At 42.8% G+C, this 72,089-nt stretch overlaps 1 long non-coding RNA gene across 1 annotated transcript; it reads left to right on the top strand.

Moving 5' to 3' along the window:
- Positions 1-12,468: 12,468 nt before the first annotated feature.
- Positions 12,469-62,723, top strand: LOC118597702. The gene is made up of 3 exons (XR_004946887.1): positions 12,469-12,519; positions 49,448-49,590; positions 62,694-62,723. It is a non-coding gene; the product is annotated as an uncharacterized LOC118597702 (long non-coding RNA).
- Positions 62,724-72,089: the final 9,366 nt, after the last annotated feature.

Below are 72,089 nucleotides of genomic sequence, written 5' to 3'. Positions count from 1 at the left end.
ACGGCACATCTCCTTCTCCCACTTAGCATCTTTTGCATTTCTGGGAAGAAAGATCATAAACACTGCCTTGAGAGCAATTTCCCCCAGTGTGCCTGTTAGAATTATTAACCAATCTAATAAATTTGGAAACATTTCAAAACTTATTAGATGTTTTTCCTCATCTTCAAATATTAGAGCACTAACCAGAACTCTCACATACTATGGTAGATTATCTATTTTCAATAGGAAGGATGTCGCATATAGTATTCCCTAAGCTTATTTTAATTCAAAATTGTAGTCTAGAAGGAAGAACGTTGGTTCTTAGAATGTATTTTCAGAATCACTAGCCTGGAGTACAGGACAAGAATGAGTTATGTTTGAAGAGGTCCTTAAATTTCACGTTCGAGATGCTTGGTTCTCAGGAGAGGCCATTATGGAATGATCAAATGCAGAATCCATTCAACAAAGGCTATAAAACTGAAATAAAGACATTCACCAAAGGACTATTGTTCTCCTCTTCCATTTTGCCCAAGATAAATTTTAGCAGAATATAATAGTTTTTGATCAATGCAGATAGCATTTTATGTTGCCCGTCAAAAATTTTTTAAATCATATCACACACCTCAATACTCATATAATATAAAGATAGATATGAATTCAAGTCTTCCTTTAAAAAAGTGGCAAAGTCTATAAAAGGAAGAGCAGGGAAGCCAGACAGTGTATGATCCTGTGTCTGCTACTTCAGAGCTATGTGACCTGTCAAGGGCTCAATTAATTGTTCATTGTGGTGTCTTTGAAGAACAATCAAAGAGCCTTCTTGGTGCCATTCACATGGTGTGTGCTTGCCTATGTGTGCATGTTCAGAGGCCTATGGTTGACTCAGAGTGTCTTCCTCTATCATACTCACATAATTTTTTTTTTTCTGAGGCAAGATCTGCCACTGAACCAGGAGCTGTTCTGAATGGGCCAGCCAGCCAGCCAGCCAGGGAGCCTTGGGTTGTCGCATAACTTGAAGTAGTCATTCTGTGTTTCTGCCTTTGGCAGTGCAGTCACAAACACACTCTGGGACACTCATCTTTCATGTGGGTGCTGTGGATCGAAACCCAACTCCTCATGCTTGTGAACCAAAGACACTGCTCTCAGCTCCACTTTTGAGTTATTTTCCTTTGCAAATCAGTAACAGCAATGACAACACACACCCAAAAATGTTATTTTGAATGTTTGCAATGAAATTGTGATCTAGAGAGTCTGGATTGTTCTTTTCTGGAATAGGATGTGCTCATCTCTTATTGATGAAAACATTTTGCATAGGCAATTTTCTTTGCTGGGGTGCTGAGTCACACATAGTGATAGCAATTGAAATTCAGAATGTTGCCTCTGATTATTTCCCCTAATACGCTCATGCTGAGATTTTATTCTTCCAAGATGACTCATCCACCACGAACAGAGAATGTGGTTTTGTTCTCTTGCTTAGAAAACCACTGGAGTGAATACAGGCGTTTAACGTTAATTTCCCAAGTAAAGAGAGGTCCCATTGTTCCACATGCTTTGATTCTGGTAACTCTTTTTTTTAAAAAAGGTATCATCGCCCTGTGGCTTGATATAACCCTAAGCAGCATCTCCCTACACTTGGCATAAAACAGAAGTGGAGGTCACTTGGTGTTCCTTAGTTTTGACTCTAGTCAAGGTAAGTTTTCAATGATTAAACCTGTGAGGAGGAGCATGTTCTAGTAGAGGGGGCAAAACAGATGGGTATATGAAAGTAAATCAGCTAAGGGCTTCTCCTCTGGGCTTACTGAACTTTATAAAGCCACATGTGAAAGGGGCTGCTAAACCTGGGGCTTCCTGGAAGTGCTCAACCATAGCTCCGTGCTGTTTCCCTCAGCCCATTCTGTGCCTACCCTTTCTCGTTTTTCTTAGTTCCAACCATAGTTTTGTCACTCTACATGCTCTGCTTCTGTAACCTTCAGCTACAGACATCCTCTAGCATCTAGCATCTGCTGGCTCAGCATTGTTGAGGCTGCTGTCATGTGACTATACTTCCCAACATCCTGCAGTGGTTCTGCAAACAAGTGCTGGGTCCCCACTGTCTGCCATTTGTTTCTTTCCACTCCAATGAATCAAACAGTCAAAGATCCCTGGAAGAGGCTTTCTACAGGGAAGATAGATAATAAACAATGGGCATGGTCCAAAGTGAATTGCATAGAATGACCCAGGGAGAGTAAGTAGCCAAGCAGGGGTTTTAGGTAAGCTTGGGGAACAGTTGGTAAGGGCAGAAGGGTGTGGGTAAAGCTTAGAGTACAGAGTAGAAGGGTAGAGATAGTACTAGGGTGGCCAGGATCCAATTAAAGATTTGGAGGTAAAGAGTCTTTTTCAGGCTCATCTAAAAGACCACTCCAGACCTTGGTGATGTCTACCATGAGCAGAAGAACCTTGATGAGATGAGTTTACATGGTGACAGAGCTGAGAACAGAGAGTCATGTTCTGAAATGAGGGGGTAAGGGCAGTAATCTAGGCAGGAGATGATGGTGAGTGGACCAGGACAGCAAGGGTGAAAGGAGATTCTGCATGTTTATAAAGAGCCAGTAAGCCTTGCTGCTAGAATGGATGGAATAGTTGGGGAGATTGATGCCTCGGGGTTACTCCAAGAACTCAATCTGCAGCTTTCATGTTGAGGGTGACTAGAATATCAATGGAAGAGTTTTTGAGATGAGGTCTCTAGTAGACAACTAGAAATCTCCAGGAAGCAGCTGGGTTCAGGAATCTGCAGCCTGAGGGAGGATTCTATGTTAAGATGCAAATTTGGATATAGTACATGGATGGATGACTTTTTTGGTTTTTTTTTTTTGTTGTTGTTGTTTGTTTTTTTGGTTTTTTGAGACAGGGTTTCTCTGTGTAGCTTTGCGCCTTTCCTGGAACTGTCTTTGGAGCCCAGGCTGGCCTCGAACTCATAGAGATCCACCTGCCTCTGCCTCCCGAGTGCTGGGATTAAAGGCGTACACCACCACTGCCCAGCCAAATGGATGACTCTTAAAGTCATGGGAGTGGATGATTGCATTGATAGGTAATGCAGACAGAAAAACATCCAAGTAAAAAAATTTTAAAAAAAATTTAAGAAAAAAATGCATGAAACTGGAAAAATGAAGCTTAGAGGAAAGTTGTAGAGTGAGGACTTGAGAGTCTCACATAGAGAGAATGTTTGATGGGGCATGTACGTGTTGTGTGGGTGAGCTCTACATGATACTTAGACAAATTTAATTGGTCTGATCTTTTCCTTTTTAGTGTGAATTCAATTAGACCATGCCTTGTGATGTGTGTGATAAATGAGGATAATAGACTAGGTTTTTCATTTGCAATGCATGGCAATTTTATAGCACAAGGAGTCCCCACATCATCATCCGTACACAGAATCATACTCAGTTGAATTTGCAAATTTGTTTACCTGGTGGTACCCAACAACTTAAATTCTCTAATGAGAGTCATTACCCAAGTAATGTTATTGAAGACTAGCTGATTTACCTGGGAGATTCACAAAAAAATTATATGTGTAAATTATTCAACTTATTGAATCAGTAATTTATTCTAAACAAATTGGCTCCACAGCCATCTGTTTTAGCTGTTGGTATAGAGAAACCTGTTTGGTCCTATCCCCACAAACTTATGTTCACATCCCAAATGGAGAGCTCTGCAAATTAGACATGTGCTTCCTAGAGTTGTGTCATCTTGCCGCAGATACACTTCAGTTTCTCCTGCTTCTTGCCCCATAGGTAGAGACAGATTTTAACCCAAAGCCAAATCCTCAATGCTCATCTTGGTTCAGTATTGCAGAGCAGACGAGGATGAGCCTGGGAGATGATGGCTCGGTGGGTAATGCATTTGCTGTGCATGTAAAACTGGAGGTGGTAGTGTACCCGTTTTGGCTCAGTATTCTTACAGTGAGGTGAGAGGCAGAGAGAAGAAAATTGAAGATGGCATGCTAGTTTGCTTGGTATTTGTAGCAGCAGACAAGAGATCCATTCTTAAACAAGATGGAAAGTGTAGAGTGATGTAGAGTGTAGAATGCTTAACATTGTCCACATGGGCAGTGTACTCACACATATAAAAATGCTCAAGTTCTCTCTCTCTCTCTCTCTCTCTCTCTCTCTTTCTCTCTCTCTCCCTCCCTCATACACACACACACACACACACACACACACACACACACACCCCAACTTCTTCAGAAGCTCTTAGCTACCAATGGCTGCTCAGCTAAGAGCTTCTGAAGAAGTTGGTGTCACCCTCAGTGGTGTAGTCACTGTTAAGTTACCCATGCTTCAGTAAATAACTCCACACTCATGATCATGCAAGCAATCCTAATGAAACCCAGTGGGTCACCAAAAAAAGATACAAAAATAGGAGAGGGCAGAGGGAGTAGAATTGGGTATGAGAGAGTAATGACAGTGAATATTATTATCAAAATGTACTATGTACATGCAAGGAATTTCAAGAAATAAACACAAATATTATAGAATGATATAGAAATATCCAGAATAACATTTGAATAGAATCAAGGTACTGTGACCAAATTCACAGAAAATAGTAATTATATCACACTTCACCAAGAGCTAGGAGTGAAGGAGAACTGGGTGACATGTGACACTACAATTTTAAACAGAAGAGATAAATATAAAAAAATAACACACACACACACACACACACACACACACACACACACACACCTCATTAAGTACAAAACCTTAGGAGCGCTCAAGATAATGCAGGTGTGCTGTCTATGCAGTTACAATGCCAGGAGTAGCTGGGGCTACAGAATTGACAGCTTAATTCACCTGGTAATAACCCTCTGTAATTCCTCAGTCCTTGTCAGTTTTTAAAGCTGCATAGGGCCATTGTTCTGAGAGTGTCAGCCAAGATTTCTGCCACCTGCAAAGCATAAATGAGGCTGTGATCCCCTGCTCTGAAAATCTGGGTTGCCTTTGTTATAGAGTGAGGGAGGAAACAGGAACCTGATTTGGTGATCCAGTGTGCATTTACTGTCCAGGGAACCAACCACTAGCATACTGACTATCATAGTGAAAGTACAGGGAACTCCCATACCCACTTTAAGTCCAGATGGGTGAGAAGAGGGGAGTGTAACAGGGATTCCCAGTTAGTCACAGTTCTATTCTTCCTCATCTTAGACTGTATCTAGATCCAGTCCATTGAGTACACAGGACTTGTCCACCAGGAGAGCCTGGTTAGACAGTGGTTTAGAGGTTCAGAAGGAACGTTTGGCCACAGGGCTGTGTCTCACTGCCTGGGGAGGGCATTCCAATTTGCTTGATAGATGGGCTGAATTTCTGCAGCTCAGTGGTCTCTTGAGACCATCCCATGGTAATAGACATATTATAGTGGCTAGATTTCCTTGGGAGAGGATGGCTTGTATTCTGACCTGGATTTTTTCCTTACTTTAGAGAGACACCTTGAGTTTTTTTGTGTTTTGTGTCCCCATATTTTAGGCATTTTTTTGTAGCACAAATTCTAATTGGTCTTAACAATAAAAACCCAGAAACAGATATTGGGGTAAATGCTAAAAGATCAGAGAAGAAAAGGAGGAGCCAAAGTCACCTCTTACTGCCAGGACTTCTCAGACTGAAAATGGCCAAGCTCTTGTCTCCACTCACGTTCTATTCCTCTTTCTGCCCAGCTATATCACTTCCTGTCTTTTGTCGATACAGACCTCCAGACCTCTATGGTTAACTAATGACTAGCTCTACCCTCTGATCTTCCAGTAAGCTTTATTTGTTAAAGCACAAACAAAATATCACCACATCTTTTGGCCTTGTGTCTAAAATAAAAAAAAAGAAAGTTATAACTAATACAAGAGAAGCTAGGGGATTGGGGATTTAGCTCAGTGGTAGAGCACTTGCCTAGCAAGCATAAGGCCCTGGGTTTGGTCCTCAGCTTTGGCAAAGAGAGAGAGAGAGAGAGAGAGAGAGAGAGAGAGAGAGACTACATACAATAACTATATATAATATATAGGCAATATATACATCAACAATGTCTAGTCCATAAACATTTGAAAAACTCAGAGAAAATACTTCACTACCTAATTTACTTTCTGTTCTAACTTGCATTCCCAAAACTATCTTTTAATGTCTCTCAACCTTATACACTTTACACTTCTTTAGTGAATTTATTTTCTGAATCTGGTAACAAGGAAAACTATAACTATAAAGTCTTCTACTCCATCAGAGACCTGAGAAGGAAATAATATTACATTAGTAAGCAGGAAGTGCAAGCAAGCGACTTCCAATGAATGTAAGAAATGACAAAAATAGCTGGCAGCCTGCACAGTCACCCAGTGTTCCTTTGTAGTGTTGGGGCATCCATCTTTGGCCTACAGGCCTAGAATACCTGACAGACTTTTCTGTGAAGCAGGATATTCTAAAGGGCTATCCTATCTTGTCTTGGTAAAGTTCAGCAGTCACTTTCTTTTGTGTCCTGCTTGTCCAATTTGGACATCATTCTGTTAGCAGTTGAGGTAAGGGTGCTTTCTTGCCCAGTGACTAACTTTTGCCATACAGAAAGTAAACTCCATATGGTGTATCTTCAATGCCCATCATCTTCTCTGAAGTAGATTGGTGCTGTCAGGAGTAGATATGTCTCATTGTCATACAAAAAAGAAAAGAACTTATGTTATTAAAACATCTTAAATGCCATAGTCTATAGATTTCTGAAGTGTTGAAAACTACTTGTTTATCTAAAATATATCTGTTTGACCTAGAAAACATACCTAATATGACTATAAGTTTGATTGTAATAGTTGACTAACTACTAACCTACATTTCTTTATTATCCTAAATACCTTTATTACCCTAATTAGTTTGTAATAATAACTTTCAAGGGCTAGAAATTTGCTTTACATTGTTAAATAAGCTGTATTGGTACAATACCTTGAACAAGACTAGAAATGTATGTACAATATGTTCTAACAAAAATAACCTCAAATTTGTATCAATATACAAAGATTCATGCTAATGTAAAATATTTAAAACAAGTAGTTGCTTTTTAAATGTAGATTCAACAACCTACCATTTTATCCTACCATTTCTATATCCCCTTTTTATATTTCTTTTTTCTCCAAAGTAAGAGCCCTGAATCTAATCTCCTTTGTTCAGCTTTTTTTAAAAACCATTACCAATAACAACTTATAACCAATTATCCTAAACAATGACAAATATCTATTATCCATTGAAAGAGAGAAAACTACCCAACCCACCTCTTAGGAATGTGGGTGTCACATTCTTAAAATTACTTCCTTCTGTCTGGGGGTGATGGCATCTTTAGGTGACCCTGAAAAAATTGGGTTAATTGTCAAGTCCTGGGAAAGCTAACTGAATCATTTGTTGTCCAGTCTCTTTGTAATGGGAAAATGCAAGACATATCTCAAGTCCTGACTAGAGTAGTCTATGAGGCTGGATCATTTCAGCTAGCCACCTTGAAATTGTCCTAAGCAGGGTAGAGTCCAAAGCCAAACTTTGGGGTGGTATTTGTCAGCTTAGTGGCATCATCATAGTCCTGGTGGAGTCATTATTGTGGGGCCCATCATATTTTTGGAGATTTTAAAGGTTGCTGTTAGGTTTAGTCATGGTTCACTGCAGAAAACTTATCATCTTAGGCTCATCTTTCTACCAGGTCCTCCACTGTAATTGAGGACCAGGCTCCAAGACTACTGTAACCAAGTCTCTCCAGTTTTGAGGGATAATTCTATTACAAGTTGATCACGAGTTTAACATCTGCTTCACAAAAGGTGAATGCATGCCATATAAGACTATCAATTCCTTGAATCTCCTTAAATCTAACATTTCCACAGGAGTCCATTCAGCTCTTATACAGCCTTGGTGATATCTATCATTTGGCAGTTCCTGACTGTTTGAAAACCTTAGGCTGTTCCTCTCTAACCTTATAATGCAATGCTGAGATTGATTCTCCTTTAAATTCCTCTGTCTGGATCTGACTCTGACTATCACTATGATATGTTTTAATAAGTTTTTCTAAAGCTTATATCTTAACACTCATATACCAACTTTTTTAGTGATAAGACTGATCGTGTTTATAATTGACACTACATAAATCGATCTAAATTAATTATCCTCTCATTTAATTGTTCCATGTTTATACCATCCAGCATATTATTTCACAGAGACCTAACTCCTCCTATTGTAATAGTGGCTCCCATTTTTTAATGAGGAAAAAAATTCTCTCTTTGAACTAATTCCCCGCTTTAAGAATTCCCAATTGTCTCACCAAATCTGCTGACAATAACGGTTCAGATGATGGTGAAGTGTGAGGCTGAGTAGGACAGTAGAAGCTCAAGTGGGTGTCAAGGCAGCTACCTAGTGTGGCAGAAGCTCGAGGAGGGGGTCCAGGGGGAGCCCACAGTCCATTGGGAGTGAAGAAGCCAAGGAGCTAACCATCTGCACAGGGAACCATGCAAAAGCAGCTAACTCTGGCAGCATTTGGACGCCTATTCAGTTTGCTGCAAAGAGGCTGGAATAGAAAAATCCAAAATTTGCTCAGAGGCTTGGGGGGAAAAAGGAAGGAGAACCTAGCCGATGAGGCAGGAACTCTGATGGGAGCCGCCATGTGCAGCTCCAACCTGTGCCAGTGGCTGCAAGGCCACAGACAAGTGGCTTTTTGTGTGAATTTGTGCCCCAAAAGTTGGACGCCAGATGTAGTGTTATCCTAATTGGTCTTAATGATGAAAACCCATAGTCAGATATTGGGGTAAATGCTTAAAGATCAGAGAAGAAAAGGAGCAGCCAAAGTCACCTCTTACCTCGATGACTCCTCAGACTGAAAAAGGCTGAGCTCCCATCTCTGCCCATCTTATATTCCTCTCTCTACCCAGTCATATCACTTCGTGTCTCCTATCTATACAGACCTCCAGACCTCTATGGTTAACCTCTAATGACTAGCTCTACCCTCTGATCTTCAGGCAAGCTTTTTGCTAGAGCACAAACAAAATACCACCACATCTTTTGGCCTTGTGTTGTAATAGTCTTAAACTTGGGGCCCCTTAGTATGAGTAGTGGAGTGGGTGGTGTTTGTGGGGATCAAGGTGAGGTGAGGTGACAAGACTATTCTAACCTCTGGTTTCAGAGCGATTCATGTTTCCATTGCACTCCATGAGATTTTATTTGCCAAGGGTAAGTCTTCTATATAAGCTCTCATGTTGTTACTGAAACAATATGTTTTTGAAATCTAAAGTGGGAGAATTATTTCAGGGCACCATTCTGTCCTTACTTAATAATCTATGTGATATCTTGGAACATGGGGCCAGAAGAGAAACCAGCTGCTGACTTTGTCTTTTAAGAGTGTGGCTTTTTGGTTGGGGATTTAGCTCAGTGGTAGAGCGCTTGCCTAGCAAGCGCAAGGCCCTGGGTTTGATCCTCAGTTCCAAAAAAAAAAAAAAAAAAAAAAGAGTGTGGCTTTTGGCCTGGAGAGATGTCAGCTATTTATTAGGACTGTGTTCTGCTCTTGAAGAGGATGGAAGTTGAATTCCCAGCACACATGTCACGAGACTCACAACTTCCTGTAGCTCCAGTCCCAGGGGATCTAAAGCCTCTGGCTTCTATGGGCAACTGCACTCCTACACACACACACACACACACACACACACACACACACACACACACACACACACACACGCATTCAGGATATGCCCCTTCAAACAGACACAGAGACCCAAGCCAAACACTAGGCTGAGCTCAGGGACTCCTGCTGAAGAGAGGGAGGAAGGACGATAGAAGACAGAACATCCCAAAAAAACCCAGAGTCAACTAACCTGGGCTCATAGGAGCTCACAGAGACTGAACCCTCAAACAGGGAGTGTGCATGTGACTGACATAATGCCTCTGTATATGAGTGACAGTTGTACAGCTTGGTCTTCTTGTGGGACTCCTAACAGTGAGAGCAGACTGTCTCTGACTCTTTGGCCAGATTTTGGGACCCTATTCCTCATGTTGGGTTGGTGCTTAGTCTTACTGCAACTTGCTATACCATATTTTGTTGATATCCATGGGAGGCCTGCCTCTTTCTCAATAGAGACGGAGGAGGAGAGGATGGAGGAGAGGGCAGAGGGGAGGCGAAATTGTAGTCAGGATGTGAAGTGAATAAATCAAAAAAGAATACACCCTTTCTTGACTGTCTTGCACCAATCAAGTTATCAGCTGGTTGGTTCAGTAGCCTTGGATGTTTCCATATGGTTCATTGCATGCCTGCCTCCTAGTACGCTGTCTGGGTGAGCACTACTCTTCTAGGTTGGTTCTAACTGTGAAGGTATGCTTCCTTCCTTCCTAGGGTTGGGGCGCCTTTATGACCTCCATACTGTAAGGACACCTAGCATCAATTATAGATCATCTGTGTTTCATTCCCCTGTCCATTGTCTCAACTCATGGGATTAATGAGCAGGGCTATTTTCCTCTTGTTTCTCTCTTTACCTGTCATTCTGGCAAGAGAATTTGTCACAATGCCCAGGGAGCTTCCTTAAACTGCTGACCTGACCTGACCTGTAGACTTCTTATCTCTTCTATTATAAAAAACCGTTGTCCTTCACAGCACCTCACCTAGTATCCAAGTTTTCTAGGTGATAACCTTAAATGCACAGAGTAAGGGCTGGCAAGCATCCCACTAATGAAATCTTGCCTATAGCTGTTTTCATACAGACCTCAAGCTAAGAACGGTGCTTGCATTTTTAAATGATTGAAAAGAATAATTTCTGACACATTACCATTATGCGAAACTCAAACATCAGGGTCTGTAAGTACAGTTTCACTGGAACCCAGTCAAGCTCAAGCTCATTCATATGCATACTTCCAATGGAGACTTTAATCATAAATGGCTGAGTGGAAAAGTTGGAACTAGATTCTTGGGCTGGTAAAATATGGTATTTACTATAGAATTGCCCTTGGTAGAAGAACTTTGTCACTCTCTAGCCCAGAAGATGATGATGAGTAACCAAAGCACAAAAGCAACATCTGAATGAACAAGCTACCATCTTGCTTGGCTTCCTTGGCATCAAAAGTAGACAGTGGGCTCAGTAGTCAGAGTTGCGGGGAGCTGCTTGGCACAGTGGACAGTAGATGTGTCAGCACTGGTGTTCAGGAGCTCTAGTGATAGGCTAGGCCCAAATGGCATATCTGTGGGTTGTACTATGGTGTAGGAGCCCTGGGCCAATGCCACAACACCTTTTATAGAAGCAGCAAGCCATCCATTCAGTTGCCCTGGTGATGCCTAGTTATGGATGCTAACCCAGTGGTTGCCTACTTGTCTACAGGAACAGCTAAGGGGGAGACTCTCAAGGTCAGAGCTGCCTCAGCATACTCTGAAGCCTGTGCAGGGGACTGAGGCCCAGAGTGACTACTGTTTTAAACACCTATCCCAAACAAGACATAGATCTGTTTGAATCAAGAGAGCTCTACTAGGCATGAACAAGTCAGGTGAACTCATTAGAGGTGGGATGGAAAATAGGGAAAGAGGGTAATGTTAGACACTTAAAAATTCCTGACAGACCTTTCCTGTCTCTGCCACTACTTGTCTTCCATTTAAACCTTCCATCATCTCTCTTGCATCCTCAGGGACTTCCTGTCCCACTCTCTGGCTCCCACTGCATGCCTCTATTACAATCTCCTCTTCTAGGAAGAACAGTTGATGTCTCTCACACAGTCTTAGCCCCATCTCCATGAATCAGCATGAGCATCAATCCCCATGAAAACAGAAAGGATGGGGCTGGAGAGATGGCTCAGTGATTAAGAGCACTACTACTTTTCCAGAGGACCACGGTTCAGTCCCCAGAACTTACATGGTGGCTCACAACTATCTGTAACTCCAGTCCCAGGAGATCTGGTGCCCTTTTCTGGCTGCTCCAAAGCCTGAACGCTAAACCAGCAAAATGCTTGCCCAACTTAGTTCCTGGTCCTCAGGCCTTATATACCTTTCTGCTTTTTGCTGTCACTCCCTGGGATTAACGGCTGGATTTCTGGGATTAAAGGCTATGTCACCATGCTTAGCTGTTTCTAAAGTGGCCTTGAACACACAGAGATCCGCCTAGCTCTGCCTCCCAAGTGCTGGGATTAAAGGTGTGTACCACCACCACCCAACTTCTGCTATGGATTACTCTTCCCATTTTCTAGCCACCATTTTTGGTTTTGTTCTAGTGGCTGTCTGTTCTCTGACCCCAGATAAATTTATTAGGGTGCACAATATTGTGGGGAACACAACACCACACAGTCTGTTCTTCCTCTCAGAATTGGCTCTTTACTTGGAGAAGTCACTCCACACTTCCCCTTTTCTCCCAAGGAAGACCAAGAAACTCAGACTTGCCTTGACTTTCTAGAGTTAGAGTTAGAGGAGGGCGGAGCTGAGCTCCTCTGTCATCCATTCTTACTCAATGACACACCAAATGCTCTGTCCTCACTGACCAGTTTTCTGTTCTTTCCCTCAGCTCTGAGAAAAGCCTAGCATGCCAATGTTGAGCTGCTGGAGGACCAAACACCTTTGGTGAGTGACAGCATTGCTGTTTGTTATTTGTGGTTATGTGTGGTATGTGACAGGAAGAAAAGCACAGTGCATATGTCTTATACATGGCAACTTCCTGTTCTGTTGTATACACTCCTGGCATTACACCATTCCTCATATCCTCCAGCAATTCCTCTGAGATCTGATTATCAGAAGCAGGGCTGTTCATGCATGTCTTAAAGAAGATGGGTTAGGTTAGATGTTAGCAGCATGCCAGCAGGGACTCTTCTTGCTTGTATCTCCTCTGTTTAAATCTCTTTTACCCATTCTGAACATTTATTTGAGAATTTTAAATATAAGTACAATGTATTTGAATGCTCTCTACCCCTCCCTCTCCCTGCTCCAAATTTTCCCATGTGCTCTTGTACCCTTTCTCAAAATCATGACCTCTTTTTCCATAAATATTATTGCACGCATGTGTGCGCACACACATACATTCAGTTGTATAAAAATTAGAACATATAAAGATACAGTTTCAATGTGTAAATATAGCTCTTGATAGGTAGATGAGGTATGAGTACTGGGAACATGACAGTTGTTAGATGAAGAAACCATTCTTTGCCAACATGAGTATATTTTTTATTCATTGACAGTTTCATACATGTATATGGTGGATTTGTCACTTTCCCCCATGTGCATGTAGGATTAAAGAAAAATTAAAATTAGAAAGTAAACTTGAACAGTGGCTGTAGGGAATGGATGGGGGAGGAGGTGTGGAGGAATTAGAGAAACCCTACAAGCCTGTTGATGAATAATAGCACAAAGTTCCTAGAATACCCTGGGCTTAGTTAGTTCACCTCAGAAGTAGAGCAGAGGCTGAAATGATGGTGCCCTTTTAATAGGTTCCATGTATACATAATGCCAGTTAAATGCCGGTGGTATGAGTTTTTATAAATCATAGTTTTTTAAATATAATCTGTGTTGGTTCACTTTCACTTTCCCACAACCTGGAATTATCTTGGAACAGAATCCCAGTTGAGGGATGGCCCAGATCAGATTGTCCCATGGGCATCTCTATGGATCGTTGTCTTGATGGGTAATTCTTGCAGAAGGGCACAGCTCACAGTGGATGGTACCATTCCTGAGGCAGGTCATCTTGGACTGTGTAAGAAAGCTAAGTGAGCATAAGCCTGCAAGCCAGCCAGGAGGCAGCTTCCACCATGGTTCCTGGCAGAATTCTTTGGTGTGAAGTGAGTTCCTTGGTCAGAGGTAATGCTGTGTGGAGTAGCAAGTGATCCTGCCCTTCAGGTTTCTTCTTTGACTTCTTACCTTGATGTCCGTCAATGATGGACTCTGATCTGAAATTTTAAGCCAAACAAATCCTTTCTACCCCAAAGTTGTTCTTGGTCAGGGTATTTTTATTGCAGTGAAAGAAATGAAGCTGGAACACTGCCAATTCTGTTATAAAATGCCAATGAAACCTAATACAGTTGGTGCAGTAGAAAGCTCAGCGTGAATTTTGAATTGGCTTATGAATGGTTTTACTCATGGGAAATCCCACGTGAATGCCAACTGCAGCACCAGCAAATCACTTTATAGGAATTCACAGTCACAGAGAGTTCCACACACGGACTGGAGACCTCAGCTTAGTACATGTATCCTGAGCCCACATTGGCATAACTCACATAACTTTTGATAGCCTCTTCTTCCAATCATTTCTATTTACTAGTGGCAATGTTTGCTCTCTTACCTGATTGTTTTGTTATGTTCATCCTGTTATAGTAAATATATTAATATAATTAAAAATTTTATTTAATGTTTATGAGTGTTTTGTCTGCATGTATGTCTGTATATCATGTGTGTACCCAGTGCCCATGGAGGCCAAAGAGAGTGTCATATCCCCTGGGACTGGAGTTACACATGATTTGTGAGCTGCCCTGTGGGTGCTGGGAGTAGAACCGGGGTACTCTTGAAGATCAAATGGTCAGTGCTCCTAGCTGCTGAGCAATATCTCCAGCCTATATTTTTAAGTAAAGTATTTGCCAATTTTCACCAATATAGAAGATTATGCTTTAATTTTATTTTATCTGCTCCCTCTTAATAAATACATTCTACACACCTCATCCACATGTTTTTCCTGCTGTCCAGCCTTCCCAAGAGTACATTATACTTTCAGTTATATCCTTATTCTGTGTCTAGATTACTGGAACCACATTCTATGTTTTGGTTACTTTTCCTTTTGATTTTTCTAGGGTGAATTATATTTTTATATTGCTTATGTGGTTGGTTTTCTGTATGCTTTTTATTGACTCAACTCCAAACACTTTTAATTTTCTCCGTGTGTGCATGTTTGCATGTATATGTGTGTGTCTGTGTCTGTGTGTGTTGTACACATGTGTACAAATGTATTTGAAGGCAAGAGATTAATGTTGGTTGTAATTCCTCAGAACCTGTCCTCCGTGTGTGTCATTTTAATTGAAAATTTGTGATATTTGTGCATGTTTATGTATGTAGTTGCATGTGTGTTTATTCCACTTTTAAAATGTTCTAACTGATCAAAATTTCTTTGCGTCCAAATCCACTGTGTGCCACTGGGTGTTTTCAGCCTTCTTCACAGCACACCTGAAATATACTGGCTGTACTGACTAAGCCTCTTCACTGGCTCCACTTGTCAGCTCCACATAGCAAATTTGAGCACAGATGGTGGAAACAGTGCAGGCAGGTGCTGGGTCTTCTAGAACCCCCACGGCCTCACCAATTCTTGCTCTCGCTCTTGGCTCTCAGTTCACTGTGTCTGCATTCGGAGGATCAAATCCTGTCATGGTACCAGCTCTTGCTATTATAATAAATAGGAAAATCTCATGAAAACTGTCTCTCCCAGGATCCTAGATTACTAAATTGGATGAGACATGGCAATTTCGTGCATGTTAGATTTTCATTTACCTCTGTTGACTCTTTTTTTGCCTCATATTTCCCAATTGTCAGAGGATTCTTGGAGGCTGTGTAAGTCAGCCACAATTGGAGCTACTGATCTTGGCTTGGCCCTTTCATCATGTGATGCAAATACGTTACAGTTTTAGAGCTATCAGTGATTAAACTTGTGAGTAGGATTGAGGGGGGGGAGCTTGACCAGTTGGCCTTGACACATGAGACTTCACTTTACAGTCCCACTCCATTTTGGGGACAGTTTCTGTGGTATGAGTTTGGAATGCTCTCACTGCCTGACTGACTGTTAATCTACTTATACAATGTGATGCCCTGTGAAACTTGTCCACACACTTTGCTGAAACTCACGGAATTCTGTTGATTTCTTTCTCTCTTCTTTCTTTCTTTCTTTCTCTCTCTCTCTCTCTCTCTCTCTCTCTCTCTCTCTCTCTCTCTCCCTATCCCTCTCCCTCTCCCTCCCTCCCTCCCTTCTTTTCTTTCTTTTTAACACAAGAAAGACAAATGTAGTTCTGGTTTTGTTTGGAAACTGTTGGTTCCTAGTGCTCACATCCTAAGCATCTTGGGTTATAACATGCATTCAGAGAATAATCAATCATCCATTTGATAATTGTCCACTAAATATAATTTTGTCAAGATTGAGTCTATCTTATTGATACAGCTGCTGGAATTCTCTCTCACTTTAGACAATACAGATTTTATTAGTGTCCAATCTTATTGCATCTTTCCATTTTATTTAATTAAGAAAACTGAATTTAAATGATTTTTGGATTAAAAAAACCTCAAACTAATTATTATATTTCAGAACTCCTGTAGTCTTAAGAAATCATTGTACATCTTACAAAACAGTAAAGGTATGGTGGATTCTGTCTCCCAAAATAGTGTGCACCCTAATAAACTTATCTGGGGTCAGAGAACAGAACTGCCACGAGATAGACATAGAGGCCAGAAAATGGTGGCACACACACCTTTAATCTTAGCATTCCAGAGGCAGAAATCCATTTGGATCTCTGTGAGTTCAAAGCCACACTGGAAACAGCCAAGGCATGGTGACACATGCCTTTAATCCCAGGAAGTGATGGCAGGAAGCAGAAAGGTATATAAGGCATGAGGACCGGGAACAGGTCTTGTTAAGCTTTTAGGTTTTTAGCAGCAGTTCAGCTGAGATTCTTTTAGATGAGGACTTCCAGTTTGAGGAAACAGGATCAGCTGAGGAATTGGCGAGGTGAAGTTAGCTGTGGCTTGTTTTGTTTCTCTGATCTTTCAGCATTCACCCCAATATCTGGCTCCCGTGTTTTTTATTAATAAGACCCTTTAAGATTTGTGCTACATAAAGGGGGAGGACATTGTGACAGAGCCCTGTTCATCACCACCCTGCCTTGGACAGTGTCACCTCACATGTTCTTTGTCTCATTCATTGATGTTTTCTTGGCATCTCTGCCTTCAGTACTGAGGGCCTATTTCACTCATGGTGAGCCCTTGCACATATGCCTTTAAGTTCCCAGTTCAGGGTTGCTATAAGATGTCCTAAATTCCTCGCCTTATACTTTCTACAGCCTGTGGAAACCTCACATTTAGGTTCCACCACGGGAAGCACCCTCTTTAGCAACCCAGCCTACTAGGGTTGTAATCTTACACAAGTGCAGGTGAGAACATTTAACCCCAAATTAAGGAATGCATATAGAAGAATAGGGAAGTAAATCTTGTGGTAATCAGAATTCAAATCTTGCAATTGAAGGAAAATATTGTTTTTTCAGCATAACAATTAAATGAGTGAAAAATAAAATTTTAGCCAACTGAAGTAAACCTGTCTTTGCTAGTTAATAGCTATGTTGCCTGAGTGCTCTGAGCTTCTAGTAATAATATGAGCCACTTTATTCATACATGTAAGCTGAGTTACTGAATGAGCAAATAATCTAGGTTCCATTTATTTGATGCATGAACATCAGGTGTTTGTGTGCATGCCTGAAAACACACAGATTCCACACATTCCTTCTAGGAACATGTATAAAAGAATTCTCTTCCTCCCTCCCAAGTTCAGTAGAATGTTAAATCACAGAAGAGGGATTTCTCTTACGAGAATATGGCATTTAAGCAAAACTGGGTAAGCAGGATCACCGTACACCCAGCTGTTCAACTGATTTCATGTTCACCTTGAAATGTCATTGAATGTGAAGCTATAGACAGGAAATTCAAGCTGACAGTAACTGAGATCACTGTTCTGTTCCCACTACCACGATGGGAATGAGCTTTGTATCAAGGCAGGAGCATGATTGTGCTATTACTTCCATGGAACCTTACTCTAAGTTCTAAAGACCTCAGTCCACTTTACTCTCAGGGTGCTGGGTGTTGAAACTCAGTGAATGGAACCTGCTTTCTTGCAGCAGGTGTCTTGTCTGGTATGACATCCTCTGCTAGTGAAGGGGCACCATGGTGAGTTTATATAACAATTTAATGTTATATAAAAATATGTGTTAGTTTGTATAGCACCATACATTTTATATACAATAATATTGTGCACAGTAGTATTGTGTCTATTATGTGATTCTAATCTGTATTATCTTCAGTCTTTAAGTCAAATCAGTGTGTGAATAGTTAGGGAGATGTTAGGTAAACCCCACACTCTGATGTTAATATAGTTTGTCTCAGTAGATGCTTCCAGGCACCTGGTGTGCTCAGGACCTGGTTCACCTGTCTGGACTGCTCAAATGCATGATACTCTTGCCCCCATGAAACTCTCAGGATCATGTGATAGAGACTTGGTAGGCAATGCTTTTAGAGACCCCACCCACTATTTAGTTAAAATAGAAAAATTCTGGTCAGAAGTGGATCACATGGTTTCTTCCTCCATGAATTCAATCAACAGATGTGATGCCCATGGTTTCTATGCTACATCTCTGTGCTGGGAGGCCAGGCTGTGCATCTGTGCTGAAGAGTCTCCATCATGGAGTTCCCAGGAAAGACTGCCACATTGCTGGTCAGCCCCATGATCATCTTGTGACTTTGATCTGTGGACATTTGGTGCAGCTATTTGGGACAACAGCTGGATGTTAGGCCCTCTATAATGCAAGAAATCTATGGGAGTCTGCTTGATGGGTAAAAGGAATTTATGAGAAAAGAAAGCGCACTAAAACAGAATGGGGGAATTGTCGCAGGATCCTGGAAGGCTGAGGTACTGTCCCACGCTGTTCTGCCATCTGACTTGGCCCCCACCATCCAAGCCCACGTGGAAGAAAAAAGAGTGGCATACATGCCTCTCAGGTCTTAAGGGTAGCCCCAAGGCCATGCCCCAGGGGCAGGTACTTCAAGGTTATAGGTAGAACAGATATCTACTACATTTCTCCACTGGTTATTTATCCTCCATCTTCCCTGAGGACCAGCATGGTTGCCTTGGCCACACTGACAGTCAGACTGAGGTCAGTCTTAGAACCTGCTCTTTCCAGTAGAAGGTACAATTACTCCAGCAGGCTATTCTGGATCCACAACCTCTAGCACAGGGCCTGAGCAAATTCTTGTACTCACAAGACATATTTTGGCTTAGCACACACGGTCCTTCTTAAAAAAAAAATTTCTTTTACTCTGTTATTAGATTTATTACCAGCATATCTTCTTGTACATGCCCTTGTCCTTTGCAAGAGGGAGATTGTTTACTTCTGGGATTGATGGTGCCTTAGCCACAGCTGTTCCCAAATAGGATGCCTCCTGATTGCACATGAGCAAGGAGGGTCATATCGGAAAGCCTTTCTCCACTCATGCAGAAAGGAAAGCCCTGGAAGCTCTAAAGCTGGCTTTTTTCTTCCTCAGCTGCTTGCCCTCCATCTCCAGCCTTGATGCTGGGGCACCTGGAGGCCAGAGAGAAGAAGTGGTTCCAAGCATATAAGAGTGTGTGGGAGGAGCACAGCATGCATTTGTTCAACTGAAGAGCTATTTGAGCTGGGTCTTCCAGCTACATAACAGGACACATTTCAAGTGAATACAAACAAATGAGTCTTCACCTCTAGGTCAGGGTGACCTCAGAATTAGCCATCTCCTAGGTTGTCATCTCCCGTTTTAGAGATCAAGAGAGTAATTGGCTTGCGCATTTTGTATGACTCTGAGGCTATAGGGCTGAGTCTTGCCTTTGAGCTCTGGGAAGCCACTGGGTTTTTAGACTTTGCTAGACTGAAACGTCAGTCCTGATAAGTGCTTTGAGACTTGGCAGCAGAGAGCAGAGTATGAATTCTTGATGTTCGCTGGTTCATTGTTTGGATGGAACATGAAGGGCTGAAGTGAGGTGAGTGTCACTGCTGGCTGTTCTCTGCTTAAGGAATGCGGACATCCTCTGCTGCTCAGAATAAGTGCTAGCTGTTGAAAAGTCCACCTTCCCTCAGCTTGGTGGGGATAGTATTTGAAATTCAAGAGTTCTGGTCTTATGAGTTAGGAGTCAGGCATCCTGTGTGATGCTGTAGAGAGGTTGGGGTTACATGTCCATGACTGGAAGTAAATGGAGAACTGCTTCCTCCTATGGGTGTCATATCTTCCTTCCATGTTATACATGCTAGGTGCAGCACCTCTTGCTTCTTGCCCTCTGTTGCCAAATCCGGGCTAATTACCATTTAATATTTCACCCCCAGCTCCTACTCTTAATTACTCCCATCTTCACCCCAACTCCTAACCCCCCAAATTTGTGTCCTTTTTCTTAAACTAACCCATGGATTCTCATTTGTATTGTCCATACACTCCTGGGTGTAATGCTATCCACTAGAGCATGGTCGGCCTACCTTTAAAGCTGGCTCGCCTTCCCCCAGAGGCTGTCAGTGGTCCATAGCTCCTCAGTTAGTTTGAGAATTCATGAGCCCCTTCCTACTCCATGCTAGAACATTGACTTCCATGATCTCATGCAGGTCTCGTGAAGGCAACCATGGTTGTTGTGAGTATCGTGGTCTGGACACATCCTGAAGACATTGTTTCACAGCAGTCCTCCCACACAGCTGTCTCTTAAAGTCTTCCTGTCCACTCTTCTGTGACGGTTCCTGAGCTTTGGGGTTGGTGTGTGTGATACATATGTTCTATTTGCTGATGAGTACTTCACTGACACTTAATAATTACACTCTTTTTTTTTTTTTTTTTTGGTAAGAATGATATGTGTCCTAAGACACTAGGAACAGAATAAAGGTCACCATTCACAGGAAGTCTCCTTCCGTATATCCTTTAAAAGCTAATGTGACTCTAGTGGGTACCTCAGATGGGCCACAGTAACTACAGTGATTATTATGGAGGGCATTGACTGTGGGTTTTTGGAGACTCCATGATGTAAGTTATAGTTGCTGGGGTTTCTATTCTCAGACTAAAGAATCTAGTTCCCAGGGTTAACTATGTTAACAACTCTCCTCTGCTCTGCCACTCAAAACCTCTCTCTGTGGTCCTTCTGCTCCTTTCCTTAAGATAATACCAACAGAGTACATTCTGGGGAAGTGTAGGAGCCAGTTTTCTATGTTCAAACTGCTGAAGGAGTTAATCCATAGGAGGAAAAGAAAGAGGAGGGGGAAGTGGTGAGAGAGAGAGGGAGGGAAGGAGGGAGGGAGAGACAGAGACAGAGACAGAGAGAGACAGAAAGGGACAGAGAAGAAAGGGAAGGAGATATCCTGAGTTAGTGAGTAAACATAAGGACAGACAAGGCATAGATTTTTAGTATTTTTCTCAGGCTTTTTGAAATGGCCCAAACACAAGGGAAGTAATAGAGAAGGGTGATGCAATCCTTGTTTGATCAGGAGGTGTCCTGAATGTGAAATGGCTACATGACTATGAGATGCCTGGTGTCTTCTGTGTCGATGTCCTGCATAGGCGATAGGCAAGATCTCATGGTTAGCGGTGGGGCACAGAACGTAGCGACACAGTGGGGTGTGTTGTGGGGTCTAATTAAGTGACTGTCTGTCAGAAGGAGTGTTTGTGGTTTGTTGTTGTTGTTGAGAATTTCATTCAGTGCCCTTAGATGGGGCAAGAAGGCTTCAGGAAATGGGTTCTTGATAGAGGACCAGAGGCTGATCAGACAGGTGGGGTGAGAAGTGGAGACAGCATTCCAGACAGTAAAAAGAAGACATTCATAAAGATCCACTTGGAGATGTCTAGACTCAATGGACTGATGCTTAGGATTACCTTCAGGTTGAGAATTTATGGGCTAGTTATAAAGGGTAATGGAGGGTTGCTGCAGTTCCCAAGCAAGACTATTTGTCAGTATTCTGTGTATGAAGGGACAGGTCTATAGTTAATGCCAAATAGATGAGTGTAGTTGGATATATGGATGGATGGAAGGATAGAAAGAAGGAGAGATGGGTAGGTGGATTGATAGATTGGTGGATGCATGGACAGATGTAAAAGTTGAGTCTGGTAAAGGCTGTTTGAATCTGGCCTTTTTTGAGTTTTTGGAAGTTCTGCAGGCAAAGGCCAGTTCCATCTTGTGGATGAAGATTAACAGTTTATCCTGTGAGTCTAAACCCTTTTTTTCTACCAAGCAAGACTGTTAATTCTTCACAACCTAAACCAGTTGGAGCTATAGCTGGAGACAGGCTTTCACACTCTTGTTATTAATTTCTTCAGGCACCCAGTTGTTAGCCTTGCTGAATATTTCAGCAGATTGGGAGCTATGGATGATGAGGCCTTTCAGAAAGCCACTGTGTCATTATAATGAGGCTCAGGGACTTTCTGTCTACTGAAGGTAGATTGCTTCTTTGGATATCTGCCCTCACTGTGCCCAGAGAGGATGTGTGATAGCACCCTCTGGGGCAGTGCCCATGGTTCTCATGTTCTCCCTCTTAGCTCAGTTTGTCAACATTGCAGGATAATGTCCCATTGGTGGCCTGATGGCACTCAGCTTGGATGCCCCAGCCCCTGGAATAGTAGCCACAGCCTGGATTTCCACTGGAATCTGACAGGTGTCCAAAGTGAGTGGATGAGCTTGGACACCATTTGCAGGGAGCCAAGAAGAGAGATGCAGATTGAATCATGTGAACACACACAGCATTCTACTCTACCATGATTAAGTTTGCACCTGATTTTCTACAGCTGATTCTGTATTTGTAGGTGCTATTTGAATGCCAGCTTTTACACCAAATGCTGCTTAATCTTCACAGATCATGAGTAATATACAAACTCACACAGCTCTTATTATTAATTTTACTGACCAGATCCTATTTCATTATTTAAAGGAAGCCAGGAGGAAGAAGAAAGTTTGTAAACTCATATGTGCCCATACATATGCAGACAGACACACATCTTGTTCTAATCACAGGTGAAAAGATGAAGAAACATGAAGTGTTCCTGTTGCTGGGCATTAAAATGACTGAAATGCTCAATGTGAAATGGCTAATTTTCTGCCTTGAGTGGCTCCCACCACTTGCTCTGTGTCTTTGGCTCTGGTTTTTCTATTGAACATCAGAACTGGTTGAAGAAACCTGAAGCCCAAGAAGCTCCAGACTTTGTGAATGAAGATGTCTGTTCCATTAGGGCCAATCAGGTTATGTTTAGGCACCAACATGCCATCTGCAAAACTCTTGTGGAAATATTTGTCATGTGCAGTTTTAAAAGCGTGGTGAGCTAACATTGGTTTATCTGAAGTTAGGAACCATCAAGACATCCAGAGTTGAATTCAAGGTTCATTTTCAAAGCAACATAGCCATTCTTTTTACCCTCAGAGGGGAGCAAGGAATATTCTCTGGAGGAAACTATGAAGTAAATAGAATAACTATAAATGATAAAAACAAACTTTTGTAGTCAGGTAACTGGTACCATCATTTGACTACAGTTTTGTTAAAAAAAAAACAACAACAGTATATTAGTTCCTTGTGGCTAGGAAAAAATACCAACAACAGCAACTTTAAAGCATCTATTTTGGCTTATAGGCCAAGGAGGCAGTTCATTCACCATAATGGGGAAATATGGCAGCAAGAGTGTGAGGCTAACTCTTCACATCGTTTCCACAGTCAAAAAGCCAAGTGAGATGAATGCTGGTGTTCAGCTCTCCTTCTGCTTTTTATTCAGGCCAGGCCCTTAGCTCTTGGGGTGGTGCCACTCATTTTCAATGGATATTCTCACTTCAGTTAGCTTAATATAGAAACTCCTCATAGACCTGCCTAGAGGTGTGTGTTTCCATGGTGATTACAGATCAAGCTGACAATGAAGATTAACCATCACAAATTGGGGCTCAGAACTGTCTTTTATCTTCATTTCAAAAGTATTTAGATCTTCAAAGAAATATCTGGGTTAAAAACCAATGTTTTCACATCACTGTTCTGATGAGTTCTGTAAATATGAACAAAAAGCCCCCATGGGGAACAAAAGCAAATCAATCTGAGTACAAACATCAACAGCATGGAGGAATTGCTTTATGTAGTTCAAGTTGGGAAGCATTGATGAGAGCCATAGATTTGGATTGCATCAGAAATTCCCAGCGATGGATGGTCACATGTTCAAAGCGTCTCTCTGATGTCCTTGAGCACTTCATTTCTCAGACGTTCCTTTGTATCACTGTCACTCTATAATGCGGTCCAACTGAAGTTTTTCAGTGTCCCTCCCCCCAAGTAATCTCACTTTGACTACCAGCTAGAACAAGGACATATATTATAATTTAACTATCTAGGCAGGGAGAGATATCACAGCAGGTGTTCGTTCTCTTCTCAAAGCTCCCAGTGTAACGGAATCTGGCAACAACAGTGAAGCATTTTAGTCCATCAGAGGAAGGAATCAGGGACAGATTTCCTCCAAGTATTTGAGGATATTAGCTCCTAATTCAACTTCAATTCACAGGCCTTAAAAATTCATGCCCAACAAACTAGTGGGCATCATGACATTAAGGGACTAAGCACTCCAACAGGAAACCTAGGAAGCACATTAGTGGGAATAAGGTAATAATGATTTATAGTTGAAGTATGAGGAATTATAACGACAACCGAAAACCATAGAAAAGCTAAAGGTTGGCGATACTGAGCCAGGAGGATAATGGAGTATTTTTCAAAACTCCACTTCTCTGTAGGTCCCTGTGCAATAGAGGCTTGCTTTGCTACCCGAGGTTGTAGGAGTAAGAAGATGTCTTCCTAGAACATCCAGTTAGGATCCTCAGTGCTCTCGTCAAGTGTCTGCCTTGGGCTTATAGCCCCCAATGTGTGAGAATGTTGAAACTGATGTAGAGCTTTGTGAAGAACTCTATCACCAAGTTATAGTATGTCATCCCAGCCCAACAGCTCTGAGAACACAGGAGGCTCTGGTAAGGGCACCAGCATGAGTGTAGCTGGATTGTTTTGGACAAGGTCCATGGGATTGTCACACCAGTACAATGTACTGAAAAATCTCCTCAGCTCTTAGGGGAGGCTGACTCAAGTTAAGTGTGCCTTCCCCAGAGCAGTGTCTACAAGAATGAAGCAGAGAACAGGAGCAAATGAGAACACTCGGGGAATTAGTGGGAGGACAGTAGAGGGTGTCGAACTGGTGCCTTTGAGTCTTTGTCCACTGGGGCTTTTGTTAAAGTCGGCATGGAAACTATATTCTGCCTAAGATGACTTGAGCCTTGGGGTGACTTCTGCCTTCCCACTCAGTCCCTTCTCTTCCTGAGAAGTCTGTCTCCCACTTTTGTATGTGTGGGTATGCAGGTGTGGGGATGTGTCCCTGTCCCAGTGAATTCAATTAAGGGTGCCTGGATGAGCATGGGTGGGGACTGTTGACTTGAGAAGGGCAACACAGCAGTGTCTGCAGCACAAAGGAAAAGAAGCTCCCTCCCTAAGCAAGCATTAGCTGCTCCTAGCTCCTCAAGAAGGGGCAGAACCCTATGAGCCCATCTTTTCTTTATATGCAGCGCTCTGCTCCAAAGCCCCTAGAAGCAGCCACAGCTTCCCAGCTCTCTGGAGAAAGGCCGATTTCTTTGAGAGCCTTCCAGAAGGTGACCAGTTCAGTGCTCCCATCAGCCACTCTGCCTACGGGCCCTCTCCCGGTGTGTCACTTCTTTGTTGCTACCAAATTCTGCATGTTTTTCAGATTCTGTCTTCTCTGGAAAAGCTGTATGATTGTCATTTGTAGTGACCAGCCTTATGTGAACCTTAAACAGCTACACTCTGTGTTTTGACAATCTCATGCCGATGGGCTTGTTTCCTCTTTTGACCGCCATCAGAAGGCTTTCCCTCTGTTCCTATCCTCAAGCCTCTTCCCCTTCCCTCCACTCTACAACATGGAGTGTTTAGGGCATGTTGCTTGAATTGGTTATTGTCAGTGTTTTAGAAAAGGTGGGTCAGATAATATGATTGCTAGTTGTTTGCTTTCTTGCATTGCTCTTCTCACCTCCTACTCTTTTCCCTTCCCAACTCTTTCTCTGTGTATGTGGGTATGGGGAAGTGTTGCAGTCTTCCTCCATTTCTCTGTTTCTTCTTCTCCTTCTCCTTTTTCTCCTTCCTTCTCCTCCTCCTCCTCTTCCTCCTTCTCCTTCTTCTCCTTGTAGATGTAAAGGTCTTATTAAATAAGAAACACAGAGCCAAATGCAGACTTAAAAGCCCAAGAGGTCAGAACAGTAGCTAAGAGCTGAGACTAAAACCCTTTCTTACCCTTTGCTGCTGCTGCCATCCTTCCCTGAGAAAGAGACCTACTTCCTGTGTGTCTGTCTTTTTATTGACTTTCTGTTTTGCCTTCTTATTGGTTGTAAACCCAACCACATGACCTCCTTGCCTGTCTATACAGACCTCCAGGTCTTCTATGGTTGGGATTGAGATTAAAGGCGTGTGTCTTCATCCTGGCTGAATCCTTGAACACACAGAGATCTGCCTGTCATGTGACCGGGATTAAAGGTGTGCACCACCACCGCCCAGCTTCTGCTATGGCTTGCTATTAGCTCTGACCCCCAGGCAACTTTATTTATTAACATACAAATAAAATCACATTGCAGCACAAATAACATATCACCATAGCTCCTTCTTTCTTCTTCTCCTTCTCCTCCTCCTCCTTCTTTTTCTTCTTTGTCATCATCATCATTATTATTTGACAATTTCTCTCATTGAACCCATAGCTTACTGTTTAGCTAGACTAGCTTGCCAATCAGTTCCAGAGATCCTGACTCTGCCTCCACTGTGTTAGAATCCCTGGCCTTTTGTGTGGGTTCTGGAGATAGAACTCAGGTCCTCATGCTTGCACAGCAAGAACTCTTACAGAGCTATCTTATAAGCTCCCAGAACCTTCAGTTTATAAATAAACAAAATTCAAAATCTCTTTTGTCTGTATGGCCTGGAAAAGACTGCCAATATTTGCCTCCACCTTTTTTTCTGTTTCTTTTCTTTGAGAAACAGGGCACAGATTTCTGTGCCCTTCCTGTGTAGTTATTATACATCGAGCAAGCTGGATTACAAGAGGCTCAAGAATGGGACTGTCTTTATTGGGGTGACAAATAAAATATCACCACACTAGATATTGGAGATGCCAGGAACACTGGATGTTTGTTGTGGAAAGGTACAGGGATAGAATAGATTTGAATAAAGAGACAGGCTACATGTACCATTGACAATAGAGCTGGAGGGGTGGGAATATCCAACCTGGCCCTAAATGTCACACATTGAGCTTCAGGATTTAGTCTTTGCCATGCTGAGTTTTGGTCTTTCCTTGTTGTGCCATGATTTATTCCTTTTGGAATAGAAGTATTCACCCTTTGTGATTGTGTATCGGCAATATAAAGAGGCTCACAGCTTAAAGACTCCCTAAAATTCAGAAGAGACTTTGGACTTTTAGATGATTTTAGAACTATTAAGACTTTGGAGACTTTTATAGATGGGATAATTGTATTTCACATTATAAGATGGCCACAAGCTTCTGAGAACCAAGTGTGGTATGTTATGATATAGAAGTGATGTGCCTAGGTGTCAGTTTTATAAAGGGTGGGATTATGATGATTAATCTTCACTATAAATTTGACTATATTTGGTATTGTCTAGAAAACACAGCTTTGGGAATGTCTCTGGGGTTTAGCTGAGGCAGGGACATTTGGCCTACATGTGTGCAGTACCAATTCATGGGCTGGGTTGCTAGATTTCATAAAAGGGGAAATCTGAGAAGGTGAGATGTCTTCTTTGTCAGTGTTCTATTGCTGAGAAGAGCCATCATGACCAAGACAACTCTTATAAAGGAAAATATTTAACTGGGGGCTTGCTTACAGTTTTAGAGGTTAGTCCATTATCATGATGGCAGGGAGCATGGCAGCAGGCAGGTAGACATGGGTCTGAGAGCTATATCCTTATTTCCAAGCAGAAAGAGAACCTGGGACTGGCATGGGCTTTTGGAACCTCAAAGCCCACCCCCAGTGACACACTTCCTCCAAGAAGGCCACACCTTCTAATTCTTCTAATCCTTTCAAATAGTACCAATTCCTGGTAATTAAACATTCAAATATATGAGTTTATTGGCACCATTCTTAGTCAGACTATGATACCAGGTGAACATGCGCATTCTTCTTTTGCTTCTTTACCCATCCACATGTGAGCAGGCAGCTATGTGTGTAGGCTTCCATACCTTCCACCACTGTGCACTGCACTGTTTCTAAGTGTGAATCAAAGCAATCCTTCCTCCCCTCAGTTGCTTTCCTGTTAGACATTTCATCACAGCTTGAGGACAACTACTACATAGATTAACTTCTAGGATCTATGTAGAATTCTAGAATATAACAGCTCCCAAATCAATCACCAATCAATAAATGGCCTGGTGAACTGAATATTTTCAGAGAACATGAACTTTCCAACTCTGGGAGATGAAAATTTACTGTTGGGCACTGCTAGGTCTGATTAGCATGTCAGAGGAATATGGGCTCTGCAGACAGGAGCCGAGGGGGTAAACTGATTAAACTCTTCCTGTGATTGGTGAGTTTTCCTGTCATTTTAAGAGATTATATATGGGGTGGGTGGCAGACATCAATAAAAACTTGTACAATTTTAAAGTATCACAGTTAAATGTGAGCCAGCTTCCTGGAGAGAAGGAAATTCTCTAAGAAAGATGAAATATAAATGGCCAATAAATATTTGAAAAAGCATGCAACATCCTTTTATAAATATGAATATAAATTATAATATAAATTAAAATTACACTAGGGGCTGGGGACATAGATCACTTGAAGTGCTGGCCGAACCTACATGAGGCCCTGAGTTATATCACCAGCACTATATAAACTGAGCGTGGTGGTGTACCCTATAATGGCAGCACTGGAGACATAGAAACAGGAGGATTGGACATTCAAGGACATCCTTAGCTGCATAGTAATTTTGAGGATAGCCTGGCCTATGTGAAACTTGGTCTTAAAATACCGAAACACTTCCAAACCACTTACACTGAAAATCTGTTTCCCCTATTTAGTCATCAAGAAGGTAAATGACAGAGCTGGAGAGATGGCTCAGCAGTTAAGAATACTTGCTGCTCTTGCAGAGGACATGGATTCAGTTCCCAGTAGCCACATAGTGGTTTACCACCATCCTGAACTCCAGTTCCATAGGATCCAGTGACATATTCTGACCCCCACAGACACCAGCACACACATGATTTACATATGTTTATGCACGCAGACAAAACACACACACAAAACAATAATCTGAAAAAAATTTTAAAAGAAGATGAATAACAACAAGTATTGGTGAGAATATGGGAAAGGGGAACTCTTAAACATTGCTGGCAGAAATATAAAGCCTAGCAGCCACTCTGGAAACCAATAGGGAGGCTTATAGATGAAAAAGAATAAGAAAAGATCATGCCTTGTACCACACCTCGGGATTTAACTGAAGTCCTGCATGACGGCAGATCACAGACATAGTTGTACCTGTTGAGCCATTATTGTGTTGTTCTTAAGCCAATGTGAGGAACCAGCCTAAGGTTCATCAACAGATGGGTGGATGTGGTACACATGGAAGATTGGATTCTATTCAGTTATAAAGATGAATGAAGTGTCATACAGAAGACAAAGGATGGTGAATTTTCAACACTCTAATATTAAGCCTCTCCACTGATGCAGCAATCCAAATCACACCAAATCAGACCAGATTAGGAAGAAGCCTAGGTTAATGGGTAAAATGCTCCCAGATGATTTTCCAGCCCCTAGAGAGGAAATGGGCAAGAGAGAATGACAAACTACATGTCTTTTTTTTTTCCAGGGAGGAGGCAGTTTAAATACCTTGTAGAAGTAGTCTTGAGCATCTCTGGGAGAGCATAGCTGTGGTGATAGTTTGTGATGTAACAAAGGTTACCTGAATTTCAGAGTGCAGAGCTAAGTCACTAGTCAGCCATAGAGGCCAGACAGTGGTGGCACACACCTATAATCTCAGCACTAGGGAGGTGGAGACAGGAAGTGAGATGGCTGGGTGGAGAGAGGAATATAAGGCAGGAGGAGACAGGAGCTCAAGCCTTTTTGGCTGAGGTGTTGGTGAGGTAAGAGCTGGCTGTGGCTTGTTCCTTTGTCTCTCTAACCTTCCAGCATTTACCCATGGGTTTTTATTAAGATCAGTTAAGATTCATGCTTCACATAGCTGAGCCTTAGATGGGGAAACACAATGTCCCAGGGAGCTAAGTTCAGGAGTGAAGAGGTGGTCTGTTGGGACAGAAGCAGAGTGGGGTTGTAGAGAAGCAGATTGACTATGTACTGGAGGAGTGTGCTAGCACCAGTGTCAAAGGTGGAGGGATTCCCAGCCAATGCTTGGCCAAAGAAGTGGGGACTGTCCTGAAAACCTGGAGGGAGAACAGTCCATGTAAACTGTCTGGAGGATCGGGTGTCAGGGTCCTCCCAGGTGATGGCAAAGAGGAAGTATGAGTCAGGGTGTAAAGGGACAGTAAAAAAAAAGGCGTCTTTCAGGTCGAGAACAGTAAGGCAGGAGATGGCAAGAGAAATGTTAGACAGGAGGTTGTATGGGTTGTTAACCACTGGGTATGTTGGAATACCTGCCTCATTAATGAGGCAGAGGTCTTGAACTAAATGGTAAACCCTTGAGGGCTTATGCACAGGAAGAATGGGAATGTTACAGAGTGAATCTATAGGACTTGAAAGTCCCTGAGATAAAAGACAGGTGATAATAGGATTAAGACATCAGTGATGGGCCTGGAAGGGAATGAAGAAGGGTCCTTAAGGTGAATTAGAGCCGGCCGGCCGGTGGTGAGTAGCCAACACTGGAGTTGAGGTATCCCATACTTGGGGATCTACTGGGTAAGGAGGGTAGGGACGGGACAGTCTGGGGAAGGAACCTGTGAAGCTATTAAGGGGAGGAGAAGGTGGGACTCAGGAGAGGGTGTGGGGGCTAAGGTCAGTGTGGCCCCAAAGCGGCTGGGAATGTCATGACTGAGCAGAGGTGTGGGGAAAGCAGGTATGGCTAGGAAAGAGTGTGAGAAGAATCGCCCTGCAAGAATGCAGGGAAAGTGGCAGGGTCTTAAATGGGAAGGAAGTAGTCCCATCCACTCCCATGATAGAATTGGTGAGGGAACTGTAGGCCCCCAGTGAGATGTCAAAACAGAATAGGTAGCTCCTGTGTCCAGTGGAAAGTCAATGGACTTACCCGCTTCCTACAGCCTCACCCTAGGCTTGGAGAGGGCAATGGGAGTCACTAATCTAGGCTACGTGAGTCCTCTACCAGGCTGAGGAGTTCTAAGGCTGCAAGAGTCTCAGATGCCAGTGTTGGTAAGATTGGACCTCTGTGGCATGGCGTAGATGACGAGGGGCATTTCTAGTGTCTAGGCTGTCCTCAAGCAGGGCATGGCCTCTTTGGTGGCTGAGGGTCAGGGCAATACCATTACCAATGGCCCTCCTGGCTGCATTTGAAGCAGGCTTCTTGCAGAGTTGACTTGGGCTGAGCGCCAATGGGATGAAGCTTTGTGGTCCACTTCCCTTGTCTCCCCTGAGGGGGCCCCTGGTGGCCTCAGGGCAGCTGCTAAGACTTAGAGCATAGCCTACTGTTACAGCCATGTCTGTTGGGATGACTCAGCTGCCTCTTCTTGGGCATTAAGAATTTTAAAAGCCATTTTCACCAATTCCTGTATGGGGATTTGGGGGACCCTCCTCAGCCTTTAAAATTTCTTTCTAATATCCAGCACTGAGAAATGAAATGGGTGACCAGGACCGTGGCTCCCATTGGGGAGGCTGGATCAAGGTGAGTATACTGAACCATGGTCTCTTGTGATCGGTTTAGAAAAATGGTCGAGTTCTCATCAGTTAGCTGTGTGATCTCTCAGAATTTATCAAAATTGAAACTTGTCTGAGACCATTCCATACCTTGGAGGAGGCAATGAACCATGAGGTCTCTTCTCTGGCAGCCATTTTGACCTGGTTGATAGTCCCAGTAGGGCTCTGTAACTGACACCACCATGTCACCCACAGGGATTGTCCTCTAAGTGGGTCTGGTCTGCGTACTGTCTAGCTGCTGCCTGAACTCGACCTTGCTCCTTGGGAGTGAGAGTGGAGCCCTGGATGGCATCAATGTCATGACAGGTCAGATCATAGGCTTGGGATCAGGGATAGGAAGAGACCCAGGAGGATTCGGAGGTGTTAGGCTAGTGTGCAGAAGAGGACCAGAATGTAGGTTATGGCATTGGGGGTGGAGGGTAGGGGAATAGAGAGGGGAGGACAGGAAGGTAGGTAAGGAGGAATTGACCTTTATCTTGGAGGGGGAGATGGGGGAGGGGTGGATAGAGGGAGGAATGTGAGGAATGTTGTCCACTGAATGGAACTTGTGGCAGCATAGGAGGGCGATGAGTAGGCAGGGTTCAGGGAATGGGGGAGGGGGTCAGTGTCTCTGGCAGCATGGTCAGAGCAGAATTTTCAGGCTCCCAGTTCCCAGATAGGCGGGCATCTGGAGGTACCATGACCCTAGTCAACAAGACTGGTACTGTGGGATACTGGCTGCTGCAGGGACAGCAGAACACAGAATCCAAAAATTATAGAGGTAGGGCAGTTCTGTCCTCTTATCTCTACAGTGACAAAAATTTTCAAGATCACAGAGGATAGAAAATTTCAAGGTTCCCTCCAGTGGCCACCTTAACTGGTTATCAAGAGCTTATCATGGCCAGGCCTTAGTGCTCAAAGAAATCAGGCATTCAGGACAGATGATATCAGATAGCCTTAATTTAAATAGGTTTTGTAAAAGATACCTCAAAGGTATTTGGGGATCTGGCTTTGAATTTCACGTGCCTATTTCATAAGTCTATGCCAGGACCCAAAGCCTAACATAATGTGTCCCTTGTGGTAGGCTTTGGGTCCAAAAAAATGGGTGTGTGTGGGATACTCCCTTCAACAGAACATCTTCTGGAGAAGGAATCCCATGGAACGAAGGAAAATCTTTGTTCTAGTAATGGGTTAGGGGCCTTCGCATGGCTGTGTCTTTGTCAGGACACCCCCAGGTGTTAGTTATTTAGCGGCGCTCTTACCCTGCGAGAAAACATCCCGAACACGACAAGACCACAGAAGAGTTTTTATTAAAAGAGGATAGAGAATGTGACAGGCCTGTGTGAAGCACACATGTGAGTGAGGAGACAAGAAGAATCATGCAAGATGGCGCCAGCTTTATAAAGGTTGGGCCACACATGCGTACAGGAACTCGTGTGGCTACTCCATGCATGCGCATAGGTTACATGGCCACGCGTGCACTTTACGCAACCACATAAAGCCACGGAGTCCCAGTCCCATGAGATGTTTGACCCAGAAATGGCTATTTTGGACTGGAAATAACTAGGCTGTCCGCCAGGCAAGCCCAACCGTGTGGACATGTGATTTCCTATCACCAGGTCTCTAAGGCAATGACTTGGAAACAAGAATTTACCCAGGAAAAAGTGGATCTTAGTTTTATGGAGAACAGGTATGGGGGAGAAGTGTAAGGATTCTGCCCCCACTCCAGCTGCATGACTACACATGCGCAGTTCAGGAGCTAAACAAGGGGTCTTATGTCATCAGTGCATGCTGGTGATTAGGTGCACGCTTTGAGGTCACATAGTTCTGTAAGCCTGCCCGTGCATGTTCACAGAAACCTAGACACAGATGCCTCCAACTCCCTTCTCTCTGTTCTTTCCTGCCCCCACTATCTCTATCTCCCTCTCTCTCTGCTCTCTGCATGTGCTTCTTCCCCAGGCCTGGTTCTTTTGTCCCTCTCTCTTCCTAATAAAACTCTGATACTGGCTTTTGTCATGGCTTGTGCCTCATGACCTTTCTGCATGGTAACCAGCGCTGCTTATCATTTTTAACATTGGTTAACAAGAAGGGTATTTTCCCACCATGGCCCCAGGCCAGTGAGGGAAAATCAGCCCCTCAGTAGGACCTCCAGATGAAAAGTTTCTGTACCCCAATAAGCCTCTCTGCTGATGCAGCAATTCAAATCAGACCAAATCAAACAGAATTAGAAAAAAACCCAGGTTTGATGGTTAAAATGCTCCTGGATGATTCTCTCCCTGCCCCCCAGAGGAGATGAGGAAGAGAGACTGAAAAACCTCATGTCTGTTTAAATACCCTGTGGGAGTGGTCTTGAGCATCTCTGGGGGAGGAGCCGTGTTTAGTGGGCTTTCTGAGATGAGGCAGAGTTTGGGGAGAAAGAGATGGGGGAAGGAGATTGTGGTGGAGCTTTCACTGGAACAGAAGGGATGGATCATCATGTTAAGCAATATAAAACAGGTTCAAAATGACAAATGCTATACATGTTTTCTCTCATATGTGGAATCTAGATTTTGGTTATATGAGAAAAGGAACTATGAAAGGGGAAAAATCTAAAAGGAGAGAAGGGAGACAGTGAGAGAAAGACAGAATCATGTGATGTGAATGTCGAAGATGGGACCTTCGGGGAAAGAAGAGGACCAGCAAGGGGTCACAAAAGGGAGGGGGAATGGTGTGGAGAGAGGATGGGAGATGATGTTTGGGGAAGGAATAGGGGATGGTGTAGGAGATGATGTGTGGGAAAGGGGTGGGAGATGATGTATTGGGAGGAGATGAGGAATAGTGGAGAGGAGATGGGGGATAGTGTGTAAGGAAGGGATAGTGTGGGACCCAGGATGAAAGATGCCGTATGGGGAGGTGATGGGTCATCCTGTATATGGGGAAGGGATGGGGGTATTATGGAGGGAAGGAATGGAGAACTATGTTGGGCATGCATAAGAACCAAGTGCAATGGTAGATACGTATAAAAATGCCAATATCACAGTGAAGATCATTACTCTGTTTACTTACTAAACATCTTAGTTAGGATTTCTGCTGCTGCAATAAAACACCATGATAAAAAGCAATTTGGGGATGAAAGGGTTTATTTCATCTTATAACTCTTAGGTCACACTCCATCACTGAGGGAAGTCAGGATAGGAACTTGGAGTCAGAAGCAGAAGCCATGAAGGAATGCTGCATGCTGTCTTGCTCAGCTTGCTTTCTTGTGTACCTCAGGACCACCTGTCCATGGGTGTCACCGAGAACAGTGAACTGGAGCTTCTCACGTCAATCACTGATTGAGGAGTGTTGCCAACGCTTATGAATGCGTTTTCTTAATGGTTCCCTCTTCTCTGATAACTCTGCTTATGTTTAGAAAGTTGACAAAAAAACCCAATGAGGACATTAATGAATACTAGTAATAAAAACAAATACTTAAATAAATAGCAAAGGCTGTATAAATACACCTGTGCAGTGGACAACACTCAGGTCAGTGTGCTTGGTATATCTAGTACTTCATTTTCGTTTTCTTGGTGTTGGGAGCATTCAAAGTCCCTCAGCCTGCTGCCTTGAAGTACCCATTTATTCATCCTATTACCTTTCTGCAATATTGCTCCAACTGTCCATCATGAATGACAGCATAGTAGATAATTTTGAAATACACAGATTTTATGTATGGAACTGGGATACAGTTTGTCCTTACCTCTACAGAGGCGAAGAAAAGTGTTGGAAGAATGTGATAATGTATACTGTGGAGTCTGCACAGTATTTCTGGTGAAAGAAGTGTGTCACTAGACACACCTTATTTTTCACAATAGACCTTTCTTCACAGTACCTCCTTGCATTTTCTAAAAGGCTACATGCAGTTGGGGCCACTGCATTTCATTTATGGGTGATACTCTCTGAAGAGAAAAGGAAAACATCTAACTGAATATATTTCTTACTTTTAGTGTCAGCTCACTTAGCATGTCTATAGGTCAGAGAGTGAATTTAGATCAGAGAGAAATGTGTCCCTGTGTTTGTGCAGACTGTGGCTGGAAGTCACTTATCCTTAGGATATTCATCATCCTGACTTGTGAAAGTGTGTTGGGATATTGCAGTTGAGATAATAAAACTCATGTCCTGTGCAAGGAAAGGAGGCAGGCTGTGTAACTCCCATGACCATGGCTCCAGGCAACCTTTCTGAAATTACATTTGTGAAGACACACCTCAAGACACCTTCAGAGACAGCACTTAATGGATGGCTGGAGAGCAGATGGCAGCATTCAAGGGCAACTCTTTCTTTCTTTTTTTTATTTTTATTTTGTATTTTATTTATTTATTTATTTATTTATTTTTGAGCTGAGGATCGAACCCTGGGCCTTGCGCTTGCTATGCAAGCACTCTACCACTGAGCTAAATCCCCAACCCCAGGCAACACTTTCTTAACAGTAAGGTCTTGGGGGAGGAAGTTGCAGTGCCTTATTCAGCGGCTGTTCCTACAAGAAGGTCAGAAAAGTCTATGACTCTCCACAGTTGTGGTTGATGACAATGATTGGCCATGTCCAAGAGTCAGTAGTGGATATGAGTACTCATCATTTAAGAGCATGGTATGTCCATGTTTTCATTAAATGCATGATATCAAGGGAAGCTACACTGAAGTCTATTTCTTGAACATTTAAAGTCAAGATAATCCCATCATATTGATTAATGAAAATGTTTATAAATATTGCATTTGTGAACTGTTGAGATTATTTGCTGGAATTCCATTGAGAGTTACTTTGCTACGAAGTCTAATTAAACTCTGTTAGGTCAGCTTGTTATTTTTCTTTATTGATATCATGGCCCAGCAGCTAATGATAAAACCCCTCTGTAGTTTAAGACATTCTTTCTCTCATGCCCACTTGGCCATAGTAGTGACAGTTGACCACAGAGAACAGCACCCTATCTCCTACCCCTTTCCATCATGGTAGAATACAGGGCTGGACTCCATGGTCCTGTGCCCCCATATCTCTGATTTTCACATATGCTGAATGCAGCTGAGCACTATTCTCTGGACTTAGTCACTCTTGCTTACAATAATGCTCTCTGTCTCCAGAGGACCCTTCTGCAATCTTAATTTCCAATAGCCAAAACTGTTTCTGAGAGATGGCAAAATGACAATTAATTAAATTGAGTTTTGTTGTGCTGTGTTGGTCATCCCACTCTCTGTTCAGGGTAGTTTTCTGGGATTTTTAATCCTTTATTCTGTCTTTGTGTATGCTTCTTTTGGAATCTTCCACTGAATTCTTTTATCCCTCTGCTACTCTTCCTTCTTACCATGACAGATACTTTAAAAAGATTTATTTATTTTGTATGTGTTTGAGAGAAAGTGATTGTAAGTGAATGCATGTACAACATGTACATGCAGAGACCAAGAAAAGAATGTTGGATCCTCTGGAACTGTAGTTGCAGATGGTCCTGAGCCACCATGGGGGTGCTGGGAATTGAACCTCTGTCCTCTGCAAGAGAAGTAAATGCTTTTAACTGCTGAGCTATCTCTCCAACTCTGACACTCATATGCTTTTAATTTCACTTTGTGAGTACCAATTTTACTAGCACAGGCTAGGATATAAGATAATAAAATTTAACTCTGCACGTTAAAATTATCAAGCATACTGAATGTTTTCAGTTTGTGCTAAAGCTCATTCCAGTTAGAAGTGCTCATGTGAGTGCCCCTGGCTGTGTCTTGGGGATTTAAGCTCTTATGTATTGTCTTCCTCAATAGCATAGGCTCAGCATATGGTAACTTGGAGTGGGTTTCAGGTCAGGCCTGGAAATCATACACATGGCTTCCATCTGCAATCTATTAGCATGAACTGGGTCTAGGACCCCAATCTAATGACACAGGAGGCCTATAAAGCCTTCCTAGTCAGCTATCACTGTCTGTGTTAGTCAGAAGACTATAACAAGTATCCCAGCTAAGCAATGTTTGAAGAGACAGCTTCTATTCCATCATGGTATGGAGGTTCCAGTTCATGATGTGGTCCTGCTTTTCTTGAACCTGTGGTGTATCAGCTTGTGGAAAAACCATTTACTTCATGGTTGAAACATGGATGAGAGGAGGAAGAGACCAAAGTCTCACAATCCCTCTGGAGACATTCTCAAGGATAAGAAGACCTCCCATGGAGCCTCACTTAAAGTTTCTACTAAGTCTTTAATAGACGGACCTTTTTTGGGTATTTAAGATTGACATGACAGCAATATCCAAATGCCCAATTTCAACAAAGCCATTTACATCCTAGTTAACTTTCTGTTGCTGTGACAATATGCCATGGCTAAGGCAGCTTAAAAAAGAAAGCATTTAATGCAGAGTTTATAGTTCCCAAGGGTTAGAGTTCATGACTATTTTGGTGGGGAGCATGGCAGAGGGTAGGTAGACATGCCAGGGGAGCAGTAAGCTGAGCTGACATCTAGAGAGCTAACTTGGAATGACATCGGCTTTGAAACTCAAAGTGACATACCTTCTCCAGCAAGGGTACACCTCTGAATCCTTCCCCAATACTTTCACAAACTAAGGACCAAATATTCAGACACATGAACCTATGGGAGCACTTCTTATTTAAGCCACCACAAAGTATATGTATTCAGGAAAGAGAGTTTTATGACTGAGATAATTAAGAAATTGATGAGGTGAAAGACAGAGAAGAAAGAACAGTAATGGCAGTCTTAATACAGGTTAATGTGTACTGGATGTTTTCTTCACTGAAGGTGCTACACTAATGTGAATTACATACATTGGCTCTGAGAAGCCTCAAAATAACTATAAAAGTTATAGTTTTTCCATTTACAGATAGAACAGCTAAGACTTGGAGATGACCAGGGGAGATTGTTCAGATAAGTGACAGATGCTGGTTTCATAACTACAATCTAAAGCTTGTTCTTTTAGCCATCACTTGCATCCCTGAAATAAAATAATATCCCATTTCATTTATGTTAATCAGTGCCCCAACCTGTTACAGAGGTATTTACAACAATAGAGATGGAAAAATGAATTTGGAGATGTCCAGTTCCCTGTGCCCACTCCACAGTTCCAAATATAGCAAGGGTCCCTATCTAATGAATGAGCATTAGTGCTGGAGTTTTACAACATGACATCTGACATTGGAACATCCTCCATGTCCTTAGGCTTCTAGTGATGCCATCTCTAAGTCTTCTTCACCATAGGAAGAAGACCATTGCTTCTTCCAAACGGGATGCACCTGATACTTAACACTTAACAATGGAGTAAAAAATGCAATATTGAAAAGGAGTGATTGGTCACAGTTCAATTCTAGCTTGACTATTTTGATGACTGGTGCTGCTTTAAGGTAGTATTGTGCTGTGCCTTTCCCAGCCCGATGATTCATTTTTAATGCAAAAAGTTCTCAGATTGTACATTTCATCAAATTATACCGCAAGTCATCTCTTATTTTGCAGTATTTTATCTTTAGATACAACACAGCACAGGGCAAAGATTTCTTAAAAGGCAAGAACATGAAATACTGCCTGGCTTGAGAGCAATTTGCTTTGAAGGCCTGGCTGTATTCAAGTGGAGAAAAAAACAACCAGGACAAACCCCTAAAGCAACACATTCTGAAAGGCCATGCGACATTGGGCTATTCAAATCGCTTTAGTATGTGGTCTAAGAAACTGAATAACTTTAAATAACCAATTCAAAGACACAACCTCTAAACTGAATTCTTACTATTTTGTACATTTTTTTTTCTGTTGGCGACAATAAACTAAACTGATATCAATAAATTTACAGTTTACATTACAGGGTTTTTCTTTCTTTTTTTAACCCAAGGGCAGCATTGTTATAGTGGAGGACTGAACTTTCTATTGGCTTCTGATTCACTGTTGGGTGACCTTGTACAGCTTTAAGTCTGTAAAGTATGGGCCTGGGATGGTACTGGCACCTAGGGACTGTGAAATAAAGGAAGCAGTATTTGGAAGATATGTAGACCCATTCCTGAAACAATGGAAAAGATACATGCTGTTTTAAATATGACTTTACATCATTAATAAGCAGTATACCTTGCTATGTAATTAGCATTTATATTTCACATGGAAGATATTTTACTTTTGCGGTTAACCTGGTGTGATTAATGACTTGCCTCATCCCAGGAGGAAGGACTGTTTTGGATAACAGTTCCATCATGGAGGAGAAAGCATGGCAGTAGGGTGTGTCGGGTCACATTGTATCCATGATCAGAAAACAGAAGAAAGCACACTTGTATTCCCATCACTTTCTCCTTTTTATTTGGTCCAGCAGTTTGGGTGGTTCTTCATACCTCAATTAGCATAACCTAGAAACTCCCAGACATATCCAGAAATTATCTTCAAGGGACTCTAAATCCTGTCAAGCTGTCAATCAATAAAATACATCACTCTTAGTCAAATAGAAGCAGAAAAGCTGATTAGTGACTTATTACCTACCCAGTTATTGGGAATAAAAAGCACTGTTTATTCTTTCTTTTGACATGCAGAGATTCAGATAAAATGGACTAAATCATTATAAATTAATAATGATACATCATCCATCTTGTTTCCTTATGTAGCAAGCTTACATTCAAATGGAGAAACTGAGTGTGTAACTAGCATGTTAGAATGGACATGGACTATAAGAGGGTTGTGAAAATGTTCCTCATTAGGAAAAGATGGTGTGATTCATGTTAGATTCAGCACATAGGTTGGGTGGCCCTGGGAAAGGTTTGCCTACGATACTGTTCCTCCAGTTGTCTTGCAGATGTTATTTTTCTGAGCTCTTCTTGTAAGCATCAGTTTTCTCTGTCATAATTACCTCATGTCCTCCTATCTCAAAGTCAAGCAATTGCTCTCATTTCCATCCTGGGCTTCTGAGTCATTATTTCCATCTGTTGCTGAGAGAGACCCAGTGCCTGGTCTCTGTCTGCTGCCCTCCACATAGGGCCAGAGATCTATGATGTGCAGTACAGGCTGGGCAGAGGCAAGGTGGTATCACAATGACATTTATTGGAAAAGGCAGCATCAAATGGCTAAGGATGGCAGGAGAGGTGTGGAACCATCCTGTGGTAGAATGGGGAGGTGGTGGATGACAACAGCATGTGAAGTTAAGTAGAAACGGGAGAGAGCAGCTCTGATAGCCTGGAAGGAAAGCAAGGCTGCAGTATGTCTGTAGGCTGTGCTAAAGAAAGAGCTCAGGGAGAAGTGCAGAATAGTGTCACATACTTGTTCTATGGAGAAGCCTTAGGGAGAGATCCTTCTTACTTTTTTCTGGCCACACTCCATATGGTGGAAAGCAGGTGATGACAGGGTTAGGCAGGTCTCCCTGTCTCTACAGGAATGTAACACTCTTTGGAGGCTATAGAATTCAGAGCTCCCTAATGGAGACCCTCCAGAACTTAGGGTATATATCCTTTCATAACTATGTTCTGATCTCCAGTTTTAGCCTCCCAATCAATATAAACCAAATGCCAGCACCCTGCATCCAAACATTGCCCTTGAATTTTGTGGCATCATAGCTGGAATGGAAGAAGCAGAGGATCTCTGTAGACCCTGCTAGGACCTATGCTCTTAAACTCACCAACTTTAGGATGATAACGGAGCCCCATCAAGTGTTGTTTCATGGTACCATGTAATAAAACAACTTGGAATCAGTCCAAAGTTTTTTATTACCTGTAGATGGCCTGCTGTTGCTTATATATGCACAGGAGATATGGAAGAAATGTCTTTCTTAGATCAGAGAAAGTTGTCATATTCTTTCGGTTTCCTCAGCCATTGACACATACATTTCAATACAGGAATGGACTATTCTCATACCCATTGTCAAAGGCATCATCCAAGAATTTTAACAGATTGGGAATTCCAAGAGAGAATATAATTAACTTTCATGTATAGTATTATGAAAATAAAAAGCCAACAAATGAATAAATGTCTTTCATATATCACCATTTTAGCTATAACTCCCTAGGTTCACAATCTCTGAACACACATGTAATAGGTAGATGTTATATATAATACATGTGTAGTTATTTTAATTTTTTTTTAACTTAAGAATTAAAGCTTTGGATTTTGGCATGCTATGAGTCCATGGATGATGGACCTGGGAAGTGTCCTGGATCCAACAGGGAACTGATCACCAGGTGATTAGAGGTCACATAATCCAACACACAAGTGAAAAAACATGGCAGAGGGAGGTGTCACAAGGATGAGGACATGAAAAACAGGCCCGAGAACAAAATATGAGCCAACCTTGGACACAGTGGCTTAGAACATTTGTTTGCTACTGGCTAGACAGCAAGTGTTGTCTAAGTTATAGTCATGGAGCCTAACCTTCCCTTCAATAGTGTGCTGGATACCTATGACTAATATCAGCATAGTCAAGTGTCTGGGTGTCTCTCCTAGCAGCTCCTCATATTTAATGTGCTTATAAATGGCTTGTGTCCATTGAGGCTGCAAGAAACTTGGTGTTGGGGATTTGGAGATATTTTCCTTATATTCTGTTTTTCCCCTAGCTTTATTATTTTTTTAATGTGTGTGTATGTGTTGCTTACATGTATCATGCAGTGTCCATGGGGGGCCAGAAGAGGGCATCTGATCTCTCTGAAACTGGAGTTACAGTTGTAAGCTGCCATGTGGGTGCTGAGAATTGAATCTTGGACCTCTGGAAGAACAGCCAGTGCTCTTAACCCCCCTCTACCTGTCTCTGTCTCTCTCTGTCTGTCTGTCTCTCTCTGTCTCTCTCTCTTTCTCTCTCTCTCCACACACATACATACACACAAAACCTTAATTTTTAAAATTGTCATTTGTATGTTATTGTGTATTTTAAGACATTTTTAATTAAAATAAAATTACATCAAAGTCCTTCTTCTAACCCCTACCATATTTCCTACTTTTAAATTGGTGGCCTCTTTTCCTTTATTATGGTATATATGTATTCTCTCTCTCTCTCTCTCTCTCCCTCTCCCTCCCTATCTCTTTTATACACACACACACACACACACACACACACACACACAAATATAGACCTGCTGAGCCCATTTTTGTTATTTGCATATATAAACCATCTCATATTCTTACAATTGGTGACAGACATTGACCTTATGCTGTAATGAAGGCAGCAGAGGGCAGGTAGGAGAGGTTGGGTTGCTCCCATAGTGATGAGACTCAGTGTTAGCCAGGCAGGGAACACAGGACATGGGTCCCTGTATTACCAAAGACATGCTAAACTCTGTCCTGTGGTAACTGGCCCCTGACTTCACTCTCCTGACCCTTGCTCTGGTCTGCATGAGATCCCCTTAGTTTACTGTTCAGATGTGTGACTCCCATTGATTGTTAGTAGAAATAAGACTTCTTCTTTGGATTTATCTGGGGTTAAAGATTCTAAGATGCATGAATTCTCTGAAATTATTGACAAAAAAAAAGTAGTGTTAAATTGTTCTCTTGTCTCATGGGTTCCAAACCCAGGAAGGTTTGGCTGACAGTGGAGGCCTGATGACTCATCTCAAGTGGGACCCGTCTGAGTCTCCCAGTTCAGAGGGGACTTCTTCATTAACCGAATGCAAATAAAACAACTATGATTTCTCTAGAGAAGAGAAACTTACATTCATTTGAATGTTACCCACACCAGACCTTTAGAAAGACAAAAACTGAGTTGAGGGGGTTGGCTCCTGGTGGTGTCTGTAACATCTTTGATTTCCCTGCAGCATTTATTACAGTGGTTGCCCAGGTGAGGGCAAGCCATGCTGTGATTAGATCACAGACAAAGGAGGATAATGAATGCACTGAGCAGCCCTCATGAGATGAGTCCTTAGAACCCTTATTAATGTGGTTGAAGAGACTTTTCAGTTCTTTAATCAAACTTATTAATTTTTTCCAGGCTTCTGGTTAAGAAATATTGAACTTAAAGATAACTTATCCTTAAATGTTCTTATGAACTAAATGTTCTTGGCTGGTTCAGAGGTATCAGGTGCCACTGGCAATTACAGTGGCTTCTGTTGAGGAGCTCATCTCCGTGTTTGTTCCTTTTTACCTCTTTCTTCATGGTTGGCAATTTCTGATTGGAGAGTAATTAGTAGAAAAGTATATTCTGCTTCCAATTTCAATGACTCCAGCCAAACTGACTGGTATCTGCCCACGTCATAGTCATGTATGAGTGGAGGGGTGAAGATTCCCACATGGATATTCCAGATAAACTTCTGGGTGGTTCCTAGGAATGCCAACAATACTTCCTGGATGGATGAGATCCAATGAAGAGGCATATAGCCTTGGGGGACTGTTGGAAGCAATTTGAGACTATCAGAAACTATGGAGTCACTGTGTGAGGGACACACAGGCAGGCAGGGAAGAGACTTTGTGGATCTTGCTGCCTGTGTTGAGGGTCAGACCAGCTCTCACCCTAAGGCTTTCAGGCTTCCCTTGGACCCTCTCAATTGGGTCGATAAAATTTCATCATTGTTCAGTCAATTTGAGTAGGGTTCTCCACTATTCACAGTGGAAAATATCGTCCTGAGATATAAGTTTCCACCCTGTTGTTTTCAGGTGGAGATGTTTTGGGAGTTCATGACTCTTTTGGGGATACTACAGCCTCAGGATCCTCAAAGTTGCCCAAATCTACCAGGTGCTATATGGGAGCTTCATTCCCACAAGACTGCTGTGCAGAAGTCATGCCATGCTTAGGATTCAATGTCTTCTGACTTGGGGCTTCTAGAACACTTTACACTGAACATTTTATTTGGAACAAAGAAGACAAACAAGACAAATAGAATCAGGGGGTTGGGAGTATTAGACACCTCCCTGGAGACACATATTGCTTTTCTTATCTTCTCAGCTGACTTTATACTTCATCAAGCCATGCCCATTAAGAAAACCTGAACCATCTCTTCATCTTTTTTCAGACAGATTAGCTTCCTTCTGAGTGTCTCACATGACGATATTGAAGGTGCCTAGTATCCCCAAAGACCTGGCCTGAGTTGCATCAGCAAGCAACAGTGTTCTCATTATCACAAATTTTGGGGAGTTGGATATGAATTTTTATCACTCTGAGCAAGTGTTCTGTCTTCCAATTATAGATCTTTATCACCATTCCTTGGATGCTTAAGCATAACTTACATCTTCCAATGATTTGACCAGAACTCACTTCATCTCGCCTGCAGACTCAAATCTGTCTCACTCCTCCTCCTCTCTAAGCTGTCCTCACTGCCTTCTATGACTCTGAACCAGGAAGTTTTTTCCCTTTGCTATACATAAACAGACATAGCAATGTGGTAGAGCTAGTGACATGGAGGGTCCAAGAATAGCCAATGGAGAGAATAGACTTGTCCTTTATACAGTCAGGAATGAGCTGCTGGGAAGTGGCCAGGCTAGTCTACTGACTTCACTGCTCTAAGTGGGAACTTATTCTGCCTCTCCAGGCTTCTTCAACTGGTTTATAGAAAAGATATGATAAATCTCTTTCTTCAGGGGATGTTGCAAAAGCAGTGAGGCAGCTGTGTCCTGTGTAAGGGTCTGGAATACAGCAAGGTCTCAGAAAGTGTAACTCATATGATAATTGACCAAAGATTGGAACCCACATTGTCTAGCTGCAAGTTGTATATTTTGTAGTGTAGGTTGCTGTTTGGAAGTTTAGGACTGGGCTGATGAAATGAATTGGCAGATAAAAACACCAGCGTGACAACCTGAATTTGATCCCTGGAACCACTGTGGAAGGAAAGATCTAACACCACCTGAATGTTGTCCTCTGACTTCCAAACACATGCTGTGGAACATGTGTTTCCATGCCCCCCTCCCCTGTGAATAAATGAACATAAAAAAGTTTAAGCAAATGTAGGACAGCCAGCCAGGGCAAGTTTGCAGTCAGCAGATGAGATCAGTCTGTGTCAGGCAGTTAGAGGGCCTGTATGCTAAGGATGGATCCAGGAAAAACAACTCTAGAGCTGAGTCCTGGAAACACTATTATCTAGATGGAGCATGGTGGGGAAGGAGACTCAATACCACCAGAGGGGGCGCTGTTGAGTACAGTTACTCCAGGATGCTTTTCTTCCCCTTTCCTGGGCTCCCACACAGGACTCAGCTGGATGCCATCAATGGGGTGGTCTTACCTCATCCTTAAGGCCAACTGAAGGAGGGATTTACTGAAGTGCTGGGCTCTGGATTGAAGCCTTCCCTGAGTACAGCGTCCTTTGAAGTTTACTATGAATGGAAATGCTTTTCTTTCACTTAGGCCATCACCTGCTTTTTCCTGCAGCAGTAATGCAGACCAAATGTCAAGGGAGGATGTAAGGCCTCAGAGGCATGTCTGGAAGCAAGTGTGGGGGGCTCAGCATCCTGCTGAGGCTTAGAGTGCTGTCTCATTACACTGTAGGAAGAGATGAGTCTTCACTATCCTGCCTTTGCTCTAGAATCACAGTTTCCTTAACTTTTAGAAATGCACAGGGCTAGAGAAACAGGTGACCGCTGCCGTCACTTCTTCCTGTGAACCCATGTACCTTGGACACTGGCCCCTTTAACCCCTCAAACGTTCTGGAGAGCCGGCCCACCCAAATGTGCCTGTGCATTGGCAGTGTTCTGGGGAAGACCATACCCTTGACTGTCCTGAGGGATGCTGCTGTAGTAACCTGGTGGGGTCTTGGCAGGAGGTGCGTGGATATGGGACTGAACACATTTCTAATCACTTCAGTAAGTAGGAGAGGTTGGAGAATTATCAGTAACCTTCATTAATGAGATCATTTCTAAATTCCAAATGGCTAAGAGGTCACTATTTATTTATTTATTTATTTATTTATTTATTTATTTATTTATTTATTATTTATTTATTTTAATCAGAGTCCAGGGTATAAATAGCCACTCTGGCTTTAGTTTTACTTACCAAGAGTAATTTAATTGTTCATTTGAGAAATTGTCATTCCTCCTGTGCATGCTTCATAGCTTCACCATTTAGCATTTGCAAGGTCCCCTGCTGACCTCCTCCCTGGGCTCCAGCCCCTGATGCTGTGATGCTGTGATGCTATGATGCTGTGATGTGGGAAAACTCAGTCTGACAAGCATTAAGTGGCAGCTTGGTGTTAGGCATCTCAGGTCCCCAGAGCTCTCCAGGGTCCTGATCCTGAGAGCAAGCCGCCAAAGGCAATGTTTCCTCTTGTTTTCAAGCAAGGAGGCAGAAAGGCTCTAATCAGAAGCAGCACGCACATGTTGAGTGGCTAATTCAGATTTGTCTTGGTGATTTCATAAGAAGCCACAGGAAGCATTTTCTGGGCTCTGCTGCTGGAATTTGTAGTGTGCTGGCCAAAGGAAGGGAAGCATGGAGGCAGAGATTGGGTATTTGAGAAAAGAGGATTGTTGTAAGCAAGCCAGGGTTGGCACTTCAAGATAAATGCATACATTGTGCAGGATAAGGCCTTTGGAAGAGTGTGTTCATGCTTGCCTCATGGATTTGAAAATTGTACATTGTGGCTCAAGATTTCCTGTGTGAATTTCAAGTCAGAATCCGTAAGTCCCCCAGGGTAGAGTCAGCCTGACCTCTGATTCTTCAGAACCCAGCACAATTCTTAATTTGTGGGAGGTAATCAGTAATTTTTTTTTAAAGATCTTACTACGTAGCTCAAACTGGCCTGAACTTTTGACCCTTAAACCTCTGCCACCCAAGGGCAGGGAATCACAAGAGTGTACCAGTATATCCTATAGGCAGCCAGTAATGAAAAAAAATGTGCCCCATCTCCTCAGACAAGCTCTGTGCTCATTAAACACCAGCTTCTCATTCTCTCTCTGGGCCCCTGGCAATCCACTGTTCTTCTTCCTGTCTTTATGGGTTTTTCCACTCCCACTCCTCTTGGGACTCTTCTGGGGCTGACTTCATTTAGCTGAATAGGTTCAAAGACCGCCCATGCAGTGGCACCTGTCAGAACCTTCTTTATTTTGGAGGCTGGACACTATTGCTCTGTATGCACAGACCACATTTTGCTTGATAAGTCCTCTCTTGATTGGGCATTTTGGCTGCTTCCACTCCTTGGCTCTTGTGGATTGCACTGCTGGGAACATGGGTGTGCATATATCTGAACCATAGGGAATATGATTTGACTGAGATTTGGAGCAGGAGTGATACAGAGCCTAAGACGCTTAATCTGGGGCTGGAGGTAGTGTTTCATCTGACTCTTGATACCTGTGCAGAGCTAGATGCTAAAACTCCTTATACCTTCTTATGTCCCACGTCCCACCTGGTCCCTACCTTGTCTGGAGTTATGTAATACTGCCTTACATATTTTTCTGTCTGAATTCTGCAATCCTGCCAAGCCCACACTAGCTCATGCCTTCCTAACAGTGGATGATTCTATACAACAACATACTCTGGGCACCTGGTTGTGTTCTGCTGACCTGCCATGCCAGCCTAGTACAGGACTCTGGCATCCCGCTGACCCTGTGGGTGGGTCTACCTGTGTGAGCGTATAATTCTAATGAATGGCTTTCTGCATGGCCTCAGTTAGCAGTCTGGAGAAGGAGCCAGGCAGACAGAGCTTGGAAAGCAGAGGCTGAGGGGTCTAGTGCTGAGAGCAATAGATAGGAAAAAAAGCCAGCACTTCTGAAAGTTTGTGTAGCTGAGTGGCTCAGAGAGGTCTTGATAGATGGGCTCAGAAACATGGCTGCTGTGATTCACTGTATGTTTTAATGTGGAGAGGTGGCTTATGAATGACAGATCCAACTGCCAGTGGGGCCGACTGTACAAGGTATGTGTCAGGAATGTAATTCATAGTTTAGTTTCTGGACCCCGTTTAGTTTTCCTCCATTAGTAGCCTCCTGCTCTTCTGCCTCTTCCAAGAAAGTCTACCCCCTCTTTAATGATACCCTTCCCTCCTTTCATTGTTTTGCCCTTAATTGCTTTATTCTACCCAGAAGTCAAGGACATCTATTTCTAGTCCTGATATTTGTGGTAGCTGGCATCCTGACACCTGTAATCCACCTTGTATCACACTTGAGGTGAGTTAGGTCATGGCTAGAGTGTATTAACTTACTATATGTTTCATTCACTCCCTATTTCAGGCACCAAGGACAGTGTCTCACATATCTCAGAGACCTGAAAGTCATCCAGTCATCTATCTATCTATCTATCTATCTATCTATCTATCTATCTATCTATCTATCTAATCTACTCTATCTTTCTATTAATCTATCTATTATCTATCATCTATATATTTAACATCTATCTAAAAATCTGCCAATTATTTAACTATTATCTGTTTATCACTATCATCATCATCATTGTCATCATCTTTATACCTTTGTGAGTTTTAAAATGTCTGTGTGATCCTTGAGTGGAATGCAACATCAGAAACAAAGAAAATTCTCCATTTTCTTTCAAGTTGTAACTGGTACCTTATATTCCAAGCTTCCTCCTGATCATAAAACTCCTTAGAACCAGGAAATCCATGGACAATATTAGACCAAGAACAGAGAACTCTAGCAGCTAAGTGACTTGGACCAGCAGTTGCTCTTCCCAGGAGATCAGAAGATAAAGAGGATAAAATATAGAAAAGATAAGAAACTCTGGGGTCAGGAGGTCTTACACAAGCTACATCTTATGCCAAGAAAGCTTATTAAGAAGTACAGCATCATATATACTATATTCAGGGGAGAATTTGGACAGAGTCAGCAGAATCTATCATTCAATGGGATGAAGTCAGCAGGAGGCCAATCAAGAATGTTGCACAAAGGAAACAAAGGGTATCTCAATAGCATTAAGACTGAGCACACAGTGGCTTTAGAGCTGATAACTCCAGTCTCTTCAAGGGGAAAGCTAAGTTCCTAGGAACTAAAACTTGAACTGCTTAGAGGCTCTAGCCCCAGCCCCAAACTAACTTTGCCAAGTCCACTTCTGGGCAAGGATACAGAACTAACATTCTCTTTGTCTTTTTTCAGGGTCCCTGAGGTGTTGGGTTGGACCAGCTCTCAACAGCTAAATGCAGATACAAAATGTTGTGTGTGACGCACAGCCCAAGTGCAGAAAGCAGGAATGTTTGTGGGCTCTGCACTTAAGACAGAAGACCTCCGAGATACAGAAGGTAGGGCTGTGTATCAGCAGCAGAGTCCACCAGTAAATATTTCCAATTCAATAGGACCTAGTGTTTGCTCAAGCAGGAGGGTCTCTGAGAATGAAGGTGTACTAAAACTCCCTGGCGATCCTCGTTCTCAGGGGCTCTCAGTCACACAAGTGCTGTTACCTAGGCAGAGCTCTCCCATCACCCTCCTCCTCCACCATCTCTCCTTTCTGTCTTTCTCTCTCTCTCTCTTCCTCCCCTACATCTATGTTCCCCCTGACCTTACAATGGAAAGAACATAGATAATCCCTTTGTTCCAATTTCATCCTCACCTCATGTTTCAGGGAAGGATGCAGCTTCTGAGTGGCTAATGTGTGCATTTCTTTAGGAGGGGTCACACATTGGCTCCTTGTGTCTTCAAACCAAAGCCTTGAGCAGCTGTTATTTCCACAGTAGGGTTGTTGAAGGGTTAATGACTTGTCCTAGTACCTCAAGCAACAGGCAGCTGAACTGAGAGTCAGCTGTACAACATACTATGTATTAGCTTTTTGGTACTTTCGATAGCTACCAGGCATGTATTCATGGCCTCTCACAAACTATACATTGCTCTGGAAGTGACTGAATTGGTTCAGCTTTTTAGTTCCTGGGACAGACTGACAGCTCAGTGCAAAATGCTAGCTTACCTCTTCTCTGAGCTGGATGAATGAGCTGTTCTCATAGTGGGGAAGGAGGAGCTGCTGGCAACACCAGCCTCCTCCTGTGGGGGCTGGTCCCTCATCTGTCCACCTCCTGACTTGTCTCCGTTTATTCCTGCCTAGGAGATCACAGTAACTGCTCATCAGGTCTTGGCTTTTCTGAGGCACCCAGATATTGACTTTACCTTAGGCTCCTCTTGCCTTAACTAGATTTGAGCCACTTTTACATTCAATAATTGATCTTAGTTTATTTCATTTTAATTGTAATGCAGGTTTCTCTCCCCTTCCCATACCTCCCACATGAATTACCCTGGTTAATTAAGAATTGACTGTAATTCCTTCAGTATGTAATGATTTATTTTCCATGCTGTAGCTCTTCTTCCCACAGTGGATTTCTCCCTTCTAAACTTTTTCCTTCTGTTGAGTGTGAAGTTGCTTACAAGGATGGTGGATGCTGCTTGTTTGAGGTATAGACATTATGAATTGTTAGGGGAGACATTTATAAAGAGCCTTTGAAGTTAGGTGTGTAGCTGTGGGTTCTTCCAGAAGATGTCCTAGATCAGGACCATCGTGATTGTACACCTAGATTTTTCCAAGTTTAGCATGTTTTCTCATCCTTAGAAGTTTAAGGAGGAGCTGTCGAGAGCAGCCAATTTTCATATACCAACTAAACTAACTAACCAACCAACTGAAAACCTAAAGAGAATGTACATATCTTCCAGTTTGGGGACAGGACAGATTCTTGCTGCCCAGGAGATGCACAGGGAAGCTGCTTTTCCCTTGGCTTTACCTGTAGGTTTATCCGTAATGCTGTCTAAGGTGGGTCACCTTTGCAGGGGTGTCAGTGGTGTGCAGGCAGTTTATGAATAGTCTGCCAGCAGTGGCCTTGCCCCCAGTCGAATCTTGGTCTGGTTGGAGATGGTCCTTCTCTGACTGTCACTGTGAGAATATGACTCTTTCACCAGAGAATGCCAGAGCATTCTCTCGCAGGCACCGGTCTTATTAATCTACTGGAGTGCTTTATACTTATTCCAGGAATGGCTAATTTTCTCTTTGAACTGACTGGTACAGCCCTTAGTAGGTGATGTTCTTTCTGTCTCCAGCAACGGGCCAGACATAGTCTTAAAATTCTAATCTTGGCTTGATGTCTTATTTTCCTTAGTCTAGATTTTCTTGCTTGTTCGCTTTGAGCTTGAGTTTGCCTTGCTTATTTCTGGGAAATCATCTTAATTGCACTTGGTACAAGCAGCAGTATTAAGGAATACATTATGTTTTCACTGGAATTAGAATATGGGGACCTCACCACTTTTACACATGAGGGCAAGACTATCCAATCTGAAGCTCACGTTCTAGTAAATGTACAAGTGTTCATGTTCCTGTGAAGGGCAGAGGTCAACCTCAGGTGTTGTTCCTTAGGGGATATCCACCATGTCTTTATTGAGACAGAGTCTCTCATCGGCTCCAGAGTTGCTAAGTAGGCTAAGATGGCTTGCCAGTAAGTCCCAGGAATCTCCCTATCTTTGCCTTCCCTGTGCTGGACTCATCAGTGCATGCCAGCATGCCTAGCTTTTTTATATGGGGATTGGCGGTGCAATTTACTTCTCACACTTGTGTGCATGCCTTTACTGACTCCCCAGCCATGTACCTAATTTTGTCCATGTTGTTTGCATATTCTTTTATTCTTTAAAAATGACTTGTTATCCAAGTTGTATGAGCTCCTGGATTCCCCTAAAGTGGTAACTGACTCTAGTCTAGTGACAGGAAGACTTTCAATGATGTCAGGAAGCATGGAACATGTAGACATGGAGGAGAAATTCCTGGTGCCTGGCCAGGCAGTTCTGTCTTTCAGAGACTGTCACTGAGGCTTGCTTGACTCTCCAGCTCCATGGCTTAGTCTCCAGATGTCAGAGTCAGACAGTGAGCCAGTGAGTATGCAGCTTCACATGTACCTTCATGTGACAGGGACAGCAATTCCACTGAGTGTTTGGTGCCTGACTATCTCACTTATTATCCCTCAAATGTGCATATATAAACAGACTTTAGAACCACTTTTTGAAAGAATTAGTTGAATTTGAAATGAGTTGTGTATTTAATGCTATCCCATACTAGGGTCCTTTCAAGTTTTACCATTTGATGACTCTATGTGGCAGTCTATGCACACATGACCAAAATAATTTGTGCCAAACAGTCTAGCATTCTCAGTGAGTGTTCATGGATTTTGCAGAGAAAGGGAGAAGCAGAAGCAGTGTTTGTAAACACATCTTTTGGTCATAGCTTGTCTGTTGTCATTTGAAGGATGTGACTCAAGGCAGAAACCTGGTATGTTTTTAAATTGTGTGTCATGAGATGGAAAAGAGTTATGGATGATGATTATCTATGGACCCCTCTTTCTTAAGCAATTTGTAACCTTAAAAGCTTCTTTTTGTTTTGGGATTTGTTCAGATCAAAATTGAGCCTGGTATAAGAACGAAGTCTTGTTACCCCTTTACATATTGAGGTATGCATTACACTGTTTTTATTAATTGTCTTATGTTAATTTCATTTCCTCTTCCTCGGAACAGCAATAACACACACAAAAGCCATTGCCAGAACACTGTCAAAAGAACAACACATGCTGAATGGTGCTGGGGAACTGTGGGAGAGGCTCCAGCAAAAGCAGCAGAAGGCCTTTTACCTCAGGTGTATTTTGTTCCCTGGAATGTTCTCGGACATGATTTCCTGCCTCCTGTGACAAACATTTGCATTCAACGTATAAAACACGTTTATACTTGTTGAGTGTCAGAACATAGCCATAGAACCCAATCTGGTCAGTGTAACCTGAACCTGGATATGGCCTTACCTTTGTGCTTCCCTAGATATTGTTTATAGCATGTGCCAGGCAATTGTGTTAAAACTGATCTGTCTGAAAAAGTTTTGGGAAAGGGCTTTCCTGTTAATATTTACTATGTATTCATTGACGTCTACTTACATGTTTTTCTGATCATTCCTTTTTGAACTCAAAAAACCTTCCTTAGATCATTGCTTTCTTTGTCTCGTTCATGTGTAAAAGTCTACAGAAGCTGAAGTAAGGTTGTCTACAGCGTTAGACTGTAGCCCTTCCCGTTCTTTCAGGTCCCCAGATCTTAGGTCCAGCAGACAAGATCTGCTCAGGTGGGCTGAAAAGTCAACAAGCCCATGCTGTAACAATCTATCAGAGCCAGCAGAATGGGCAGGGGCTATTAAACAAATGAGGCTGCTTCCTCCATAGTTGCATCATCAAGCCTGTGGGTGGAGCCAAATCTTTTCCTGAAGCCAGAGCAGGTTCAGATGTGGTGGCCATTTCCCTTGTCACCATGACATAAAAGAAAGTGAGGTGCCCTATGATGGATCATGTTGGCAATCTTCCAAGTATAGGATAGTTAGTGTGCTCATACCTTGATGGAAAGTGGCCCTTACCCCCTGCTGATCCCTGGGTAGATAATGTGGCCACAGATTTTCTGACCTAGGCTGCCTGGGACAGACATCCTCTCCGCACTTTTCGCTGAAGCCATGTTTTCTAATTGCTATGATTTATGTTCTGTTCTTGGATCCTGCTTTGCCATGGAGTAGCACCATCCCCTTCTCACCTTTCACTCTTTTCCTCATCTTTCTTCTTGTGTTTGCTGTTGTTTGAGACTCTCCTCATGGGACTCACTACCTCTAACCTGATTCCCTTTGGGTTTATCATCTGCACAGTCCTGGGTAACTGAGCTCCCATGGGTGACCATTAGCAGGCTGGTTTCCGTCACAGTAATTGTATCCCCCAGCAGCAAGCAGCTGAGTGGGCCTCAGTATGTACGGCACACGGCTTTATGTCTTTGAACACCAGTGTTGAACTTCCTTCCCTATCCAGGGCTCCTGCCATGCAGGTCTCTTCTGATCATTCTAAAGAGATGGCTTATGGGTCTCCTCTTCTTAGACTTTTTCACTTAGCTTATCAAACCACCTACTTCATTACAGGCACATCAGATGTGTTCTCTTCATGCGCCATCTGCAGTTCTACTGCGGGTTTGTGTTTTCATTTTCATTTTGGTAATAACTTTATTGAGATATAATTCACATACCAACAGTTTACTCACTTAAAGATTAAAATTCAGTGGCTTTTAGCATACGCACAGAGTTACACAACCATCAAAATGGTCATTCTATAACAGTCCCATCATCCACAGTCCCAAACTGGAAACCAGCCAAATGTCCATTAGCTAAAGAATGAGTAAATCAAAGGCAGTTTATCCACAAAGCTGAGTATTATTTGGTCATAAAAAGGAAATAAATGTTAATTCATGCTACAATGTAGTAGAATCTCAAAATCTCTGTGCTACTTGAGCAAAAGAAGCCAGTCCACACATTATTCTATGAGTATTGATTTCTATTTCTATGTCCTCTTTGGATTATAGAAACCCAAATGCGAGGGAAGATCTAGTGCCTTTTGTAGCCCAAGATAGTGTTCAGTGTGTAGTAGGAATTAAGCTAATATTTGCTGAAAAGATAAAACAACTAAATCCTAGAGACCTAACCATAGACAGTGGAAATAAATCCATGTACTGACATATCATGTTGCACCCCATGAATATGGATAATTATTAGATGTTAATAAAATTTTTAGCGAATGAGGATGAGGGATGGTTTGGCTTGCTCAATTGCACTTTTCTTTTTGAAGTCACACTCATTCACATCATCTGTCCATACCAGGTGCCTGATGTGTTTAAGTTACGGTCCCTAAGACCATGGGAGGAAAGAATGGTATAATGACTATTCTCATCTGTACCCCCCTTTCCAAGTGCAATGAGGGAGATCATTAAAAATCCCCACACCAACTACGGCCACATCATCCTGAATATGCCCAATCTCTTTTGATCCATGAAGATAAGCAGGGTCATGCCTCCTTAAGTCCATAGGTGGGAGAAGTCCACACACCTCTGCTTTGATGCATTTGTATTTTCCTAGGCATGAGACCATAGTTACCACATGAGAAACACCATGCCAGTAAATGCACCTATTTAACCAAGTACTCACAATTAGGTCACAGAAATTACTTTTGTTGCTAAAGTCCAGGGAAGCATCTTCCTACGTTTTATATCACTTACTAAGGACAGTGAAAGCAAAGGTATTTGGAGTGCTCAGGAGCCATGTTTACATGGGGAGTGAGCATATTTTCTGGGCGAAGAAAAAATGCAAAGAAGACTGCTGGGATGTTTTAAGGTGAGAATACACTTTCCCTTTCTACCCTGTTCCCTTACATGACATCCAGTGGTGCCCACTGCCCCCTCCTTAGACAGTGTTGATGGCTGCAGCCAAGATGTCTCCAGTACTATCTGATAGGCAGATTCATGAATCATACCATTTTGGTGGCTAGAAGAAGACTTACCAAATGAATTAACCACTAAGGAAAAGACAGGGGTTTCCACAAGTTGTGCAGTCTTTCATGGAAACATGGATAGATGAGGGGCTATGGATTGGTTCAGGGATAGAGAAAGCATTACATGCCTGTCATAGCACTTGTGAGAGAATGAAATTTCTTCTCAAGGTGCCCAAATCACCACTTCATGAATTACTTACTTATTTATTTATTTATTTATTTATTTATTTATTTATTTATTTATTCATTCATTCATTCATTGAGACAGGCTTTCTCTGAGTAGTTTTGGTGCCTGTCCTGGATCTCATTCTGTAGGCCAGGCTGGCCTCGAACTCACAGAGATCCACCTGGCTCTGCCTCCCGAGTGCTGGGATTAAAGGTGTGTGCCACCACCACCTAGTTCAATTGCTTATTTTTGTTAATGGGTGAAGTCATTGAAATTTTACAAGATGAGCTAACAGTCCATGGGGAGAAACAAACAAAGCCATGGCTATCCATGGCAGGGAGCAGGGTGGGGAACAGCCCATGATGGAGCCAAGTTCCATCAGGTCAGGGGAGAGGTACATGAGCTGCAGGGAAGACTCTTAATTTCCTTTCCAGTTCCTTTAGAAAACACCTTGATAAGGGGGATAAAGGTTGATTGCAGCTCACAGTTTCACATTACAGTTCATCATAGTGGGGTCATATCACATTCATAATCAGGAACAGAGCAATGAAATTGCTGACACTTAGTTCACCTTCTCCTCTTTAGTAGAGTCCAGGATCTCCCAAACCCAGACAGTGATGTCCACTTCTAGGGTGGGTGTTCCTACATCAATTGAAGCAATCAAGACACTCCCTACAGACATGCCCAGCAACCAACCTGTAGTTGGAGTTTTCCTGTGTCCTGCCGGGTCCTCTGTGGTCCAGACAAATCTCTCTCACCTGTGTTCTCACAGCCACTCAGACCCAAGTAAACACACAGAGGCTTATATTGTTTACAAACTGTGTGGCCTAATGGCTCAGGCTTCTCGTTAGTTAGCTCTTATATCTTAAATTAACCTATTTTTATTAACCCATGTTTTGCCACATGTTCTGTGGCGTACCAGTCTGCTGGCATGTTGTTCCTCTGGCAGCGCCTGGCGTCTCTCCACTCTCCTTTCTTCCCTCACTACCTCTCCTGGATTTTCCCACCTGGCTCCAACCTGCCCTGCCATAGGCCAATGCAGCTTTGTTTATCAACCCATCAGATCAACATATATTCACAGCATACAGAAAGAGATCCCACAGTACCAACCTGATTGAGACAATCCTTCATTGACACCCTCTACCCAGGTAATTCTAGATTATGTCAAGTTGACAGGTAAAACTAGTCAATACAACTGCAGAGGAGATGGCAGAGGTGGAGCTTTTCTTTTAGAGCTAGGGAGTGGGAACTTCATGCTCAAGGACCCTGCTGTAAGTCAGTGGGCCACATTTACAAGACACAAGCCCAGGAGTGAGGGGGTTCCCAAAACTGGAACTCAGGAAGCTGGTACAATGCACGAGTGGTGTGCAGGTGTCTTGTTATGTCTGTATCTTGTGATAAGTCAGTATGGTGTTGTGACAGCTCTTACAGTCTCCTGTTTGGGTGAAGGAAGAAGATCGTGCTGGATTCTAGGGGTCTTTGAAGAATCTTAGCAGAGTCTTTAAATATGCTGACAGTTCCTGCCCTAGTACAAGGGCTGCAGCCCAGGAGAAGAAAAAGAGTGAGTAGGAAGTGCATGGTGGAGGGATATGTAGAGGGCCTAGGTGTGTTCTTGTTCAGCAACACCTCCTGACATTATAGGAAGTTGTAAAGGCTGAGATCGACATCTATGGCAGTCTCTAAATCCCTAAAGCATTCTACTGCAATGATAAAAATCTCTGACCTTCAAAGACAAAGGGGATGTGGACCAGGTTTTCTTCCCTATGTCTTAAAGTCAGTACCTGAGCAGATGGCCACTCTGCCACTGTAGGTAGCAGGTCTGCTTGCTTCTGAAACAAACAAGTAACAGTAGATGCCTGTTCATCCTGTTCATATTAACATCCTGGGGTCCCAGGTATTGGGGTAATATGGATGAGCAACTCAAAGAAAAAAAGAAATATGAGAAAGAGTAATGTTAAAGAGAAACACAAAATCCAACAGAGTGACTCCCTCTAAGGAAGCAGCGTTTAAAAAGACAGTTGAAATCTGTGTTTTACAATGGCCACTTAACAGCATCCAGATGTCTCCAGATGCCTCACATGAAGATGATAGCGACATCTCAGTGGGAAGTGTGTGTTCTCAGTGGAGATCAGCTTTGTGTCTGGTGTCTCATCCTCTCTGTGGTACTATGTACAGGCAGTCAACCTTTCTCTTATTAGGGTCAGGCTTTTTCACTGAGAGGAAATGGCCATGTTCCAGAAGCTGGTTTCTTTTGGTTAGGTAGTGACTACCCAAACCACTCACTATATGATGAAATATGAGGCACTAAAAGCAGTTCTTAAGAGGATCCATCATAGCTATGTTTATGGGCAGCCATTTGTAGGCCAGGAGGAGAGGCACACATGCATCCCAGCACAGGGCGAATGACTTAAGCAGAGGCCCTCTGGGAATTTCATAGGAATAAAACGCATGGTTAAAGTGTCCTCCACAGGAGATTGTGGAATTATGAACCATAATAGCGCAAGGAGCTTGAGCCGAGCCAAAGGAAGCAAATGAAGGCCCCGAAGTCTCCCGAAAATCAGTGTTTTCTACCTTATCCATTGCCCGCTGAGAAGGCTTGAAAGCATTAACAGCTTCAGGAGGGCTGGGGAAGACATGTGACCACAGACACACAGACACTGTCTTCCCTTCATTTGTTAGCTTTTTGTGTGACCACAGGTGACACAAACAAATCACATTTGGTTGTAGGCTATAACAAACAACCTGCAGATCTGAAGAATAAAAGCATGGGATTATTGGAAATGGCCAGCTGTCTTAACATTTTCCCATGAATCATTAGTACTAAGTATTTACTATATTGCCAGGGAGGACACTTGAATATTCTTAAAAATGAGTAAGACCCCAGAGTGAAGTGTCAACATAATAGGATTCTTCTTACCTGGGGGACTGTGAAAATTCCCCAGTAATCCATACTGTTAGCAGTTTCCCATGTGCCCAGTAGTAGTGAATCTGGTATTGTTCTCTCTCTCTCTCTGTCTCTCTGTCTCTCTCTGTCTCTGTCTCTCTCTGTGTGATGTGTGTGTGTGTGTTGCATGTGTGTGTGCATGCATACATGCTTGTTTGTTTTTGAATATTCTTTTTCTTAGTTGCAAGTAACCATCTTGACTCAAATATTAACATAGAATCACCTTCTTTCTCAATGAACACAGCAGAGACTCCCACGATTTACAACGCTTTAGAATCAAGGGTTTTCAGCACATGCGGCCTTCTAAAGTTGATGAACATTAAAAAAAACAACAACAAAGTACATGTATATGCAGTAAAATGTATAAGAAGGAAAGTTGAGAATAAAACAGTGTGTAGGATGCTAGGAGCAGGTGCAAGCACAGGTGGGAACGATATGAGATGAAGGCTTTACCAGTGACAGCTTTTATTTTGAGCAGTAGGTTTATAACTCACTGGTACATTATTAACAATAAAATTAGCTACATGCATAATGAACACATACTTACATTTGTATATCCATGTCTATGTCTATATCTATATCTATATCTATGTCTATATCTATATCTATATCTATATCTATATCTATATCTATATCTATATCTATACATATGTCACATGTGGACCAAATACAATACTGATTAGGGTGTGATTATTCAGGGATTATGACTAACAGAATAAATACAGCAAAGTCCAAAAGAAAAAATGAACCCCATAGGAAATGAACATTGTTTCAAGGTGTCTGAGGATTTGGGAACCCTTGCCTCCAGCTTACTGGACAGCTCTGCCCATGTTGGCTTCTCTAGAGACAGAAATGAAACTCGAGAGGCCCACCACTCTTCCTGCTCCTGCGTTTACAATTAAGGCCTCCTCCAGAGACAATATGCAAATACAGAAATAGTACAACAAACCACCTTTATATGTATATTTAATGTATCAGTAAAAAAAATTTAAATGTTAGAGGCTATTTTCCTGGATTGGAGAGATGGCTCATTAGTTGTGAACAAGTACTCCGCTTGCAGAGGACTGGGTTCAGTTCCCAGCTCCATCTGTAATCCAAAATCCAAGAATCTGATGGTTATTTGGTATTGTATGCGTGTGTGTGAGAGCACACACACACACACACACACACACACACACACACACACACACACGTTTAAAAAATGTTTAAGAAAAGTCCTTTCCCCTACAAAAGGCATTTCAGAATAGATAAAGCCTGATGATGAAACCATATTGTATTTAAGACAGCCACAGAAAGAAACACTGTCATAAAACAGATAATAAATAAAAGCATTTATTAAAAAAAAACTCAGTGTCATTCTTTCATGGAATTTAACATTGAAATTATCAATTTTCCTTTTCGGGAGAAGGAAAGCAGGCAGAAACGGTAGAAATGCCATCTCTTCACTGCCCCAATGCTGTGTTCCACACTTAAACGCTCCCAAGAGCGGTTTTCAGCAGATCTCCACGTCCTGGTAAAGAGAACAAAAAGTGACCATTGCCTGGACTTCGGTCTAAGCTGCTGTACTGACTTGTTTCCCTGCCATTAATTTAATAAGTGACATTGTAAGATCTGTGGCATGGGGTGCTTCAGCTTTGATGTGCTATTTCAGGGTCGTCTTTATCTTTCCCTGCACGTGGGAGTTTTCTCACTCCAGTTCTCCTCTGGTTAATGAGGCTGGGCTGGGTCTCAAGCTTTTCTCTCAGCACTGTAACGTCTCTGTCTCCCCTCTCCCCTTCCTCACGTGGTCTGCCTGCCTGTCTGTCACCAGGCTCTCTTCCCATCCTATTTCTGGTTTCATTTTCTCCACAAAGACATTCACTAAGCATTCCTGTTTTGGTTCACAGTGTCGTGTTTGTAACATGGGACACCAGGGTTTTAAATCACAGAATTTTAAGGATAGTGATCATGTTGTATATGATTTGTTTCAGAAGAAAAATGTTTTCAATGCCTGCTGTTTGTGACCTTACTTTCAGAGTCTTGGATCCCCAAGAGGGGCATCAAAGGTCCACCCAATGTAATCATTTATGATTTTTCAGAGACTCAGTCCTCTGTCCGTCTGTTTGTCTCTGTGGGTGTGGGCGGGGGAAGCAGTCATTGCCTGAAGCTCACTGGTTGGTCAGATTGTCTGGCAACAAGCTCCTTTGGCGTTAAAAGTGTGTGCCACCACACTTTTTTTTTATGTAGGTCCTGGGAATCCAAACTCAGGTCCTTATACTTGTGAGACACACACACTTTACTGACTGAGCCATCTTTCCAGCTCTGTGGAAGTCAAGCTTAAAAATGGCTCGATGCAGGACACATGACAGGGTATAGCTAACTGCCATGTAGGTCTTTTGTGTGCTCTCACAATCAGTGTGAGTTCATATTGCAACTGTCCTGTTGTATCCAAGAAACACTTTCTGGCTTTTTCATTTTTTTTCCTGCTCCTTCTTCCTCAAAGATCCCTTTTTCCTTAGGGAGAATAGTGTGACATTCAGGTCCCCTGTAAAGCCAAGAGCTTCTAGTCTCTTACTCTGCATGGGGGTCTCTGCGCTAATCCCCACTACTGTAAGAAGGTTCTCTGAGGAAGGTTGTGAGATCCATTGATTTATGGGTAGAGTCACAAAGCTACCATGCATTGCCTTATTTTATCTCCGGAATTTGAGAATAGTGTGTAAGGATGTTGAAACTCTACCCCAGATGTTTTGACAACTGTTGTGTGTAAATGAATTTAATGTTTACTACAGTTGATTTTGTATATATAATCCTCTCATTTGTGATGTAGTCTTTTATCTGGCCTTAACCTATGTGGGTGCCATTTACAGTTATATTTACTGCAGGTGTTTGAAATTGGAAAATGATGGAGTCACACATGATGGGAGTTTATTTTTCACATAAAAGAGGTCTTCAGCGATGACGGGAGTCAGGAGTGGGAAGTTCTGGGGATAGGGAGTGAGAAGGTGGCTTTACCCAGGGTTCTCGGAACTGGTCTCTTTGGAAGAAGCATGGGCACATAGCAGACCCTCTGCCCTCTTTCCTAGAAGCCACACAGTGCCCCTTTGCTCTTGTCTCTTGGCTAGAACTTGGTTACCCTGGCCACAGATGGATAGGAAAGAGGCAGGGCTTGGGGGATATTGTTGCTCTGAATCTGCACAGCTGACTAATATTTTATTTGAACTTGTGGTTTCATCTCTAAGGAAGAAAGGGGGAATTTTATTGGGGCAGGCTCTGTGCCATCTTCAAATTAAATTCTAGGAAAGCTAAATATCCCTACCCTTTGGAATTATGCAAATGTATCTCTTTCCTCCTTCCTTCCTCTTCTTCCTTCACCCTCCCTCCCTCCCTCCCTCCCTCCCTCCCTCCCTCCCTCCCTTCCTTCCTTCCTTACAAATGAACACTGACATAAAATGGACAGGACTCCTGGAAAGCCAGATATGTTATTACTATGCTATAAATATATCTTTATTCTCCTGTGGAATTTGATCCTGTGGCGATAGAGAGGTTGAGATTTTCCTTTGAGTAGCTGGTGATTTGTTGTTATGTCAAGACGCACAAGCCTGTTTCTTTCTCATTGAACTAAGCACTGAATCCATTATTAATTCTACTATGAGTCATAGGTAACTTTTAATGTGCATGTTGATTTCTGAAAACTTTGAATATGTTGCAATTGGATATTTTATAATTTTTGTCTTATTTTCCATTTTAGAAACAATTTTGGATATGCTGGGCATCTGTGACATGTCCTTCAGATAATTCATTCCCATGCTTATTTCATCCAGTTGCTTTTCTGCATGTTTTGTGCCTAAGGCAGTTTTGGGTGTTAACATCATTTAGTTAATTTTCAAAGTATCAGTCATACCCTCTTCCAAATATGGTTCAGATTTTGTAACAAGTTTTGTTTTTCTCCTTAATTTCCTTTGTCAGCTCTGACAGCTTGTTCAATATTATTTTAAGTCCTCATCTGTAGTGGGTAGCCATCCCAGCATTGGCCTGGAAGTTCCAACCCCCACTGAGGCTTTGGTAATGGTCACGCCCACAAGGCGGGGCAGAGGAGGAAGCGGAAGACGAAGGATGGGGAAGTACTCACTCTCTTGGTTCCCGGACTCTGGACGCTGGAGGTAGACCGAGCAGGGTTCTCCAGAGAACAACGCCGGATTGTGCTATACCCTTGCCAGACCCTGTAACCTACCCCCTCATTTGTAAGTACCCCACAAAATAAACCTCCCTTTTAACTACGTGGAGTGGCCTTAATAATTTCACCAATACTCATCTCTTTCAGTTTGTTGGTGGGAATAATCTCCCATTTGCAGGAATGCCACAGGCTCATGAAAGGAGTTACTTCTGAACCACTTGACAGTGATGCAGCAGCTTGGGGTGTGTCTCCCTCACAAGCACAGCGTTTTCCTGCCTGGCACCAACACTCCATCAATATCAAGGAACCAATAGTGTAATGCTAGACTCTCACCTTCAAGGGCCAAACATTCAGATTTCACCAGTGACCACAATAATGGCCCATTATGTTCCAGAACCAAGATCCACTCCTGTCTTCCATGTCGAACTTGGTTGATCTATGTAGATCCTTGCCTTCTGGCTGGAAGTCTTCCTGGATCTTTTCTTGATGGCCAGGCCCTTGAATCATGTAGCATACAGCTAATTATCTTGTAGAACATTCTCAGTCTGCATTTGTCTGACAGATTCCGGCTTTGAAGTTTGGGCAAGAGCATCACCAAAGTGACAGTGTGTCCTTGTCACACACCACCCCGCAATGGCAGATAGCAGTTTGCCCCACTGCGAAGGTTAATCTCGAGCACCCGACTAAATAGATGCTCCCTGTGGCTGTACTGTAGAGTTACTACTAATCGGGGGCAGGGTTGCCAGACTCCCAAGTGGCATTTCCATTCAGCTTTCCCCCACAAGATTTGGCAGCACTCACTGTCTCCTGGACTCATTGTTACAATGATTTATGGATTGCTTTCCAGAGATGGAGGAAGAAACACTGTTCTTGCTTCATTTGCTCATGTCAGCAGACGCTCGTGGATAAATATATTACACAGTTATTATCATTTTCCTTCCCCAAATTTCAGGCTTGGCTGGTGGGGCCTTCAAGTTAGTTGCTGTTTCATTGTGCCATGGCCTCGTCATTACTTTGGGCATTTCCTCGCTCTCTTGGACAAGAAGGTGTCTCAGTTCTTGTTTTGCAGTTATTACCAACAGGAGATAGTGGGCCAGAAAACAAAAGCTGAGTGTATGGAAAATTGAATAAAGACCCCAATATAGTTAAACTGTTAGTACTCGAAGTGTGTGTGTGTGTGTGTGTGTGTGTGTGTGTGTGTGTGTGAGAGAGAGAGAGAGAGAGAGAGAGAGAGACTTTTAACTTATCTCTGTTTAAACATTTATGCTCATAAAGCTACAGATTTTGTTAATTTATTTTTATTTATTCATTTTGAGACAGTTCAGTATCTCCTGGAGGTCAAAACAATCCTGTCTTGCCACCCAAGAGTTGGAATTACAGCATATTCCACCCAGGCCTTACACATCTTTATTTAATAATAGCTGCCCTGTGGGTACAGCACGGTCACCTCTATTTCTCAGAAAAGATGACAGTCGCTGGATAGTGGACGAACTAGGACCAAATGACAGTATTCCCAACTCCAAAGCTTTCCATGCTTCTACTTTGCCCAAGTGTAAATCCAAGAGAGTTTGGAGCTATAGCCATATCCTCATCTTCTAGGACCCAAGGGCAGAAAGGGGCAGAAGGGACCAAGGAGGGTCTCTGAGTTTCTCTGAAATCACTGAGGGCAGCAGAAGGCAGAGCCATCTGGTCAAGGACTGGCTGTCTCCTGAAGCTGTCACCAGGGGGCGCAGGTAGGCCGCTGCTGGGAGTCTGGAAGCCACAGGGATGCCCTGAAGCTGCCCTTCCACCTGACTGCAGCATCTGATCTGCTGCAGTAACAGCCTTGCAGAGGGACACACAGGACCAGAGTGCTGCCAAGGCAATAGCACGCTAGGGTCCTTCTACTGTGCAGAGGGCATCCCAGCAAAGGGAGAGGCTAGTGGGCTTTCTCAAGACTGTTGGTGGGAAATGACAAGTCTTCAGTGTCTGAGGTTCCCAAAGTGTCCATCCTCACAGTGACCCTAAACCCAAGGACACTCTAGAAAGGAGAGGTATACAGGACAAAGCAGAGGGCTTTCTCTCATTTGCAAGCTCACAACCACTGAAAGTATGAAGGTCACATGGCAAAGCTTGGACCAGAGTGTGGGCTCTTAAGGATGCTCACACTGGCCCTCATTAATGGAAGCAGATGTTTCAGAAACTTTCGTTTTCACCTGAGAAGTAGAACTAGATGAAAAAACCAAAGCTCAGAACACTGGTCCTCTCTGAGGGAAGGAGCCGGGGTGTGCAATGCTGAGTTACACTGGTGGGGACGTAGCAGTGAGCAGCAGTCCTCTGGTGACACAGAGGGGAAACTGAGGTCTACAGAGGGGGTTTCCATGCCACAACATCTCTCACACTTGACTGCTTAGTCCAGAGTACTGACCTTGGCCTGTGCCAGAGCACGCCATGGTACTGGCCTTGGGCATTGCTCACCCTCCACGGTCCTCTGCCTTCTTTTGGAGATCAATCATGGAAGCTGGACGAGGCATCTGACCATCAGTGCCTTCCACTAGGTTATTTAACTGGGATTCACTGACAATGTATGTAAAGAGATGTCTTTAAAAATGAAACTGGAGGCTGGGACCCTTGAGGCATTACCCTTAGTTATCGATAGCTGCTGGCTGCTGGGAAGAATAGTCATTTTTGTCCTGGGATGTGGCCACTGGTAGATTGCCATGATCGAATGGCTGGACCCCAACAGGCATGAGCATGTCAGTAGCACTAGTGGACTCAGTGGGTTATAAGAAAAAGACGTGAAGGTGAGAGGAAGGTTTATTGGGGAGGTTGAGGTGAGATGGACGCAGGAATGGGAGTATGTATAGTCAAGATACATTGTGAATGTGCATGAAATGGTCCAAGAATAAAGACAAGTACTCTTTAAAATGAAGCTGCAGGGAAATAGAACACAAGTCAGGGTCAAGCAGATACTGGAGACCACAGGGAGTCATGGCTGAACCCTACCTGGAGGAAGGCTACCCAAGTGTGGGTGCTAAGGAATACTTCTTTTAGTCTGAAAATCAGACTCTTAGAGCGGGGCAGGTGACAGCAGTGGCCCTGTCACTAGCACCATTGCTGATGCCCACTCCTATGACAGCTGTGTGTAAGGCAGACGGCGGTGCTGGCTGAGCATAGAACTGATTGCTGACGCAGCCCCTTTTACTGGAATCTTCCGGAAGGGTCAGAGTGCCCTCAGCCCAGTTCTGTAAGGCCTCTTCACAAGTGAAAGAAATGTCCACTCCAGAGGGTAAGGGGTAGCCTGAGCATCTCTGTGCTACATGTCCCACAAAGAAAAGGAGTAGTATAGACTTCAGTGATTGTATGGGCTCCCGGGGAGGCCTAGGGAGTGCCCAGTGAGAAGGCATTGCTGGAGCACCCAGATGGCTCCTCTATCCTCAATGGTTTCCAGCTCCCTCATTGTATAATATGACTTCTGTGGCTCCTGGGGACCGTCCTGTCATTCATAATGGCTGAACTTCCACTTGCATTAAGACAGTGAGAGAAGAACAGTTTAACAGTTATGAAAAGGAAGTGAACCTTTATTATTGTTTTCACTCGATGGAATCCAGCTCCCATCTTCACTGACTCTTGGCGACCCGTTTCAGATGGCTGCCTGCTTGCCTGGTCCACCAGTCCCCCAGTTCTCCACTGCCAGGGCTACATCCTCCTTTTCTGAAGCACAGGTTGGAATACACTGTAGGATGAATTCAGTTCCTTTGTCAGCTAATTAATTCTTAAAATAGACCCACTAGCTCTCATTTTCAGGAAAGTAATTACTTGTTGGAGTAACGCACCTATTTCTAATTCTGTGGCTTATTATTTTAGCTTATTGTGGGGAAAAAAAATCACATCTAGGGCAAGACAGATTCATAAGAGGGAAGCAGAAACACCATTGCAGGCTAGGAGGCCAGCACTACAGAAGCCTAAGAAGGCCATAGGGAGCAGGCCCTCCCCCTGGTGCAAGGAGGTGACAGTGAGCAGGGCCCTAGCAGAGGGAGCATTTCCCTTGCCAGGAACAATTCTGGCTTCCCAAAGAAACCACATCTCTGCAGCCTAGGTCTGCATTTAAACCAACAGCTGAGATGTACCAGCCAGTGACAATTGTAGATTACTGTCCACACCCTTCAGTTTAAGCCTGTCTTCTTGAAATGGTGCAAAATCAAGGGTCCTTAAAGAGAGTTTTACAGCCCAAGAGCCCAAGGTCCAGGGAGGTTAAGTGGTCAAAGCTCCAGGATGGTTGCGTTTCCTGGGCAGGCTGATTGCACATGGGCCTGATTTATATTTTTGTCCTTCATGGCTTACCTCACTGTGGTCTCTGGACTGCAGAATTCTGAGATGTGAAAGAGGTAGCAGAGCTGAACTGCAGCTTGATATAGATATATTAACACATCCCACATATTTATGATATATATACTCACATATACTTGATATATATATTCCACATATATTACATATCCATATATGCATGATGTATATAAACTTCACATATATGTGGTTTATACACACATATATGATGTACATAATTTACATGCTATATATTATGCATGTCCACACATACATCAAATATCCATACATACAATTTATATAAACATAAGCATATATACATATATTAGAAATGCACACAAATATGACAATATATGTTATATTGTCATCATCTATCAATCCTCTATCAACTATCTCTATATCATCTGCATCTGTCATCCCTCTCTCTATAACTTATCTCTATAACCTGCACACATACATATCACCTATCTGTTCGTTCTTTCTGTCTATCTGTCTGTCTGTCTATCTAACTATCATCTATCTATCCATCTATCATCTGTCTATTATCTATGTCTCTCTTTGTATATTACCTACCTATGTATCTACCATCTGTCTATCTTCTATTATCTATTTTTGTACCTATCTACTTGTTATATATCTATATATCAACCAATTATCATCATCTTTCTGTCACTTGTAGCTTGAGCTACTAGCTATATATATATTCAACGTCATTCTAAGTCATTCAGATTTGAGATTCTTAGGAGCACACGTTTACATCTTTGAGATGAGATCCACTGGAGAGTTTGGTGATCCATTGATGTGGCTTTCTTTGAGCCACTGGCTTTCATTGTGGGAGCTCATTTTAATGCTGCTCATGACACATGAGTTTAGGAAACAATTACTGTTGTCAAAGGAGCATGTATTACACATCCACTGCTGTGTAAGAGCTTACACTTGTCATTTCATTAGGTTCATGACAAAGGTGGCATTGGAACTACTTGTAATCGCCATGCTTTGGGCAAGGAAATCAGTGCACAGATGGTAAGTGGACACAGTTGATGAGCAGAATGGTTGAGTTGAGCTCAAGTCTTTAAAGTACTCTCTTAAATCAGGTATTTCATAGACCATCCTGATCTAATAACTTCACAGAAAACATTTGCCGCTGTCAGGCTAAGGTTCATGATGGGCATGGAGAGGGACCTTTTTGTGTATACTGATGGATACATACTAGTTGAGACCCCTAACAGTCACCATATGGGACACTGTGTGCAATGCAATCTAAACCATCCATTTTCCTGCAAGCCTCAGATCAAGATGTTTATGGAAAATAACTCACACATAATAAGTCAAAAAACAATGCCAGAAAGTTAGCACCCAGGAGAAAATGAAGGATAAAATGTTTTTAGAAGGAACCTTCAGAAACCTTTGGCAAAAAGAACAGAATGACCCACAGGCAGTTATATTCTGAGCAGTCTTAGAATGTGCCACAGGGGCTTTCTTTCAAATCTGTGCATGTGCAGAAAGGAGGCCTTACCAGCTGGAGAACACTCAGGACTCACACCACATGAGCAAAGGAAGAAAGGTATTTGAATCCAGCATAGACTCCAGAGAGCAGCATACTGGCAGGCTCTGCTGATGCCACTACCCAATTCTTGTTTGCCCCGGGAAGAACATGACTTCCTTGGAAGCCAAAAGCGAAGCCTCTTGTCATAGGGCACCTCCAGCCTGGCAGAGGGGAAGGTTCCTTTCCAGCACAATGACACTGTCTCTCGATTGCTATTTATAATTTCAGAAGTGATTTATAGCTTCATTCATCTGAGAATCAAAAGTGGAATTCAATTAAATCAAAGGCATTTGAATCTAATAAAACTCATTATTTTCCCTATGAAGCTACTGAACTGCAGTCTCAGAGAATTCATTGTGCTGTGTGCCTGCATGTCCGTATCAGAGAACTGAGTCTTTATCCTCTCACATACCAATGTACCAGGCTTTCCTGTTTGATGCATCCTACACATTCTTGTGTGTGTGTGTGTGTGTGTGTGTGTGTGTGTGTGACTGTGAAGTGTGCATGTGTGTTTACACATGTAGAAGTCAAATGTTGGTGTCATGTGTCTTCTTTGATGATTCTCCTTTTTTTTTTTTTTTTAGGCAGGGTCTCCCACTGAACCTATGACTCATCAGTTGGCTAGACTGTCTCACTGATGATCTTCAAGGATCCGCTTGTCTGTGGTCTGTCCCACCTTTTCCCAGGGCTGGGGTTGCAGACATGTCTCCACATGCTGACTATCATGTGGGTGCTGGGATCTGAACTCCAATCTCCATGCTTGTCTAGTAGGAACCTTATAGATGAGTCACCTCTGTAGCTGCTCCTTCTGAGACTACTACTCTGCTGAGTGTCTGTGGCTCTGCCTCATTCTCTGGCCCACCTTTTGCCTTCCAGTTCTACATTCTTGTCCTTTCCTGCCAAACCTTCCGAGTATGCCACCCCTTCATCAAGAGCGTGAGGCTGGTGAACAGTGGGAAGTACAAACTTTAGATCAAGGCAGCAGATGCTCCAGACTCACCACCAATATAACTGACCCACAGTCTAATTCTAGTTATGGCTGCTGTCTCAGAGGCTGTGGATGGGGGAGTTGCTGATGTCATTGAGAAAATAGAGAAAGGACGATGTCCTTCCCATCATATGTGAAAGAGACCCCCCAACCCCACCTGCCTCCAGCCACCAGCACCACCAACATTTCACATGGGGTGTAGAATAATTACCAGGGCACTTTGTGATATATGGAAGTCTTAATGCCAAAGCAGCTCTCTCCCTGTGAAGACTAGAGTCTGGTTGATAGGAGTACTGCCTGGGTACTCAGCTGGACCAGGAGGTACTCATTCATTACACCTTATTGTGTTAAGGAAGTCCATTTGGGACCATCCAGTCTTATTTTAAAGCTGTTCTTGATGTGAGGCCAAACCGTTTCATTGAACAAGCTTTTATCCTAACAAAGATATACTGGTTCTGGGTGTCTTGCCTTTCTCAAAGGAACAATGACGTCATGCTAGGGCTCTGCTGTTTTAGCAAACCTTGCACTTCTAATAGAGATTTTCCCCAGCAGTCCCTTCTGTTAGACACCTGATTTGCATTTTAGAGCAATCTTCCCTTTGATTACCAGCTTGGGCTGAGAGGAAGAAGAGGTCTGAAGAATTTGTGAGTCATCCTTCCCAGGGGGATATGGTCATAAAGCTGAGTGCCTTCCCCCTCCTGCCATGTTTGATGAAAAGGTGCCTCCCCACACCTACCCCTTTCCATTGAACCCATAGCTGTAGGATTGAGATCTATGTTTCAGGAATGAAGTGGAAAGCTTTTCCTAAGCACCAGGCAAAATGCTGAAACCAAACACTTCCCACTGAGATGCCTGTTGCCACTCTTATGTAGGTGGCATCCACAGGCAAGAAACTAAATTACCACAGGGTAAATACTCTTGGTTCCTGATTCCAATTTGTAGAAAGAATGTTGAAGTATAAAACAATGCACACCAATAACCGACCCACAGGGGAACCCTGGAACTCAATGGAATACATGAAAACATTGCCATTATTTCAGGAAGGCTGTTTTTGGAGAATGAGATACTATCTGCAGGAACAGGGAATAGTAATGCCTTGTAATTAGATGGCTTCACCAGCATATTCTAATTGGCAGGAGATGCCTGGTATCAGCCTCACATGTCACCTCACTGAGGCTCTTCTTAGTTTGTGTGTGTTGGAGTCCTGAAGCTATTGTTTAAGTGGCTCAATAGAAGTCCCACACCCTTGAGTAGTTTCAGCATTATGATTAGAGACCTGATGCTACTTGAAGGTATTACGACAGAATACTCAAAGCTGCGGCTTGCTGGAGTAACTCAAGATGGAAACTCTTCAGCCAAGATTGTGTTTTTCAGAAGGTCAAAGTCTTTTGTTACCCCTGGAACAGTGCCCCAGGGATGGCAGTCAGTGAGAGGTGCAGTGCTTGTAGGCTAAGATGTTGGTTTGGCTAGGAGTCTCCTCCAAAGTGCCTCCATATATGGTGTTGGTCTTTGGGCTGGGTGGGGCAGCCTTAGAGGTATTTGTCACCACTGTTTCTGTATCTTTTTTCTCATGGCATAGGTTCTCTGTTCACAAGAGTTCCTGACACCTGCATCATGTGGAGTAGTCTTAAAAGACACATCTCCAGAGCTTGGCAAAGCCTGAAGATGGATCACACAGCTATGAAGGTTTAGCAGGGAAGGAAGAAGATGTGTGGGGGGCGGGGCAGAAGTGGGAGGAGCTAAGGGTCGAGTATTGGATGAAGGATCAAAATGCTCATTGGCACTTTTCTATCTTTTCGACCTTCTTTACCTCTTTCCTTTCTTCCTCGGGAGCATCTGCTTTTGTGTACCTTAAGGCTTGGCCATGTGAAAAGGAGAATCACAAATAGCTTATGCTCAGAATCTGGTGCTTTGCATTCTGTGCCCAGAACCTGCTCTCCAATGGCCTGGAGGCTTTGTGGGCCTACCTACAGGGGATATTGAGTGAGAATATTTGAGATAAATATTGATTCTCTCTCTTGTTTTAAACATCCCAAATGAAGCCCGCAGTTCCTTCTGTCAGTTCAGACTGATAACCAGTTCATCCTGATATTTCAGCCTCCTTGGGAAGCGTGTTCATTCAGCAACATACACAAATCAGGGCCTATAATTTCAGACTATAGTGGTATCACCGTTTAGTATGGATAATCCTGGAAGCCTCAGCCTCATTTTCTCATAATGAAACCTTCTTTTGCACTGAAGTCCTAGAGCCTCCTGAGACAAAACTCCATGTCTCCTGAAATTACTGGTTAATCCTGTTGAACCATAGGATATGTAGGTAACAGATATATGAGATTTGCTCAAATATCT

Source organism: Onychomys torridus, chromosome 17 (assembly GCF_903995425.1).
Source record: "Onychomys torridus chromosome 17, mOncTor1.1, whole genome shotgun sequence".
NCBI classification, from domain to species: domain Eukaryota; kingdom Metazoa; phylum Chordata; class Mammalia; order Rodentia; family Cricetidae; genus Onychomys; species Onychomys torridus.
The sequence above is the reverse complement of the archived record's forward strand: the minus strand, read 5'-3'. Positions and strand labels throughout refer to the sequence as shown.